The 57,078-nt window shown below is 33.6% G+C and overlaps 1 protein-coding gene and 1 pseudogene across 1 annotated transcript in view; one reads left to right on the top strand and one right to left on the bottom strand.

Moving 5' to 3' along the window:
- The first annotated feature begins 11,189 nt into the window (after positions 1–11,189).
- Positions 11,190–42,319, top strand: LOC120154895 (annotated as a pseudogene).
- A 13,175-nt stretch (positions 42,320–55,494) lies between these two features.
- LOC120154802 (transcription factor UNE12-like) overlaps positions 55,495–57,078 on the bottom strand; it is a 4,102-nt gene continuing 2,518 nt past the window's right edge. The window contains exons 6-7 of the mRNA XM_039166452.1: positions 56,450–56,527; positions 55,495–56,104 (exon numbers count right to left, since the gene is read on the bottom strand). Coding sequence (XP_039022383.1) covers positions 55,889–56,104; positions 56,450–56,527 — 294 coding nt within the window. The 3' untranslated portion in view covers positions 55,495–55,888. The remainder of the gene's footprint in view (positions 56,105–56,449; positions 56,528–57,078) is intronic.

The following is a 57,078-nucleotide window of genomic DNA, read 5'->3' as shown; positions in this document are numbered from 1 at the left end:
TGACCAATCATTATTTCAATCTAGAACTAAGTAAATATAGTCCTATGTTCAAAAATTGACAAAATAGAAGTTTTAGAAAAATACCTTGAAGATTTTCGGATTTTGTGAGAATATGATGATTTTTGCACTAGTTTGATGATTCCAACAGGTTTAGGAGATGATATTTGAAGAGAATTCATATTAAAAACGTTGTTTTGAGGCAAAATGGAGATAGAGAGAGAGTAGAGAGGAGAACGACGGCAAGAGGAAAAGAAGAGGTTTTGAGAGAAAAAGGGTATTCTGGCCGTGTTATATCCAGAAACCCCAGGGGGTATCGATTCCCCTACAGGGAGGAATCGGTTCCCCTTCAAAGGGGGAATCAGTTCCCCTTCAAGGGGGTATCGATTCCCTCTGCCCTATAATTCAAAAATATGTATTTTAAACACTCAAAATGCTAAATTAATCTTCTCTAGTGGTATTGGCAACTCATATATCAAAAATTAATTATGTTCAACCAATCAAATTAATCCTTAAACTACATTTGAACATAAAGTTAAATTTTCATCAAAAATCATAAACTCCCCCTAACTAATAGCAATGAATGTAATCAGAAATTACTATCATAAGCATTTTACATTTATTCTTTAAAGTGTTAAAATTATTTTAAACACTTAGTGAAGATAGGTCAGTTAAACCTAATTCTCTCCTAAGTGTCCAAAAACGCTCATTGTCTAAAGGTTTTGTAAAGATATCCGCTAATTGATGCAAAATATCAACAAATTCTAGAACTACATCTTCCTTAGTGACATGGTCTCTAATGAAGTGATGTCTTATTTCAATGTGCTTAGTTCTAGAGTGTTGGATGGAATTTTCAGTGAGACAAATATCACTAGTATTGTCACACTTGATAGGAATGGTACCTACTTCAATTTCATAATCAAAAAGTTATTGTTTCATCCATAAAACTTGTGCACAACAACTACCAGCTGAAATGTATTCCGCTTCAGTGGTAGATAATGCAACACAATTTTGTTTCTTTGAAAACCAAGAAATCAACATATTTCCAAGGAATTGACAAGTACCGGAGGTGCTTTTCCTATCTAATTTGCATCCTCCATAATCCGCATCAGAAAAGGCATGCAAGCTAAAGCTAGAGTCTCTAGGATACCAAAGTCCTAAACTAGGAGTGTCCTTAAGGTATCTAAAGATTCTCTTAACAACTAGTAAATGTGATTCCTTAGGGCATGATTGAAATCTATCACATAAGTAAACACTAAACATAATGTCTGGTCTACTTGTAGTTAGATAAAGTAAAGATCCAATCATTGACCTATATAATTTAACATCTACACATTTACCTCCTTCATCTAAGTCAAACTTTGTTGAAGAGCTCATTGGAGTGTCATGAGGCTTGCCATTTTCCAATCCAAATTTCTTGAGCATATCTTTGACGTACTTAGCTTGATTGATGAAGATGCCATCTTTTCTTTGCTTGATTTGGAGTCCCAAGAAAAATGAGAGCTCCCCCATCATGCTCATTTCGAATTCGCTTTGCATTAGCTTAGAAAATTCTTGGCAAAGAACATCATTAGTAGAACCAAATATTATATCATCAACATAAATTTGAACTACTAATAAATCTTTACCTTTATGCTTTAAAAAAACAATGTAGTGTCAACCTTCCCTTTTGAAAAACATTTTTTAATTAAAAAGTTTGACAATCTTTCATACCAAGCTCTAGGAGCTTGTTTTAAACAATAAAGTGCTTTTGTCAATTTAAGAACATGATCCGAAAATTTTGAATCTTCAAAACCTGGAGGTTGTTCCACATACACTTCTTCTTTTATAAAACCATTTAAAAATGCACTTTTAACATCCATTTGATATAATTTAAATTCACGAAAAACATGCAAATGCTAATAACATTCTAATTGCTTCCATCCTAGCTACGGGAGCGTATGTTTCATCATAGTCTATGCCCTCTTCTTGCGTATACCATTGAGCAACAAGTCTAGCCTTGTTTCTCACTATATTACCACTCTCATCAAGCTTATTCCTAAATACCCATCTAGTACCTACAGTAGATTTTTTACTAGGCCTTTCAACTAATGTTTATACTTTACTTCTCTATAATTGATTTAACTCTTCTTGCATAGCCATAATCCAATGTTCATCATTTAATGCTTCTTTAATATTCTTAGGCTCTATGCATGAAATAAATGCAACATAATTACAAATATTTCTAAGAGAAGATCGAGTTGTTACCCCTTTGGATGGATCACCTATAATCTCACCATCCTTGACATAGTTGTACTCTCTTGGATAAGATACTTCCCTTTCTTCAATGGTTGGATTCTCGAGAGGATCATGAGTTTCCTCATCTTTCGTTTCTTCCTTTGATGATGATTCTCCAACGTCATGTCTAACGTCATTTGTATTTATAATACCTACATCATCATTAACACAAGAATCCTTCTTCGGAAGGAGATTATCATCGAAAACAACATGTATAGAATCTTCTACAACTAAAGTTATTTTATTAAATACTCGATAAGCTTTAGAATTTAAGGAATAACCCAGAAAAATTCCTTCATCACTTTTAGCATCAAATTTGCCAAGGTTTTCTTTACCGTTGTTTAAAACAAAACATTTACATCCAAAAGGATGAAAATAGCTAATGTTAGGCTTTTTATTTTTGAAAATTTCATATGGAGTTTTTTTTTTAAAATTAGCCTAATCATTACTCGATTTACAACATAACAAGCGGTATTTGTGGTTTCTGCCCAAAAATATTTTGGCAAATTATTTTCACAAAGCATGGTTCTATCCATTTCTTCTAAAGTTTGATTTTTCCTCTCAACAGCTCCATTTTGTTTAGGGGTTCTAGGTACTGAAAAATTATGGCTAATACCATTAGAATTACAAAACTCATTAAATCCAAGATTTTCAAATTCAGTGCCATGATCACTTCTAACACTAGTGATATAGTAACATTTTTCGTTTTAGATTACTTTTGAAAATGTGATGAAATTTTCTAATGCTTCATCTTTAGTAGTTAAGAATAGAATCCAAGTATATCTAGAATAGTCATCTACCAAGACAAATGCATATTGTTTTCCACCCAAGCTAGTAGTCCTAGTTGGCCCAAAAAGATCTATATAGATCAATTGTAATACTCTACTAGTTGATACATCATTAATGGATTTAAAAGAAACTCGCTTTTGTTTTCCTTTAGCACAAGCATCACATATTTTATCATTATCAAATTTTAGTTTAGGCAGCCCTCGAACCAATTCTCCTTGAACTAACAGTTGCAAAACACTCATGCTAGCATGTCCTAGTCTCCTATGTCATAACCAACTATCATGCTCATCCTTAGCAACTAGGCACAAATTAGTCATATCAATAGAATCTAAATGCACCATGTATATGTTTCCTATTCTATGACCAACAAGTATAATCCGATTAGATGCAATGTCAATGACTTTACAACCATTAATTTCAAACATGACATTGAATCCATTATCGCGCAATTGACTAATACTCAATAGATTATGCTTTAATCGATTCACATATAACACATTTTTAATTTGTATGGAAGAGGCATTACCTATAGTATCAATACCTTTAATGTGACCTTTTGAATTATCACCAAAAGCCACTTCTCCTCCATTTTTGGCATTAAGCTCTATGAACCGGCTTTTGTCTCCAGTCATGTGTCTCGAGCATCCACTATCAAGGTACCATGAATTTGGATTTGTTTCCTATTCCTTGTAGCAATGCTCCTTTTTCTACAAACATAGATTAATTTCTAATTTTTGGTACCCAAATTCTTTTGGGTCCATATTCATTAGTTTCTAAAATCCTTGTCCCCTTTGGTATCTATTTATGAAGGACATCCTTATCTTTAGTAGTAATGAATTCTTCAGGAACTCATATACTCCTAACAATTTTACCATTCAAGGTTCGTTGAGGACTCCTATGATTGTAGCTTCTATAACTTTTCTTAACAAAGTTGGATTTTGAATTCTCACCTTTTTCAAAACTTTTTGTTCCAACCTTATTAAAAGAAGTTTTAAGATCATCAATCTTCTTTTGATGATCATCATGAACTTTTGAAAGTAAGTTATGCAAATCAGTATTTTTCTTTTCAAAATCATTAATTTTGATTTGCAATTCTTTGATTTTACTTTCAAGCTCATTGTTGGTCTTGGATATAAGACTATTTTCGTTTTTCAATTTTGAAATATCATTTTTGTATTTTGAAAATAGAGTTATAATCCGAAGCAACCCATATAATCCTCTAATAACTCATCATAAGATAATTCATCCAAATCGAATGAGTTAGAGGTTACCTTAGAATCTTCCCCGATAACCATCAAGCACAAGTTTGCAACTTCTTGTTCCTCTTCATCAGAACCTTCTTCATCGCTCCATGTAGCTACATGAGTCTTGTACTTATTTTTGGATTGACCCTTTTTCTTCAATTATGGGCAATCATATTTGACATGCCCCGACTTTTTGCATTCATAGCAAATGATCGGGTCTTTCTCTTTCGATTCAGTTTTGAAGCCTTCATGACGTTTGAATTTTCTTCCTCGGTTGGGCATCATCAAATTTCTGAATCATTTGGCAAATAATGCCATTTCCTCGTCATCATTATTGTCATTCGAATCACTCTCATCTTTTGTGGATTTGAGAGCAACTCTAATGTTTTTCTTCTTCTCCTTCTCCTTTGGTGTCTCGTCAATCTTATCGAGGTTCACTTCATCTTCAAGCATCATTTCATGAGTGAGAAGGGAACCGATTAGTTCTTCAAGAGTTTAAGGACGTTAGGTCCTTAGACTCAATGATTGTCGTCTTATTTGATTACCACGATTTTGGAAGGGAGTAGACTAACTTCCTCACAAGCTTTTCATTTGAAATGATCTCTCCATATGATTTGAGACCATTGAAAATCGTTGAAAATTTATCCGTCATAGCTTTGATATCTTCATTTGGTTTCATCCTGAAATTTTCATAGCTATGCGTTAGAATACTAATTTAGATTTCTTTACCTCATCGGTACCTTCATGAGTGACTTGAAGTTTGTCTCATATTTCTTTGGCAGTTTTACAAGATGAAATCTTCCGTATTCATCCGGTCCAAGAGCACAAAATATGATATGGATGACTTTGGAGTTGAGCTCGAACATTATTGTCTCTCCTTCACTCCACAATCTTGGATGAGTGAAATGCTTGATGTATCATTCTTCTACGACATTCCATGCTCCCATTTCACTTGCTTGAATGAAGTACATCCTATTTTTCCAATAGGCATAGTTAGCCCCATTGAAGAAAGGAGGCTTGTTGACGGGCATCGAATCGAGACCGGAGTCGAAGTTTGAAGTAGAGGCCATTGATGACTTTGATTATCGATGTAACTCTTCCCGAATCGACTCAAGAGGTGATTAAACCTTCAAATGAGTTAGGCTCTGATGCCAACTGTTGAGTTAATTGATTAACGGAATCGGCCAAGAGGTGGTTGAATTGGCAATTAAAATTTTGTGGAAGCTTTTGCAGAAAATTGAAAGTAATTGCACAACGATTTAGAGTGGTTCAACTTTCTCAATCAAAGTCTACGTCCACTACCTTAGCTATCCACACTAAGGATTTTCCAACAAATTCACTAATTTGTAATTTCTTTTGAGGCCAAAGAGATAACCTTACAACACTCTCAAGAATATACCCCAATTCTTGAGAACACTCTTTTCCAAAGAGAAGATTACAAATTTGCAAACTTACAAGGAAATCCTCACAAGGTAGATTGTTTGTACAATTCTAGAACAAAGAAAAGAACAAAGAAAAGAACACTCAAGAATGAATACAATTGAGTACAAGTAGTGTCCTTGAAAGCAAAATGAATATTGAATGAAAAATAGGCTTGAAATGCACAAACTTTGAGGTTTGATACTTTCTCTTTGATTCTCTCTTGATTCTAGTTACTTGTTGTTTCTTGTTGTTGATCAATGGCTTCTAAGCTTGTTTAAATACACCTTGAATCACTTCTGAACGTTGGGGATCATTAATGAAGTTATTGGAGCCGTTTAAGTGTGAAAACAATTAATATTTCTGCTTGGAGCGTGGGGGGAATCGATACCCCCTCATGGGGAATCGGTTCCCTAAGTGTAAAATTAAAATATTCGACCGTTGAACAGTGGGGGGAATCGATACCCCCTGGGGGGAATTAGTTCCCTCCGAGCACACTGTTATTTCTCGGAGCAAAACCATTTAGGGGGAATCGGTACCCCCTTGGGGGGGAATCGGTTCCCTATGGACAAACTGTAATTTTTGGCTTTGAAACGGTTTAAAATACTTTGTAAAATTGTTTTGAAATTATTTTAAGATTAAAACTTAATTTTACACTTTAGTAAGGATTTAAAATGAACTTTGAAATACTTTGAGTAATATTTTGATATTCGATTTAATATATCGAATATGCTTAGAAAAATCATTTTCAAAATTAAAATTCTTTTAATTTAATTTGCTATATCGAAACATCAAAATGTTTTCAACACATACACTCACTTGTACGCCAAAAAGGACCTTTTGCTGATAGCATAAGGGTTTATGGTATGTCTTAGCTTGTGCACAAAGCAAATGTGCTTGCGGTAAGGTCTTAGTAGTCATAGACTATGTCTGAAATTCTTCCTCCAATCATAACCCCCAATGATAGTGAAAACAATAGTTTAGTTTACAAAATATTAAATCATGCGAAATTTCTGAATCAGATACAAAAATACTGTAACCAGAGATAATATCATAAATACACAAAAATCAGATATCAGAAATCAAATCATACAGTAAAACAGATGTCATGCAGTCTGAATATTTAATATCATCAAAATTTTAAAACAGTTCAGACAGTAGTTTAAAATGGTACTGTAACACCAATAGGAAAACACCTGAACCCTTATGAGAAGTCTGGTACGGTAGCTTACTAATGGGTCTGCCTATCATGATCGGGGCAATGCTAGATCCTACGAATCAAAAAACTTGGTCACAAGTCTAGTATAATAAATGATAAACCCTAAATAGATAATTTATAGAAACCTACAAATAGTCCTTGAACAACATGCATTAGACTGATATGTCAGACGTGAAACAGTTGCTCTAGTAGACCCTCTGTCAGAGGAAACACGAGTACCTTCACAAAGATATAATCCTAGATCAAATTAATAATCAACTTCTAAGTAAATAAGCAAAAATGCTAAAAATATTAAGTATTTTTGGATTAACGAACTCGATTTGGGGCTTTGAAATCAGAATTCGATGAAATAAACCATAAAATCGGACTCAGGATGTCGAGAAAGTTAACAGGGAAGTTTTTCAGAAAAAGTTAACGCTGATCAACGGTTAACGATTGATAAGTGCTTAATTTAGTTAACATTTTGCTTTTAAATTACTCCTTAATCATTGGTTTTTTTGGCTTAATTGTTCGTTTTCATTCATTTTCTGTGCAGAACATTAGATTTTGGAAATTGCACTAAAAGAACGGAATTCTGTAGTTTTATTTTCGGAATCGAAGCTGAACTAGTGGGATGAAACATCCGACGAGGCAATAATGTCATCACCTTCTAGAAGATCTAGTCAGCGTTTCTAGAAGAGCGAATGAATTGGCCGCACATTTTTGGAATTCAGATTTGAATTAAACTCAAGTTTAGGATAATATTTAAACATTATATTTTATCTTTGTATTTTAGTTTAAATAGGCTTTAGTATTTTAATTAAGTTTTAGGATATTATTTTTATATTTTATCTTTGTTTTAGGTATTTAGTTTAAATATGTTTTAGTATTTTAATTAGGATTTAGAATATTATTTAGAATATTATTTTTAGGTATTTTAGTTTAAATAGTTTAAAGTGTTTTAATTAGGATTTAAGATGTTTTAGCTTATTTTTAGGAATTTGAAGGCTATAAATACCCTCTCAGGGTAAGCCTAGAAACATATCTCTCTCATCTGAGAATAAAATCTTATTTTTCTCTCTAGCTTTCTCTCTATTTTTCACATACTTTTCAATTATGCTAAGTATGACTTTGGTCATGCTTAACTAATTTTCTTTCAAGCCGAAGACTAAAGCGAAGGCTCAATTCCAAACGTGAGAATTGTAAGGTACTTAAATCGCTTCAGATTTTCTCTCTATTTTCTGAGCTTACTTTTCAAATCAAAATGATTTCGAGATTGGTCTGGATATTGTTATGGTTAATGTTTGAAGAAGGATTTACTTATTGAAGCATATTCAACTTCTCGAGAACACACTTAGCAAAATTGTTTGCTAAGAGGAAACTGAGATCGAAATCATTATTGTTGAAACGGTATAATCCGACTTGGCAGCAAAATCATTGTTTGCTAAAAGGGGATTTTTAAAAGTTTTTTTAAAAAAAATAAAAGATAAAAATTAAATAAAAATAATAATTAAATAAACAAATTAAAAAGATTGAGATAAAGAGAAACTTATTATGAAAGCAACCTCAGACTTCAGCTTTATCTCAAATTCCTCAGATCCCCTTTTATATTTATTACTATTAATATTTATTATTTTCCCTTTTTTATAATTATTTATTTTATTATACATTTTTCAACTTTACCTGGAATTCTATATTTTCCTAAAATCAAGAAACAATTTTATTAAATCATAAAAATCATAATCCCTGTAGATCAACCTTGGTTCTCTATATTACCCTTTCCTTTCTATTTAAGAAGCCGAAATTATTTTGATAGCAAAACGCCAGTTATCAACGACGACGATCAACAACGACGGATAAATGGCTCGGCTCGGTGCGACTAGAGTGATTCGGGTTGGGCTAGTTTCAGATTGGGTTTGCACCAGTTCAGATGCGGGTATGGATCGGGCAGGTCAACGGGTTAGGTTGACCCCTTCTAGAAGCTTTCCAGACCAGGAAAAAGCCCCACGCGTCGCGACTGCACGTGGGGTAGTGTACGGGGTTATGGTGGCAGAAAGAATTTCTAAAAATAATTAAAAATTATTTTGAAGCGTTTAGGACCACTTACTAAGCTTGATTCACCTCTTCACACGCCGGCGACGAAGGCCACGAAATCAATAGTGGTGGACTCGAGACGACGAGAGCAACACAATGATAAAGCGGTTTTGAAAACGAAGCTACGGTCCGCGGCGAAACGGAGTTTAAACTAATCTTGGAGAAGAAAGATGAAAGAGAGAAAAAGAAAATGGAAAGAGAAGAAAGTGGGGTTTCCAAAAAAATTGGTCCAGCTTTATGGGACCTAAAAGTACCAACTATGGGGAAATGGAAAAATTGTGCAGTTGGCCATTGAGCTTTTAGGATATCCAGATTTGGGTATGAAACTAATAGAAATTTCATTTTAGTCTCTGACTTAACCGAAATTCAAACTTAATCCGAAAATTAACTTAAGAAAAATTCTAGCCCATACTTTGGGGTGTGACATGTTGGGCTAATGAAAGTTGGAGGACAAAACTAGCTGAAAATAGTAAAAGGACTAAAGTGATAATTTTACAAAATAGAGTACCAAAGTTGGCACTAAGACAATAAAACATCAATTCAATTCGATTTATAAATTTGAATTTATTTATTCTGAAAGAAAAGATTAGATATGAGAAATACAAATAAATGGGGTAATAGATTCGAGTCCAATGGGGCAAAGTGTATTGGTAGATATGATTGCTCGAATTGCCCACATTCAATTGATCATTCTTTTTACTGAATTATTTCGGGAATTAAATTGCTTTCTATGCATCAAGTTGAAGTTAATTGTGGATTAAAAAGACTTGTGCTTAAGGACTCAGATAAAAAAAAGTAATTTCTAAAGGAATCAAACATAAATTTCCGAGTTCTACCAAGCCAAGGAGAGTAAGTTTACACAACACGTAGTTTATTAGTATATTAATTATGAGTGAGTTCAATTCATTATTACAGATCTCCTTCAGATTTTCAAACTTCAAGGAAATATGATACAAACATACACACACATTCATTCATTCATTCACTCATTTATATATACACACACTCATACATACATAAAGACAATCTGACATACACACTCATACAATCATACATACAAGCATGCATACATTAACTACAATACCTTTTTCAGCCCGACAGACAAATTCATTTGTGCCAGTTTTCTCATCTCAATTATTCATCTTTGCCCTCTATGTGCATTGATGGTGGTTTCAGCTACGGTGCAGGAGCATGGTCTGATCGGACTTTGAAGAATATTAAAATAGTCATCAAAGATCAATTAATACAAGTTTTGCCAGTCTCTTAAAGTCCATCAAAAGAAATTAAATAACTTAAACTTAAATAAATGAGATACTTGAATTACTAATTTAAAACTAAATGCCACACAAGAAGGATCAAATAAAATATGCTTACTCGCAATGACTAATTTTCAGGCGAGCTGTCTTCTTCAGTTCTTCGGGGAGTTAGATACAGAAGTATTTGTTCCGAGGTACAACCTAGATAAAGAAATGTATATTAAATTTCAGTTTTAAGCTTTCATCAAATTAAGAGTTGGAGAATTTAAAAAAAAAATGAAATTGATGTACTTTCCTCGGAAATCACACAGTCAATATGTGAAATATATTGCGGTGATAAACATCAAGCTCTGGGTTTCTTCGTTTTCACACGTATCACAACAGTACTCTCCAGAATCATCTTCGGTCACAGTTGTGAGTACAAGTGGATGCAGACGGCGTTTGTGCTTGACTATCGATGGTAGTGGAATACATTCAAGATGAATGTAAAACCTACACCCAGGGCTGCACCATAAAGTGTTCTCACATGCTTGACCACACGCAATGCATTCGAGAAATTCATCACCGAAAAAGCCTTTCCCCAAATGTTGAAGATGGTGATCGGGATGGCAAGAATGTTTCAGGTCGATAAATTGATACTTAGCACATGAATGGTGTAGACATCATTTTTTTCATTTAAATTTATTATTATTATTAAAATTATTATTATTATTATTAGTATCATTATTATTATTATTATTATCATTATTTATTATTATTATTATTAATATTATATATTATTATTATTTAATAAATAATTACAACTGGACCGGCCCAGTTACAAACCAACCAGAAACCGGTCCAGATAACCAGAAACCCTAAACGATTAGTAGGTTTCAGCTAGGTTTCTAAACCTAGCCACCCCAGCCGCCTCTGATGCTTCCAGAATCCCAGCCGCCGCCTCACTGCCAGGTGGTCCAATGCCCCACTGCCGACGCTTCCACCGCCATTGTCGACACTCCAGAACGTCACGAAGCTAACCACGTTGAGCCCTATGGTGAGTCACCACCATAGCTATGGTGACTCACCGGGCCTTTCATCTCTGGAACCGGTCCAACGAGAGCCTCGGTGGTGGCTATAAAAGCCACCCCACCTGCGAGAAAGAAAAAACAGCCACAGACGGCAGAGAACGACAAGAAAAAAAAAACAGAAAAGAAAAAAAAAACAGAGAAAGAGAACACAGCAACCAACAAAGCAAGAACTACACCAACGATCCCAGCAATAAACCAAAAGAAGAGAAAAAGAAACATACCGAGAAAATCGCCGTCGTGAGAGCCTCCACAAATCATCAGAAAACCGAAACGTCGAAGAGGAATATCCTAGATCTACGACGATTGGTAAGGTTTTAAGCTAAAATAACCTTAGATCTAGATATAGAAAAACAGGGGCTTTGATTTAGAGTGGGTTTTGTAATTTCCGGCCACCGCTAACGGTGGCCGGCGGCAGCAATCGGAGCCCGACAGCGGTGGCTGTCCGGGCCGGCTTCTCTCTAATTTTAGAGAGAAGCCAGAGAGAAATCTTCTTCTCTCTGTCAGAGAGAAGAAAAGAAATGAAGAAATGAATGGTTGGCCCGAAGGGCCAGCCGGTTTAGGGTTTATAAACCCTCTTCCATACGACGTCGTTTAAGGGGGAGGGGTATTTCCGTAATTTCATAAAGGGTAAACCACGTCCGCAGTGCTCCAAATTTGTATATCTTTCAATTTAGTCACTAAATCAATCTATAATCTTTTTAATTCGGTTCTTTAATTTAATTTTATTTTATTTTAGTCCTTATCTGCATATATATATTTATTTAGGGTAAATACCTAAATTAGTCCTTTACAGTTTAGTAAATATCATTTTAATCTGAATTAATTAAATAAGGCTAAATTATATTATTAGCACTTAGATCTTTTTATCATTCGAGTTGGAACCTTTATTTTTAATGATTATTATTTTAATCACTTATTAATAATTAGGATTAATTACATCATTAGTAATTATATTTTTATATACTATAAATAAGGGCTGTAAATTTAATTTTTAATATTTTATTTATTTTAATATATTTTAGTCCCTATTTAATTACAATTTAATTTGTATTGTTATCATTTCAAATCCAATATGTTTGAATGATTACTTTAATTATTATTTATTATTATCTTAGTCATATAAATATATAAAATATTTATTTATTTATTTATGAAATAAAATCCTATTTATGAATCAGAAATGTTTAATTTATATTTTAGATATTTATTTATTTTTTAAATATTGAAGGAAAGGGTTGTCTTAAAACAACTAGAAGCCTTTTTCTAATATTTTAAATAAATAAATATCTTACTATATTAAATAATTTTTTTTAGTTATTTATTTATATCAAAGAAAAGAACTGTCTTTAAAGCACCTAGAAGCTCTTTTCTGATATGTCTAAATAAATAAATTTCTTATTTATATATATTAATATTTGAATAAAAGGATTATAAATTAATATATTTGATTTTTTTCTAATAATAGAGACAATTTATAGTTAATAAAGTACCAATTTTGGGCGTTGTAGGGGTGCTAATCCTTCCCTAAACGTAACCGACCACGAATCCCTTTTTATTATTAAAAAGAATGAATTTTTGGTTATAAACGCAGATCAGTTTAATTTTTTTATTGATGTTTTCTTAAAACTCTTTTAAAAAAATATTTTTTTAGGTATTCGACCTACCGGACCCAAAAGGCCGATGGCGACTCCCAAATTATTTTCAAAACCATTTATTCACATCAATTTCCCCCACAAAATTATAATATTTCGTGCCCGGACGAAAACCGGTTACGACAAATGGTGTCTGATAAAGTTGCATTCAATACAAGTGAAGGATAATTTGCCTTCAGTCATCTCAAAGCGGCAGCCGCAACAATCTGTACCTTTAGCTAACACGGATGGTAATATGCGAAGAGGATGTTGTGGATGGAGCTGACTCTGAACTTCCATCGATATTTACTGGAGACAAAGATTCGTGCAGAAATAATTCACAATAAATACAATCGTTTATTATATCACAAAAACGTTGTTTGCATGCTCCGCAACACCCATCGAACTCTGAGTCCATTTGTAAAATGTTGAGCTTGCACCGTGTAAGATGATGGGGGTGACTAAAATGGCCGACTGTTTTTTTAATTTTTCTCCCTTATTGGGTTTCATCCTTCAAAGTAGCACACTTGTTGTCAACGATGAATGAACAAAGTTGACAACCATAAGTCCATAAGATAAACCTTTGCACAGTTCTTCACAATTGTCTCACACAAATTTTATCTCAGAATCATCATTTCGTGTTAACGGGTGAGGATGAATAACATTTCCTTGTAATTGAAAAAAAAAGGTTACAAGTAAAGATATTTTTAGTATTTCTAGTTCAGTTTTTAAATGTTTTCAATCCCAAACGTTATCAAATTGTGATCTTGTTAGAAAAATTTTATATGTTGATCGCGTAATGCTAAAATTAACTCTCTCTAACGTTTGTTAAAATGAATATTTTGAATTATATTATTTTTCTTTGAGCATTTTGATCATTGACAATTTATTTTAGAAAAAAAAAAAAGCTTTTAACGTCTGACTGAATAATGCAACTTGACATCGCATTCATTACAATAGAAGCCGAAACCTTCAACTCTGATCTCCCTGCAGGCATAACATGATCCATGGAATGCTCGAGCGAGAAGAATATGGACTGGGGGAAACGGACTGCTTTGAGCTTGCCTGAGCGTCTCATTCATACATGATTCATGAATGAAAAACTTACAAGGAAGGCAGGTATAAATTACTATCGATCTCCCATTTGCATGCCACGCACTTCAAGTTTTTCGACTTCCATATATTTCGAAGAACATCTTTCCCCATCTGGGACCTTGGAAAAGAAAACATGCAACGGATGAGTTGATGCTGATGGCTAAAATGATGAATTGAGGTCCCTTGATGGTCCTCCTCGACACGTTTAGCTATCTCAATCTCATCATTGAAAATAGACAGAATGCATTTGAAATCAAGGTTAAGCTCACAGTACATGCACCTGTAACTGACTGAGCATGCCGACAATCTTCTACACGCATTACACACAATCACGTCCCCAAAACTGAATATGAGTGGATGAGGGTGAAAAGTATTTTTTTGTATTTGAGGTGGCAATTCAGCGCATGATTTTAGCATTTTTTTATTAACTTAATATCAGAAACTAAATAATGTCAACGAAATTAGTGAGTTCTTTTTTAATAAATACAATAAACTACAACACAAAGGCGCATTGAATGTATGCTACAACATTTTGAATGATATCATATGTGATTTATACTAATAAATCATTCTTGATATGTTATAAACTTATAGTAAAAATAAAAGAGAATGGTAGAACACAAAATGAGAGGACATAATAGTCTTTCTATTGTTTGTCTCATAAGTTTGAACAGAACCTTTATTTATAGGACTTTAATCATGATAGGTCCCACAAATATGAACTCCAAAAATTTGAAACTTGTATGCCAATCTACTTTCTCTTGGGTACCTCTCTTGCTTTTCAATCAAAGAAAAGTATTATACGTTAAGCACGGCCCAATTAGTCCTCCCAAGGTCCCCCAAACCTAGATGCATTAAGTACAAGAAAAGTAAATGTGACATGTGTTCTTAACTCTTAAAACATTGGGTTTTTTTGTTTAGATCAATTTTTTTTGTTTAAAAATATTATATATATATATATATATATAATTTTAATAAAATTTAAAAAATTCACGACTGTGACACCCGCAATGACTACGGTGACGTCCATTATGTCTGCAACTGAGATAAACGCGACGCAATCGAAAACGCGATCGCGAATGCTATTTAAATCCCTGTCTGAGACCTTGTTTAAGTGATATCAAGCTGCTTATCACTTAAACCAATCCGTTGATCTTTTTAGAGATTTAAGGTTTGAACAACTACATTTGCTAGATATATGTGCATTATTAATTGATTAAAAAAATAAAAAAATTATGAATAAATACTATCTTGTAATCATTTCTAATTAATAAAAAAAATATGTTATACAATTTTACAACTTATAATAATATTCTAACATTCCGAGTGAGTTTGAGACCTTAATAGAAATATGGGAAGAGGATGATGTTGATGGAACAAACTCTGAACAACATCTTCACAAAAATAAATTTGAGGGTAAACCACATGTTTAGCATCCGATTATAGTTTTTGTTCCATATTGGTCATTTAAATATTTTTGTTTTAAAATCATATCTAGCAATACATTTTGATTTTATTTTGGTAATCAATTGTTAAAAAATTAACGACGATGTTGATGCGTCATCATAAGGTAATGCCACATCATCATTAAAAATTTAAAAAACGTCACGTCAGTAATTCTGTTAAATTTTTAACGACGGATGACCAAAATGAAACTAAAACGTAACATCATATTAAAAAATATAAAATAGTATATAATCCATACATTAATACTCTTGGACTGAAATCAATAAAAAGAAAACATGTCCAAATTAAGAGATATTTAGGTTCAAAATATATGGAAGAATATATATCCAGTAGTTGTGTTATCTAAATAAATGACAACATGTATCGGGATGGAAGAATATATTCAGGAGCATGGTAAACGTTTGCCACATTTACTGCATGATCTCTTATTGAAAGTGCTTTTCCCCAATTGTAGGAGATTGTGAGGATGACAACCATGCTTTGTAGACCGAGTTTGATAGGTTGGACATGAAAAATGCAACTTGACATGGCATTTATTACAATAGAAGGCTGTACCTTCAACTCTCTCCCTGCGGGCATAACATAGAACTTGTCTCGATACATCCTCATCCTGAAGAATGCTCGAGCGAGAAGAATAGTGTAGGTGTGACAAACCTCGTTTTATTGTCAAATAAATTTCCTTAAAAGAAATAGAGATAGTAGTAGAGAGAGACAGTAAGGGTCACTACAGATAAACCTTCAACTCTCTTCCTACAGGCATAACATGATTCATGGAATGCTTGAGCGAGAAGAATATGGTTCTTAATTCTTTGACATAGTATCTCCTGTAATATTCTAAGGATTTTACTTTACACTGGTGAATGAGTTTGAATAGTATCGTAATTTGCTGAATTGAATACCTAATGATCGTTGGTTAACAAATTAAGAGCGAGCAACTAAAATAATATCATAATTCGATGCATGCGTGATAAAGTAAAATAATCATAAAAATAGCATCATCTAGACATGTAATATATTGATTAGAGACATTATTTTAATTTTGGGTGATATTTTTTTAATACAAGGTTTAAGTTTAAAAAATTCTTAATAAATATCAAAATTCATCCTTTAAATATCGAAACTCACCATGGAGTTTCGATATCTCTAACCTTCGTAGATTGAAAGTATCAAAATTCTACTGTTGAATACTATTTAAACTTTTATGTATGTATGTGAAAACACAACCGAGCATTAAACCATTAGTCCATACATATGTATCTCATAAATAAAAAAGCTATAAACATTATAACAATTTATAAATATAAGAGTATAACTTGCATACATGTGAAATTCGATGTGATATAGAATAACATCTTTACATGTGACAAGTTTCGTTTTACTTATAAAAAAATAATAAATCTCTTTAGAATAAAATAAATAAATGAATTGAGAGCAGTATAATAAAGAGGTCGATCCACAGGGAAATTTGGAATCTCTGATTCAAAAGTACGCTGATTTAAATCCCAGAAGCTGTTGCAATAGCAAATAAAATTAAAAGGGGTTGGCGTGATTGAGATGAAATGAACGAAAGCAAAATAAAGACTAAGTAAATGAAATAAAATGAAAGGAAGCAGTAAATGAAAATAAAGTTGAGAAAGATCAATGAGAAAGATCGCTTCAAGCTAAGTTTGTTTCAATTCCATCGATCATTAAAATGAATTTTGTTATGGGATTCATGTCAGTTACAGTCTACAAGGTCCAACCCATTGTAACTTGCCCCTCTCTCATGTAATCAATCTTCCCAAGTCTATCCTCAAAAGATGATTCTTGAGTGGATTAACCAGAGCTATTGCCGTTAAAACATTCAGAATAAAAACTGGAAAGGCCCGACTCAGATATTATCTCGTCGAGAGTTGGTTCCGATCTCGTTTTCTCTTAGCGGACCCCCACTAAGCATGTTCACAGGAAGTTGAAGTGCCACAGGCTGATCCTTTCTCCCAACTTTATTTTTAAACAATAATCAAACCAACGTCGACTTTTTGAATTTGAAAACATTTAAAAATTATGACTGAGGCCGATTGCCAAACTCTTTTATCCAGAAAAAAGAGAATGTATCCCGAAGGGATTTAAGCGTTGTTCAATTCTCAGGAGTAGAATTGATTCATTACTAGCTCTTGGCTATAAGGAAATTAGATAAGCATGATATTGCTTAGAGAAAATAACCTCAGTGACAAAAAATGCCTTATAATATACGATTTTAACCAACTTTTTTTGGATTTGCCAAAATGACCAACAAAATCGCAATGCGAAATAAAAATCGCAACGCAATCTCCAGAATCGCAAATCAGTTACCAGAATCGCAACGCGATTATGAAGAATCGCAATGCGATAGTACAAATTCGCAACGCGAACATATAAATCGCAACGCGATTCTGACTATCGCAACGAGTATCCGTAAATCGCAACGACAATACGTAAAATCGCAACGCGTATCCGTAAATCGCAATGAGAATACGTAAATCGCAACGAGAATACGTAAATCGCAATGCGTATCCGTAAATCGCAACGAAAATACGTAAAATCGCAACGCGTATCAGTAAATCGCAACGCGATTTTTAAAGCGCCATTAGAATCGCGACGTGTATTTTATTTTCAAATTCCAAACACGAATATTAATTATCAGAACACTGAACCGTCCACAGTATATCCCGTAATCGCAACTCATAACCTAAAACCTAAAATCACAACTCAGTCCCATCTCCATCTCTCACTCTCTACGGCGAAATCCGTCCCCATCTCCGGCGAAATCCCTCACAACCATTCACGGTCAGAAATCCCTCACAATCATTCAGAAATGGAAAATCAACCTCCGAGGGTTAGTTTTTTAATTATTTTTATTTTGAAATTTTTACATTATTTTAGGTTTTTCATATTGAAATTGATGATAAGTTTACTGGTAATTTCAATAATAGATTAACCATTTCACTTAGATTTCTTATTAAATTCATTCGATTGCTGCCAATACTGCTAAACTGTTTAGTCTTTAACCTTGTGAAGTTAGTATTTGTCTTTTTTTTGTCTTTTGGTTGAAGTAATGCAATCCATTAAAGTTTCAATTTACAGAAGAAGAATAGTTTCTAAACTTAAAATCGCAACATGAAAATGAAAATCGCAACACGAAAATGACTATCGCAACGAGAGAAATGAAAATCACAACGCAAAATGAAAATCGCAACGCGAAACCAAAATCGCATTGCGATTTTCATTTCGCGTTGCGATTCTCTCGTTGCGATTTTAATTTCTCGTTGCGATTTTTATTTCGCGTTGCGATAGTCATTTCCGCGTTGCGATAGTCATTCTCTCGTTGCGATTTTCATTTCAACCAAAAGACAAAACAGTGTTGCAAATTTTAGTTTCAAGAATAAACTACTACTCTTTATGTTTATTGTTTTTGGTATATCTTCACAGTGTAGTTTTTGGTATATCTAACTTGGTATGTTTATTGGTTTTGTAGAAATTTTTTTCGCCTTCATTGACATTAAGGAATAAAGTTAGCCTAGCCACTACAATTGCTTCGAAGCTTTCACCTGCACAAAGAAAATTGTTTGAGGAAACCTGCTTCGGGCCATGGCTGAGAGTACAACATCCGGGTGGAGATGCTAATTTGACCCATTTGTGGCTTCATACCATGACTAGCGATCTACCCGACAGTATACAACGTGGTGAGGAAGAGATATGGTTTCATTTTCCACCGGCGTATACTTGTTTTGGGCGGAAGGAGTTCTGCTTAATCACTGGTCTACGATTCGGACACGATGATGTAGGCCGGGTACACTCGTCATATCACCTGCCCATCATGGTTATCCCAGGTTTTTCCTGATGAGTCAATAGAGAAGCCGAACTTACACGTCGAAGACCTGAAGAAATTGTTTAATAAGAAAGATGGTTTTACTCGGATGAATGACGTCGATGTTGTCCGAGTATGCCTTCTAGTACTTTTGTATGCCGGCTTTTTAGGCAGAGAGGCCAGACAACCTATTCCTCAGGAGCTAATATTATTGGTAGAGGACCTAAATGCATGGAATCTGTTTCCGTGGGGTTCGTATATATGGAAAGCTACTTGGACTAAGTTGTCAACTGCCTTTGATGACCGTAAAAGTTTGCGTGGCGATGGGTCGAAATACACTTTGTCAGGCTTTGTTTGGGCCTTTAAGGTAAGAATTTCTATATAATGTTTTCAAAATTATAATTAATTATTTAACAATTACTAATGTTTGTTATTATATTGTTTGTAGATTTGGATATTCGAGGCTTTCCCCAGCATGCAGACATATGCATTAAAAACTTCAAATGATATTCCTAGGGCTATTTCCTGGAAGAGGAAACGTCTGTTAGATTGGGAAGACTTAATACCATATGCGACAATAAATAATGTAATCGTAACCTGTTTTCGTCCGGGCACGAATTTTTTACTTGGCGGGAAAAGTGATGTGAATAAATGGTTTTAAAATAAATGGCACGGATTTTAATTATATTTCATTTCATTTTTATTTAATTTTAGTCATTATTTAATATATATATATATGCCCCTTAATTCATGTATTAATAGCTGTATAGTTGAAACCAAGTAATTGATTAAAAGACCCCCTAATTCAAACCTAAAAAAGATGTTTTTGTTTTATCTATTATAAAAATAAAACTTTTTTGTTTTGATAGAAAAGTAAAACCTACCCTGCTTTTAGGTTGAAAACTCCAATATTGTGTGCTTTCTGTTGAAATCAAATCTTTTATTTTGAGTTAAATTACTTTAGTTATGTATCTTAAGGTAAAATACTCTATTTAGCCCTTATTATTATTATAATTTTAATTTTAATTCAAATTGATATTTATTACACTATTAATATTTTTTTAATTTGAATTATGTCCATTAATTTAAATATTTTACATTTTTTCCTGTTATTTTAATTTTATTTGTTTTAGTAATTAGTTAATTACAATTTATTTTTATTATTATCTTTTTCAATATGTTTAATTTAATATTTTAAAATATTACTCATATATTCGTTTAAATAATAATGTTTATTTATTTTCAATATCAAAGAAAATGACAGTCTTAATACAACTGGATGTCCTATTCTAGTATTTTAAATAATTAAATATTATAAAAATTATAATTTAGTTTTATTTAAATTATTACGTTTTTAATATTTATTTTTATTGAAGAAAAGAACTGTCTTAAGGCACCTAGAAGTCCATTTTCTGATATTTTTAAATAAATAAATATCTTATTTTATAAATTATATATTAATTGTTTTAATTATTTATTTATTTTTTAATATCAAAGAAAATAGCTGTCTTAAGGCACCTAGAAGTCATTTTCTGATATTTCTAAATAAATAAATATTTTATTTATAAATATATATAAATTAATATATATTTTTCATAATTATAATCTTAAAATAATAGGATTATAAATTAAATATATTTTTGAATTTTTAATTTCTAATAATAGAGACAATTTCTAATTAAAAAGTACCAATTTTGGATGTTGTAGGGGTGCTAATCCTTCCCTAAACGTAACCGACCACGAATCCTTTTTTATTATTAAAAAGAACGAATTTTTGGTTAAAACACAAATCATTTTATCTTTTAATCGATGTTTTCTTAAAAACTCTTTTAAAGGATGATTTTTAGGTATTCGACCTACCTGACCCAAAAGACCGATGGCGACTCCCAAATTATTTTAAAACCATTTATTCACATCACTTTTCCCGCCAAGTAAAAAATTCGTGCCCGGAAGAAAACAGGTTACGACAGCTTGGCGACTCCACTAGGGAACGTCAAACTTTAAAATCAATTATAAATTGTCTCTATCAGTTAGAAATTTAAAATTCGTATATTTAATTTTTAATTATTTTCTTTCAAATTTTTTATTACTTATTAATTTTATACTTTTTTATTCAGGTATTTTTATTTTTCTATTAGAAGTTTGAACATTTCTCCTCACACACAACACTTGCATTGTATAACATAAAACTCTATAATTGAGTTTGTCCCTTTTAAATGGGAGTGAAAGCGACGTCTTCGTGAGAATTTATTATCCGTGTCAGACCTAGCAAGTAACTTTCGGGGTTCATATGCTCTACGTCTTCGTGAGAATTTATTCTCCGTGACAGACATAGAGAAATGCGTCCCCTCGAATTGAACTCGATCTGCTTAAGTCTGTAGTGGACTATGATTGAGGGTTGGCAGCCCAAGGGGGCATCAACAAGGACAATTCGAGTACTTTTACTCCTAGAACTGAAACTCTGCATATATAATAAACCCTAGAAATTCACCTGATCTAAGACAATACTGAACCTCTGTTCATAGGTATACACAAAGGAGAAATAAGCTCTAGCTTTTAATTTATTTTATTTCCTTTTCTTTTTCCTGAATAAATGCATGCGAACTAGAAATCATGCGGTTAGGATAAATTTTCCAAACAAAGCATGGAACTAGAAAGCATGAGGTTAAGATTTATACCTTGATAGATAGATTTTTTCCATTAGTTGGTACTGACTATTTTATTTTTTCTTATTTTTTTTATGCATGTTACATTGCTCTAATCTGTTCATATTGATTTCTTTTGTTTACATTGCATGATCATGGCATAACCAAAAGGTATTTACTTGAAAGACTGTTCATCATATTGGAAAGAACTCATAAATGGACAAAAAGTTTTATGATCAAACAAAATATGATGTGACCAAGAAAAGACATCCCGAGGGAACTCCGAGGATAGAAGAGAGCTATGCACCTAGAGATCATGTGTCCATTAAGGAGCAAGAGGAGATACGAGAAATAAGAGAGCAGATGTCCAAGATGATGGATAGAATATCTGTTTTGGCCAAAAGAGAAGAGATTCCTGCACAGAAAGAGAGAAAGCTTAATGAACATAATCCTGCAATCTCAAATATGCAAGGGACTTCTGATCCTAATCAATTGGAGAAGTTACAGACAATCATCATACGTATTCACAAGTCATCTGGAGATACCAAAGAAATGATGACAATTGTAAAAGCTTCCAGAGAAGAGAAGAAATCATGTAACCTGAAATCATCGAAGTTTAGTATGCTCCCGATATCTAAAACTCAGGTTCAATTCAAGACAAAAGGCGATTCTCATGTTGATGCTATACCTATATCATATAAAGAGTTGTATGAAAAGTTACTTGAAGCACGAGAAGTGGATCCATATTATATAAAACCGTTCCAACCTCCGTATCCAAATTGGTATGACATCAACGTTCATTGTGAATATCATGCCGGAGCTCAAGGACGTACCATTGAGAATTGTCTTGCCTTCAAAAGCCGAGTCCAAAGTCTTTTGGATCATGGAACCTTACAATTTATGGTAAATGATCGACCTAGTTTGGTAACCGAGGGTCCTGATAGATTAATAACAAAAGTCTTCAAAGGTAAGAATATCAGTAGGGGCGCCCAGAGAGAAGAAGATTTGCTAAGGTTTGAAGCTCAAATACGTCATTTGAAGATTGAAAACGATAAATTGAGCACCAAAATGGAAACCATACATGAAGATTTCCAGAAGGTCAGTCAAGCCTTTCAAAATGCTGGCATAGGGAACACCTCAGAAGAGTGGATAGTAGGGGTCACCAAACTGAAAAAAAAAGTTGCAACATACATGAAGATCTTGTCCAAAAACTTTTTGAACACAAATGTTCTCTCACAAGGGAAAATGAGCAACTCCGAGAATTGACATAGGAGATGAAAGAACACCAGAATGTCATGGAAAAAGCTGCAGTCCAGATAAGCAATATGGTCCATAAGCTGATAAACTAACTTGGTTTTAGAGAAGAAAATGGGAAAGTTATTCCCTATATGTAAAGTTTTGTTGAAGTTAGGACTAAAAGTTGTCCCCTACATGTAAAAGTTTTGTTTGATGTACTGAAGCTTTTGTGTTCAATGAAATCTGTTCTAAGATGATCACTCTTGAGTAACACCTTTTCATACATGCATTTACATTCTTATTCTTACTTTTTACATCTTTGCATTTCCATTTTGCATTCATACTTTATGTTTGCCTTTGAATTGCACAGTTTGCATTTTTATTTTTGGAATTTATGCATTTTCGCATTTACATTACATTTTTTTTATTACTGTTATATACATTAAATATAAAAACATGTAAGTAATTAATGAAAGGTTTTGTAACAGTAAATCCAAGGTCATTCATTCATTTTACTTTACCATCATCATGAAAACAATGGAGCAATCTTATGAGGACTACAAGACCAGTGGCCAGAACAATTGACAGGGTTACCTCGGGATACAAGGAAAGAAACGTCAGATTCAGTACCAGATGGATCAGATCAAATTATTCAGGGAATGGAATCTGATAAAGAAGAGATAACTGCTAAAGAGAAATCATGCTATCAAATTGAAGAGTCGAGAAAGATAACATACCCTGGGGCATCCCACTCAAACCCAAAGAATAGCCTCATTAATTATTCACAATATGAGGAGAGAGTCAAGAGGACAGAGAAAGCAATCAGAAACATGAAAGATGTTAGTACCCACCACAAAGAATTAGAAGCAAGAGAGCTCAGCTTGGTTCCAGATTTGATTATTCCCCATGATTTCAAAATGCCTGATTTTGAGAAATATGATGGCACCAGTTGTCCCTTAATCCATTTGAGAATGTTTTGCAGAAAAATGGAAGGATATTTAAGTTCTGATGATATGTTAATTCACTCTTTCCATGATAGCCTCGTTGGCCCAGCAGTAGTATGGTACAATCAGTTGACCCAAGAACAGATCAAGAGATGGGTTGATTTAGCTGATGCATTTTTGGGACAATATCGGTATGTTAAAGGCTTAGCTCCAACACGTATGGATATTCGAAGAGTAAAGAAGAAAACCAATGAAACATTTCAAGAATATGCCTTAAGATGGAGAGGAGTGGCAGCACAAATTCAACCTCCCATGTTAGAAGAGGAGATATCACATATGTTTCGGGATTCCATTCCCGCTCCTTTCTGCAAGTTAATGCAGGCAAATCCGACAAATGAATTCTAGAAATCTTATGACAAGTGGAAATTTAATTGAGAATGTAATCAGTGAAGAAAACTCAAAAGTCACATCCAGGAGCCTGACGGATCAAAAAGCAAAAACTGATTATGTGAATAAGTGTCGCATCCAGAGTCCTCGCAATTGCAAAAGAAAAAGAGCAAGTAACTGTTCGGATCGACCAAAGAAAGTCATGTGATCAAGAAAAACTTTGGAAGTGTTCCAAACTTCCATTTCAGACTTGTATCCTCATTTGGTTAAAGGTCAATACATCACACCAAGACCAACTAAAGTGACATCAAACCCTTCTGCTCATAGCTATGATCAACATAATGTTTGTAATTTCCACTTGGGGGTAAAGAGGCATTCTACAGGCAATTGTAGGTCACTGTTAAAAGAAATTGAGATGCTTGTTGACAAAGGGGTTTTGACACAAGAAATGATCAAGAAATGGGGGGCAAATGAAGAAAAGAACCCTGATCTTATTACATGCCCAACATTATAGGAATAATGAGGCATGATGCATAAACAAGTGGAAGTGTTATCTACCACTATAGTACTTTTCTATTTTCAGCGTCCTGTTTAAACTTGTTTTTTGTTCCTTTCTCCGCTTTTTGTGCAATAAATAAATTTGTGTTGCTTTTAAGGTTATGAGCATTGAGTCAATTTTGTAATCTTGCAGTTCTTTGAATATCAACTGGATTAAAAAGTTCTTCATGATTAGAGTTATAATCTTTGAAAGAATATTAGGATTGAAAACCAGAAAAACAAGGACCATTGACCTTACATCAGAAGAAATACACCCAAACACTATTGAAATGAATTACAAAAAGGCTTGGTATTTATATATAGGAGCGTACAACATGGGGCATCATTGATGTATTACATTACAAAACTGACTAGAGTATTTTTCTATTGATGACGTTCAATGATGAACGTAATCTTCACAAATAGGTAAATCTAGTTTAAGTCAGTTGCTTGAGAATTGAATTCTAACAAAGATATTTTCTGAATTCCACCAAAACACCTAGACTATAACAGGTTCTTCTTAACAAGCTTAAGAAATTGGATTTGAACACCCATGTTATATTATTATACAATAAAGTTTGAGTTGTCCCTCTAGAGAAATTAGTTAATCGCCCTGGCTTTATGGATAATATTCAGCTAGTTTATTATACTATTATATGCAATAAAACTGTCCCTCTAGAGCAATTGGTTAATCGCCCCAGCTTTATGGATAAGTTTCAATTAACCTGATAAAAGTGATTATTATATACAATAAAGCTGAATTCAGCTAGCCAAAATGGCAAATGTGTTAACAAATGGACTAAGGGAGTTGTGAAACACCTGTTATAGTCAACTTCACACAAGCACTCAGAAATTTCATTTTTAGACCGATATTTTCGCACTGTTTTGATTAGATGATTCTAAATGAAAGATTCCAGAGAATTGAAATGGAAGAATTCTAGAAGGTCTAGTGATTGGCAATCCTAGTTGCGTCATTTTGTACGTATCCGGTTAAAATACCAAGTCCTTAAAGTGAGGCATGTGACAAAGTTCACAAAGAGATAGAGAGGAGTGACATCTTAAATAGATGTAAACATAGAAAATAGGAAAGCCATCCTGAAATCAAACCAAATCTTGATACTTGTCAAAGAATTATAATTCTCAAACATTACAGAGTTGTTGATTCTTTTGATATTCTTTGAATTCATGCTTATGATTTGATTATATTGTGAACCTGAAAGGGGTAATACTTTACAAAATTCTTTCATTCTTCAATAAAGAAAGGAGAAAAAAACATTTTCAAACAGGACAGTCTCAAATAGAGAAGGTCCTTGAAGCAAATTGTTGCTTATTCTACCTCTGTTGAAGAAAAAGAATGAAAGAGGCCAGAATAATGAAGCACTTCACATTTTTGAAGGCAAGTGGTCCAAGAAGCCAGAAAGTCTGGAGAATTGAACTTGTGATACTCTCCTAAGACATTATTAGTAGTTCATCAAAAAAGATTATCGTTTATCTCATGCCGAGGGCGATAAGAATCACCAGAAAGATTATTTTCCCCAACCATCAATTCATGTTCTCTAGAAGATTACATCATAGAGCCATGAACAAGTCACTACCTGCACTCTGGTTATGCCGTGATGCTGGCTCAAGTCTTGATACATCATTGCTACTTCTTCTATGCCGATCATTTTCTTTGTCAAGATGATATTCATTATGTCCTTCAGAAGATTGTTGAATTTGAATTTGAGGATTTATGGAATAGAATAAGACATTGGAACAGAATCTGCTCTTATAGGTCTTTTATATAGGGTAATATTGGTTACAGGATTCCAAAAGTTGAAGATGACCAGTTTTATTGTCAACTAAACCGTTCCATGATTTGAAAAGAGTGGGATATATTAGAGCAGCAGAAGAGACAGCTGTCGTAGCAATCATTGCAAGAAAATGCACCAACAAAAAAATCTTCTAGTTCATCCTGATGAAGTTTATTTCTTCCAGTAAGGTTGTTACGCTTGATGCCACCGACAACAAGGTCGAGTTCGTTAAATCTACTCATCAATTGCTCAAACTGATTATCATTCAGTTCTTGCACATCTGTTTACAAAGATATGCCAAGACAGTAGAAGGCGACCTTTGCATCACTGATCCCAGAAAGAGACAGGACATTGATATCACTGGGGAACATATCTCTAGCAGATCCTCCTCCTCGTGTATAGTTTTTAGGGAAACCTAGAAGCATTTCCACCTTATCAGGTTCAAATGGAGTAACTTTATTCCTTCCAACCCATACCGGATTCCATTTTCAGCAATCATCAAGAACATATTTTTGGATACTCGAAGGTGGCTCATTGTCATAAGCTTCAAGAGCCTTACAGATCCTTTCTGTCAATTTGGCACTTCCTGTACATGTTTATAAACAGTTCAACTTTGTTCTTGGATCCCAGGAAGGCCATCATTTCTTTGTCAATGGAAAAATATCATGTATAGTGTGTGGAGAAAACAAGATAAGAGGAAATATGTTCTCAATTGGCAGATTATGAATATAGCCCCTTTTCAGTGTAGCAGCATGAAAATGCTTTGAATCTACAAATTCTGGCTCTACATCAAATAAGTACTGTGATATTTCGGTCTAAACGTTAACTGGAGCAAGTGCCACATTCTCGTAGTAGAAATAAGGAGCCCCAATAGCATCTTCTGGAAGTGCTCTTTGAGTTATCTGATCTGGTTTGGTATGAACCCCAAAACCAATAATTGGATTTGAAAGATGAATTTGTTCATATTAGAAATAAGAAGACCCAATAGCATCTTCTGGAAGTGTTCTTTGAGTTATTTGATCTGGTTTGGTATGAACCCCAAAACCAATCATTAGATTTAAAAGATGAATTTGTTCATAGTAGAAATAAGAAGACCCAATAGCATCTTCTGGAAGTGTTCTTTGAGTTATCTGATCTGGTTCGGTAGGAATCCCATAACCAATCATTGAAATTGAAAGATGAACTACATGATCGTCTTCATTAAGAAGCTTCTTTTCAAGCTTCCTCTGCTTCTCCCTTTTCAAAAATCATAGCCCAAGTTTCGCCTTTGCTTGTAATTGGGGTCATTGTATAATGAATTCCTACCTTCTACTGGAAGAAGTACGTCAACAGCCTTAGCCATTTGATCAGCACATATAAAATCTGTCAACTCTGCAATTGATGAATCTGGAGCACATATCTCCATGGCTATTGAAGCCTCAGCCTCTGAGAATCCCATTTTTGTCAAGTATAACAGTTTATTCTCCTCATCAGAATCAGAATTCAGAATTTCCTCGGTATCAGAAAGAACTATCAATATCTGTGAAATCATCCTGAAAGATCGTTTCATAATCAGATGAGTTATTATCAGAATCAACATGTTGCATGGGTGTAGATTTTTCAAGAGCCTGTACCACTGTATATGTAGTCTTGTTATTGCATCAGATTACTGTTTGCATAAATTGGTTTCTATCCCATAGAAAAGTATATTTCAGAGATGGCTTTCACTGAAAGATGATAAGCCACTGTGTCAGCCTGGAACGGATTACCAAGCTATTTATACTGCTATGTCTGACTAGACCCCTCCAGATACAGAAAATGGTCACCTCATTTCAGACGTTTCTGTCAGAATGATTGAGTACTTCTTAAATTTGTGACAACATGAAGAGAATTTCTCCAGTTACTTGACAACACTGCTGTTCAGTGACACTAGAATGAGAGTATTTAAGATAAACAGATTTGGGGCATGAAGAAAGCTACAAGCACCACAGTGCATTGTCAAAATTGGACCTCATGAGGATCATGATATTCCAGTTAAATATACATTGAGAGTTGAATCAGAAGCAAAATATTGGGGTATCTCGAAAGCTCACTTCAGACAGATACATGTGGGGCATTTTGAAGGCTCATATTAACAAGAAGCAAATGTTGGGGCATGCTGAAAACCCTTTTCAATCCGAATCAGAAATGTTGAAATATTCTGAATATTTATCAGTAAAATGCTGGGGCATGCTGAAAGCCTATTTCAATCAGAATCAGAACTGTTGATGCATTTTGAACACTTGTATTAGCCAATATTGGGGCATACTGAAGGCCCACAACATCCTGTGTCAAGACCATTGACTTGAACAAATATTTCCAATGAGACAGAAAGGTGTGAAGAATGAAAATGGTGAAACAGTGATAGTGGAGCTGACTATACATAATTGCTTCGTTCATCAAGCAGTTATATTATGATCATGTTGTTGAACAAATATCTACTCAGCAGATATGGTTTCAAATACCCAATCTTCTTAAACCATGTGTCACATGACAGTGTGTTCTTTGATAAACTACATCATGATTGCATGGATAAAGATGGTCCCCAGGCAGACTACTCGATCCAGAGTTCAGTTCCTCAAAATCTCGGCTTTGAATTTTGCATTCTGTATGTCGGTGATGATTGGAAATATTTCTTTGAGATTCTTGGCAGTTAGTTTCAACCATACTGTTAGAATTACAAAGCTGTTTTTCACAATAGTTTTTGCTTACTTGATGACATTGAAAAGGGAGACTCGACTCTCAATTATATTACTGTTATTCCCGTTATTATTGGGATCATCATTGCTAGCCAAGATGAATTAAGTTTCCATCTATTTTGGGTTTTATCATGTGCGTTTCATCCCCAGCAGCAAGAAATCCACGGATATCTTTCTGTACACTGATCCTATAGCTGAAGTGTTTCTACTTTCTACAATGCTCATTATGAAAGAAAGCATGATCAGTATCACATTTGCCTTTTCCAGAGATGATATCAAGATTTGTCGGTATCTCCTATTCAATTCGATACCAGCACATTTTGTGAATTTGACCAACTTTTTGGTCATACCAACATTACACTTGAATCCCCACTGAGTTTTGTTCTCAAGTGGTCTTGTGGCGTTATTCAAAAGCTTTGAACATTAGGCAAAGAGCTTAAATGATTGAGAAATCTTGGCAGAAGCCACAGGAAAGGATGAATGTGTTGTCAAATGTTTTACGAACATCTGAACAGAAACCACAGGAAAGGATGAATGTGTTGTCAAATGTTTTACGAACATCTGAGCAGAAGCCACAGGAAAGGATCAATGCACTGCCAAATGTTTTACGAACCTGCTATTCTGATGCTGAACCAATGTTACGATCATATGGTTTCCATTTATTGGTCCAAGATGAAATCTGTCTTCTTCAACCCCAAGATTAGAAGTAAGATATAATGAAGATTTCTTTCCACATAAGGAAAGCAGAAATTTTAACAACAAGAAACTAGTGGAGCCAACTATGATTGAACGACAGGTTGTGGTTAAGCATCTTGACATTATATGGTCCAAGTTGCCTTATTCGAGATCTGATTATATGTGAAGACATGAAAGGAATTGGAATAAATCTTCCTTTTGATGTGTTTCAAGAGTCAAATCAGAACAGACTCTACTCCCCTAATTAATCCCCGCTAAGTTAGACATATATATTCTCTTTTCAAAGATGAAAGCTTTATTGAATTTCTACATAAATCCAGACAAAGAAAGTCGGTGTTACCAAAGACAAAATGGGGCATCAGGGTCATAATTTTGACTACGACCAGAGTTTCATAAATGAAACATTTCCTCTGAAACTTAAATGAAGCAAAGAAAGCACAAAGATACAAGTTGATCAGATGATTCTGTAAAAATGCAAGCCTGACAGCATAAGTTTCTACACTGATATCCAGAGGTGACCCTGGAAGTAAATGATGAAGTGAAGGAAGACCTAGTTCACCACTTTGAAGTAAAATGAAGATTGTATCAACATTCATGCATTCATAAGAATATCATTTACACAATAGACAATGCATTACATTGATACATCTGAGTGCATTCAAACATAAGTTTTATAGATCTTCGAAAGAACAAGAAGATTCATGGTAAAAAATACTTTACACAAAGAAGGTATTCAAAACCACAAATACAAGAATCATGCAAACATCTGAAGAAGAGATGTATGCAATCTACAAAAATGAGCATTATCTTCAGATTGGGTCATGTTACCCAATCAACATGTTATTTCAAAAAAAAAAAAAAACAGAATGAGAAAACAATTTTCATAGTTTCTCATTTTATCTTTTCTAAAATGAAATTGTTGAAAAGTAGGAAAACGATTTTCTTAGTTTTTTTACTTAGTAAACTATTTCTAACAGCCTTATCTTGAGATTGGGGCATTTTACCCAATCAACATGTTATTTTGAAAAATAATGAGAAAATGATTTCCATAGTTTCTCATTCAATCTTTTCTAAAAATGAAATTGTTGAAAAGTAAGAAAACGATTTTCATAGTTTCTTACTTAGTAAACTATTTCCCACATCTGTAAGTCCTGCAGTGCATGATGTTTCCAAAAGCCTTCGGAGCTTTTGATGTTTTCAAAGCCTTAGGGTCATCTGTAAGTCCTGCAGTGCATGATGTTTCCAAAAAGCCTTCGGGAGCTTTTTGATGTTTTCAAAACCTTAGGGTCATCTGTAAGTCCTGCAGTGCATGATGTTTCCAAAAAGCCTTCGGGAGCTTTTGATGTTTTCAAAACCTTAGGGTCATCTATAAGTCCTGCAGTGCATGATGTTTCCAAAAAGCCTTCGGGAGCTTTTTGATGTTTTCAAAGCCTTAGGGTCATCTGTAAGTCCTGCAGTGCATGATGTTTCCAAAAAGCCTTTGGGAGCTTTTTGATGTTTTCAAAGCCTTAGAGTCATCTGTAAGTCCTGCAGTGCATGATGTTTCCAAAAAGCCTTCGGGAGCTTTTTGATGTTTTCAAAACCTTAGGGTCATCTGTAAGTCCTACAGTGCATGATGTTTCCAAAAAGCCTTCGGGAGCTTTTTGATGTTTTCAAACCTTTGGGTCATCTGTAAGTCCTACAGTGCATGATGTTTCCAAAAGCCTTCGGGAGCTTTTGATGTTTTCAAACCTTAGGGTCATCTGTAGTCCTACAGTGCATGATGTTTCCAAAAAGCCTTCGGGAGCTTTTTGATGTTTTCAAAGCCTTAGGGTCATCTGTAAGTCCTTCAGTGCATGATGTTTTCAAAACCTTCGGGTCATCTGTAAGCCTTTCAGTTCATGATGTTTTCAACATTTCCATCTTGTTCAAAAGAAGCCAAATGAAAAAATTATTATTGTCTTTTTCGTCTTTGCTCTATTCTTGTTAACATAAGGATGAGCAAAGAGGGGCAGCTGTAGACATCAATTTTTTCATTTTAAATTTAAATTTATTATTATTATTAAAATTATTATTATTATTAAAATTATTATTAATATTAATAATATATATTATTTATTAAATATTACAAGCCCAAAACCCGGAGGCCCATTTTACAAATCTGGAGGCCCAATTATCAAATTCCAGACCCAAGTAGAGATCCAACAGTAACCCTAAACTCTAAGGTTTCTCTCATCTCAGCAGTTAGCCGCCAGCATCACAGCCGTTGGATCTGGCTATGATCCAACGATCCAGATGATCCCAAGCAGGAAACCCTAGGGTATCATCACCTTAGGGCCACGTCGCCACCTCTGTTGTAGCCACAACGATGTTCCAGCTGCCGCCGCTGCCACGACGCCATCAACAGAAGACTCCATAAGTTCTGTTGTCATGATAACATCCGCCCACGTCGAGCTCTATGGTGAGTCACCACCATAGCTATGGTGACTCACCGAGAAACCCCTCTGGGACCGGTCCGACAAGAGCTTCATCGAAGCTATAAAGTCTTGGCTCACCTGCAAACAAAAAAAGAAGAAGAAAGAGACAGAGAGCAATGGAGAACAAGAGACTACAACAACGACGAACAAACAGAAAGAGGAGACAGAGACCAACGACCAGCAACCAAGAGCCATAAACAACCAAAAACCAACAAATATTAAACCGAAAGAGAAAGAACTTACCAAAGAGGACTCCACGGTCACCGGAGAAACAATAAACATCCACGCATGACAAAAAGATTCGAAATACTCGAAGGTATTTTTGTAGATCTACGTGAATAAGACGTGTTTTATAGAAGAAGAGGGTTGGATTCGGTTTTAGATCGTTTCGATCTATCTTTTGAGAGGGTTTTATATTTTCCGACCACCGGTGACGGTGGTCGACGGTGGTGGTCGATGCCAAAGCGTGGCTGTCGGCCGGAACTCTCTTCCCTCCGGTGAGAGAATTGAAGAGAGAGTTGAGAGAAAATATTTTCTCTCTTCTAAAGAGAGAAAAGAAAGAAAAAATGAGAAGAGATGGCCATTGTGGCCGGCCATAAAAGGTATAAATACCCTCCCCTAAACGACGCCATTTTGGGGAGGGGTATATCCGTAATTTTGGGAATGGCCAAACCATTTCCACGACGCCTTTAGCTTTGTAAGCTTTCATTATAGTCACTTAAATCAAATTTCTGTAATTTTAAATTCGGTATTCTAATTTTATTTTATTTATAATTTAGTCATTATCAGTAAATATATATATTTATGGTAAATAACAGATTTAGTCTCTCAAATTTTAATAATTTATATTTTAATCACTGGATAATAATTAAATTAAATTACACCAATATTATATAAGTTTCATAATATTTTGAATTAGAGCCTTTAATTTTGGTATTTTACATTTTAATTACTGATATATTAGTATTTTTTACCATAAGTTTATTTTTTTTTTAATTTATTGTTATAATTTTAATTATTTGATTTGATTATTATCTAATTGCAAATTTATTTTATTTCTATTATTATAATTTAATTATTATATTTCATTTCATTTTTATTTAATTTTAGTCATTATTATATATATATATATATATATATATATATATATATATATATATATATATATATATATATATGCCCCTTAATTCACGTATTAATAGCTGTATAGTTGAAACCAAGTAATTGATTAAAAGACCCCCTAATTCAAACCTAAAAAAGATGTTTTTGTTTTATCTATTATAAAAATAAAACTTTTTTGTTTTGATAGAAAAGTAAACCTACCTGCTTTAGGTTGAAAACTCCAATATTGTGTGCTTCCTGTTGAAATCAAATCTTTGATTTTGAGTTAAATTACTTTAGTTATGTATCTTAAGGTAAAATACCTATTTAGCCCTTATTATTATTATAATTTTAATTTTAATTCAAATTGATATTTATTACACTATTAATATTTTTTTTAATTTGAATTATGTCCATTAATTTAAATATTTTACATTTTTTCCTGTTATTTTAATTTTATTTGTTTTAGTAATTAGTTAATTACAATTTATTTTTATTATTATCTTTTTCAATATGTTTAATTTAATATTTTAAAATATTACTCATATATTCGTTTAAATAATAATGTTTATTTATTTTCAATATCAAAGAAAATGACAGTCTTAATACAACTGGATGTCCTATTCTGGTATTTTAAATAATTAAATATTATAAAAATTATAATTTAGTTTTATTTAAATTATTACGTTTTTAATATTTATTTTTATCGAAGAAAAGAACTGTCTTAAGGCACCTAGAAGTCCATTTTCTGATATTTTTAAATAAATAAATATCTTATTTTATAAATTATATATTAATTGTTTTAATTATTTATTTATTTTTTAATATCAAAGAAAAAAGCTGTCTTAAGGCACCTAGAAGTCCTTTTCTGATATTTCTAAATAAATAAATATTTTATTTATAAATATATATAAATTAATATATATTTTTCATAATTATAATCTTAAAATAATAGGATTATAAATTAAATATATTTTTGAATTTTTAATTTCTAATAATAGAGACAATTTCTAATTAAAAAGTACCAATTTTGGGCGTTGTAGGGGTGCTAATCCTTCCCTAAACGTAACCGACCACAAATCCTTTTTTATTATTAAAAAGAACGAATTTTTGGTTAAAACGCAGATCAGTTTATCTTTTAATCGATGTTTTCTTAAAAACTATTTTAAAGGATGATTTTTAGGTATTCGACCTACCTTACCCAAAAGGCCGATGGCGACTCCCAAATTATTTTAAAACCATTTATTCACATCACTTTTCCCGCCAAGTAAAAAATTCGTGCCCGGACGAAAACAGGTTACGACAAGTTAACGCAAATACTATCATATATAAACAAGTTATTAATAGTAGACGTTTAACTTTGTTTGAGATTTTATATTTTTAGGAGGCCAACACTCCATTATAGAGACTGACACCCACAGAGGCTGAGCTTGCCACTGATTGGTGGCAAGCTAGTCAACGTTTTTTTGATGGCACAAATGATGAGCAGCCTCCACTTCCTCCACTTCGAGAGCTATCACCTCACCCAGAGCCATCACCTGATCGACCCATACACCTCTACAACGAGAGCCATCACCTATCCCATCACATCATCGTGCCTCTTCTCCACCATCACCTCATGATAGGCGACCGGCAAAGATGCCACGACTTCTATCTCCCTGTTCTCCACTTCCACCTCCACGGGATGAGTCAAGGGAGTTACGTGATGAGGTCAATGCCTTGCGTGAGGAGATTGGTACTCTACGCGATAACGATGGTGCATGGCGTGTGGAGGTGTCTACTTTACGTGGTGAGGTTGCCGCTCTATGTGAGATGGTAGTATCGTTGCAAAATGAGGTTCATACTCTACGCAATGAGGTAAGTTTAAGATTTTTCATATTTAACTTGATGATAAATATCATGTCTGTTTATTTACTGATTTTTGTATTTAATTATTTAGCGGCCCGATAAGGTGGATGCTTTACGTCGGGTTTTTCTTGCACGACGAAGTTCACGCATCAGACAGCGTGCACGTGCTATTAAGTCTCCGTACACCCCAATAGTGCGAAGACACCGCAAGAAGAAGCCCGACTCACCTGGCATCCCTCAAGAGTCCACTCCTATCGTTGAAGAGGCCCCTATCATTCCTCGAGAGTCCCCTCCCACCGTTCAAGAGGCCACTGTCATCGTTGAAGATGTCCCTCCCACAATTCAAGAGCCCGATTCACATGGCGTCATATGTAAGATTCTTGAGAAACCCTCTGACGTATCGGACATGATGGATGAGAGTTGGCTCTCGTATGAGTTACCGGCCAGTACCATTCCGGTATCTGAAGTGGAGAGGAGACAACTACCGGACACAATTCTGGATAACACCCTTTGGGCTAAGACCGCAGTTGATTTTTATCTACATGAGCGGAGCCAGGGGTGTTTCACTGACATATGCAAGCTCAACGATGATATCTATTTGTTGCTTGATCGGTCTTGGTGGGGTGTATTATTAGGGGTCGAAGACAATGGCTATTTCGATGGAGGGGTAAGTCTTATATTTTTCTTATATTTCAATTTGATTTTTTTTTAAAATTTATGTAAGTCACTAATATATGTCTTTTTTTGTAAAACAACATATAAATACGTGGGTGTCACGTCTTCTAATAATTACGAAACTTAAGGAAAATAAAAGAAATTCACGATATACAATTATGCCGACGTCTTTAAACGCCGTTCACTTGAAGAATCAACGAGATGAATCATTTGCGTTTGGGCAATGGACAAGCTAAACTTTATCCTGCATGGTGGGAGGTCGATAAGGTTAGTATTTATTTTAGATTGAGTTTAAAGGTATTCATAAATAAGTGCGCAAATGAATGAATTATTTACTTATGATTGCAGGTGTTTATCCCTGTTTTGGAACGTAAACATTGGCTTCTCGTCGAGCTTCAGCTCCCATCCCTTAAGGCAATAGTATATGACAACATGATAAATTACATATCATTGGCTGATTTAAGAGATATTATTAAGGGATGGAGCTCTCATTTGGCTAAATTCTTGGATGCGATAAATTATTGGACTCGTTCTGGAAACAAGAAGCCAAAGAAGCTCAATATTACAGTTAGCAGAGACGAGACCGCGCCATAACAAACGGAAGGAGTCAGAGGGGATTGTGGTCCTCTCGTATACTTGGCATTGGAGCGTTTGATCATAGGAAGTATAAAGTATCTACCTCCCACCGATAGAGATAGAGTTGCAGTAGGCTTGTGGTTTTGGCATTATATGGCTAGATCGATATATACGAGACGCTGCCTACCTGCATCCGCGTTATAAAAATGTCCATAAACAATTGGTAAGTTTATAGGCTTTTGGTTTGAAAATGTTTGGTTAAGTACCTAGAATTCAATAATTTGCTGTTTGTAGGTTTTAGATGTGTAGAAAGTGTTGTTTGAGCAAATGTTTGGTTTCTGCAGGTTAATCTCAGAAGTGAGCTGCGTGAAAATGATGTATGGCTGCAAAAGTTGATTCAATAGTAGATGAGGAAATAAGAATTATTGCTTATTTTTTGATTGTTTAATTGATTTGTAAAAGATGATTTGTAAAAGTTGATTTGTTTAATTGATGTGAACATAATTCTTATTTGTGCTTGTTTAATTGATTGAAATGTAATGGTTGATTTTGTTGATTTTAATCTGCATTATGTTGAAGGCAAAAATTACTATCGCAATGCGAAATGAAAATCGCAACGAGAGAATCGTAATACGAAATGAAAATCGCAACGCGAAACTAAAATCGCAACGCAGAACTAAATTCGCGTTGCGATTTTCATTTCGCTTTGCGATTCCCTCATTGCGATTTTCATTTCGCATTGCGATTCTCTCGTTGCGATTTTCATTTCGCATTGCGATAGTCATTTTCACGTTGCGATTTTAGTTTCGCGTTGCGATTTTGTCGTTGCGATTTTCATTTCGCGTTGCGATTCTCTCGTTGCGATTTTCATTTCGTATTGTGATAGTCATTTTTGCCTTCAACATAATGCAGATTGAAATCAACAAAATCAACCATTACATTTCAATCAATTAAACAAGCACAAATAAGAATTATGTTCACATCAATTAAACAAATCAACTTTTACAAATCATCTTTTACGGATACGCATTGCGATTTACGTATTCTCGTTGCGATTTACAGATACGCATTGCGATTTACGTATTCTCGTTACGATTTACGGATACGCGTTGCGATTTTACGTATTGTCGTTGCGATTTACGGATACTCATTGCGATAGTCAGAATCGCGTTGCGATTTATATGTTCACGTTGCGATTTTCATATTCGCGTTGCGATTATGGAAAATCGCAATGCGAATTTGTACTATCGCATTGCGATTCTTCATAATCGCGTTGCGATTCTGGTAACTGATTTGTGATTCTGGAGATCACGTTGCGATTTTTATTTCGCATTGCGATTTTGTTGGTCATTTTGGCAAACCCAAAAAAAATTGGTTAAAATCGTATACTATAAGGCATTTTTGGTCACTGAGATTATTTTCTCTATTGCTTATCATACTTAGCATAGATTTGTAAAATGAAATAATTTGAAAACGATAGAAAGTAAAAAGAAAAAACAGAAACTTTTAATTAAAGTAAAAATGCTGAAAATAACAAAGTAAAAACAATATATGTTCAAGCCTTACCATGAAGGGTATTTATAGGCTTCTAAATCCCTAAAAATAACAAGAAATTCAAAATGAAAATAATCCTAAATCTTAAAAGATAAATCCAAGTGTTTTTGAATTCAAACTTAAATTAGATTCCTAAATATTTAGTCCACCCTCTTCCAGATAATGTTGACTCGACTGCTTCAAGAAACCGTTGTTGCTGACTGGATTTTCTGAAAGTTATCACGTCAGATCGCGTCGTGCCCATATCTCCAACCATGACCAATAAAATAAAAAAGGTGCAAAATGCAGTCTTTTACTGCCAATTCTAATAAACTAATCACTGCACAAAAAATAAACAAAAACAACTCAATTCAGTAGTGAAAAATTCTTAAAGCATGTGAATTATCGAATAAAAAGTGTCAATCTCAAGCATCGTCAACATGCCTGGTTACGCTTATATAACTTAATACATGCCATCGTAATTTAGTGAAAAAATTAGAAAAGTACTCGAGTTACATGAAAGTTTATGAGCGTAACTTGAAATTTCTTAATTCTTTAGTGTAAAATTTGATAAATATATGGTGTAATATTTTTTTTTAAATTTGTTGTAATTATATACATAACATTTTAATTTTAATTGTATATAGAAAAAAAATTAAATATAGTAATTATACACGCGAAACATTATTTTTAATTCAATTATATAAAAAATAAATATAAATATTTATCTGCATACTAAATAAATATAAATATTAATGTATATAACCGTGTTATATAAATAATGGTATTAGTAATTTATAAAATTTTAATCAAAGAAAAAATTATATAGAAATTTTCAAAAATAAAAAAAATTATCTTCACTCTCCTAGTAGGCTAGTACATCAAAGAAGACCAAAAAAATATCAAACTATACTCTGAGGCCTTCACTTTCATTTTCATGCTTTCTTCTCATCGTAGCTCTTTTCCAATTCATTGCATTTTCTTCCTCATCTGAGCAGCCATCACTCTTTTTCACAGCAATGAGCGTCTTGCTTTGATGCAGTTCAAGGAGAGCTTCATCATCAATAAGCACGCATGTGCTGCTACCATGTATCCTAAGGTTGATAATTGGGATTCAGAAAGTGTGGATTGCTGTTCATGGGATGGCGTAGAGTGCGACCAAATGACCGGTCTGGTGATAGGCCTTGACCTCAGCAGTGGTTGCCTTTATGGCTCCATCAATTCCTCCAGCACTCTCTTTCGCTTCCTTCACCTTCAAAAGCTTAACCTGGCTTTCAATGATTGTAATCACTCTGTCATTCCCTCTGCGTTGGCGAATCTTTCCATGCTCATGTATCTTAACCTGTCTAGTTCTGTATTTTCTGGTCAAATACCCTCAGAAATTTCAAAGCTCTATAGGCTATCTTCCCTGGTTCTCTCACATAATCAAGATTCTAACCCTTTTCGGAAGTTGTTGAAACTCAAAAAAGCCAGATCTGAATAACTTGATACAGAATTTAACAAGCTTGAAGAAGCTGCATCTCTCGTACGTAGATGTGGCTTGTCCGGTTCCCAGTGTGTTGGCCAACTTTTCGAATCTCACCTCCCTTTATCTCGAGGGTTGTGGACTGCAGGTCATGTTTCCATCAGCCATTTTCCAGCTTCCCAAGCTTGAAACTATTTGGCTGTTACGCAATTTGGATCTCACAGGTTACTTGCCAGAGTTCAGTTTCAGCAACAATCTTAAAATGTTTGCATCAATTGGGAAGCTTGATTCCATGGAATTCTTGGGACTCGGCCACTGCAACTTCACAGGGTTAGTGCCATCTACGTTGGGTAATCTCCCCAAGTTCAAGTTTCTGGATCTTGCAATCAATTCTTTTATGGGTGAGTTGCCTTCAATACTTATTAATTTATATAGTTGGAGTATATCTAGTTGAGGTTGATGGTTCCTCTTCATTGCTACATCACAGGGTCAGTACCGCCGACGCTTGGCAATCTCACCAAGCTCAATCATTTGAATCTTGGTAGTAATTCTTTTAAAGGTGAGCTCAGCTACCCACAGGATAAAATTCTTGTGCCCCCTCTTTCAAGTTGGACTAATCAAATTTACTGTAAAAATTTAACAGATGTTATTCCTCCTGAGCTGACCAACCTGACCCAACTCACTCATTTGTACCTGCAACTAAACATGCTACAAGGATCAGTTCCAAGCTCACTCCCGCGACTCGAGAAACTTGTATTTTTCTACTGCGACTCCAATAGTTTGGGTGGCGTACTCGAGATGGATACGTTTCTTGAGCTGAAGAATTTGCAAAATCTGTTTGTCATTCAATGATTTCCATTTAGTTTCAAGAAATAATAGCAGAGTCACCGGTTCTTAGTTTGTTGATATAGGGTTGCGATACTGCCATCTAACAGAGTTCCCTTATTTCTTGCGCAAACAAACACCGCTTGCAGCTTCTTGATCTTTCTTCAAACAACATTGAGGGACACATACCCCAATGGATGTCCAAAGTGAGCGTTGAAACTCTCTTTTTTTAGACCTTGCAAACAACTCTCTCACTGGTTTCGATGAATTCCCAATTGTTCTTCCTTGGTCTCAACTACATTATCTGAAACTTGAATCCAACATTCTCCAAGGTTCACTCCCTGTTCCACCCATGTCTACTCTTTTCTATTCTATCTCAAACAATTCTCTCAGCGGAGAGATCCCACAGCTTTTGTGCAATGTCAGCTCTCTTTCTATTCTCGACGTTTCCCAGAATAATTTGAGTGGTAAGATGCCATTGCGTCTGAGCAACTTCAGCAAGCAATTATCAGTACTGAAGATGCGGTCCAACAACTTGCAGGGTCCTATTCCTGGTGGTTGGTCAAGTGGCTACAATCAGATTAAGGATGCATTCCTTCTTGGTTGGGGTCTATTCCGGAGATGAATATTTTTATTTTATCCTCTAATGCACTTTATGGTACCATAGGGGATCCTACGTCGAATCTCATCGTCTTCCCCAAGTTGTGAGTCATCGATCTCTCTCACAACCGATTAAATGGAACACTGCCATCAGGTTACTTTGAAAGATGGATTACCATGGCAAGTCTAGATGGGAAAGACAAACAAGCTTCTTATATGGTTGAAAATTCGGATATGACGATAAATGCCATGGAAGTTCCCAGGTCTTATGCATACTCGATGACAATCACAAACAAAGGCACAGAAATGCACTACACAAAGATCATTCGTACTCTTGCGGGCGTTGATTTCTCCTGCAACAGATTCGATAGAGAAATTCCAGAATCCATTGGTAATCTCAAAGAGCTTCACTTGCTCAATTTTTCCAATAACAATCTAGTTGGAGGAATCCCGAAAGCTATAGGGAAGCTCACTAATCTTGAAGCTTTGGACCTTTCAAGGAACGAGCTAGAGGGAAAAATTCCTTTGGAGTTGAGTATTGGACTTAATTTCCTTGAGGTCCTCAACCTCTCTCATAATCATCTGACAGGGCTTATACCGCAGGGCCACCAATTTGATACTTTTCAAAGTAGTTGCTTTGAAGGAAATCCTGGGGGTTGTGTGGAAAACCAGTGCTAAATGAATGTAACACTAATTCTGGAGGTCCTCAACCATTGCCAAGTCCATCTTCAACTAGTTCAGAAGAGTAAGGATCACTGGGTGGATTGGATTGGAAGGTAATCTTGCTGGGCTATGGATGTGGATTCCTATTTGGAGCAGTGATTGGGAATGTTGCGCTCAAAAGGAAACCTAATTGGTTTACCAAGACTTTCTACAAAACTCAAGGAAGAAGGCGAATGAGATGAATTATATTTAAATGCATACATGTACTTTGTAAAAAAATACATGGGCTTTGCTTGCCACCTCTGAGGATGAATGGGATGAAGTTTGTACCCTTATCACTTTTCCTTTTTTGATGTATATATTATTAAGCAAAAGCCATATGACCCAATCTTAGAATTCTACGAGACTTTAGCTCAACTGGTTTTTAAAATTTTAATAAATTATATTATTTTATAAATTATGAAATTTATATCACTTAATTTTTTTCTACAATGTTTTCTGTTACATATAAATCCAAGAATATTATGTACTTAAACACTCTCAAATATATAATAATACATTATATTATGTTATAATATTAGAACAATTATCGATAAATATGTAAAAAACGTTCGAAAAAGAAAAATAAAGAACAACGAGATATAAGTGGAAAGCTCACAGGAGAAAAACCACAGACAAATGATAAGAATTTCACTAATATGATGGAAGAAAATATAAGATGATTTTGGAGAAAGAAAAAATTTGATATTTAACTCTTACCATTAGTATCTATTTATAACGATAAATACTTAATTACAAAAGAAACTTATAAAGTATAAATCTACTTAAAGTAGATTTTCTACGTAAAAGAAAAATAAAGTTTTCACCTCTAATCAAATTTGGTTTCTTAATTCCCCAGTTAATTTAATTAATTTGTGTCACATTGAATTTGAGTCAAACTCTAACAAATCTCCACCTTGATGTGAATTTTAAAGTGCGAAAGTATTGATACAGGACACCTAAATTTTATGAGACACTCAAACTCAACAAAAAACAATTATTCACTTCAATGAACACGTTCTCCACCTCTAGCACAACACCGCTCAAATGTGTTATCTTTAGTAATGGACACTGACTGAATCCAAGCTTTTCCTAAGCTTGGATTTAGTCTTCACATCTACATGGTTATCATTAACGTCAACTTTTCTAAAAAAAAAGTGTATCACCACGAGTAATATCATGCACAACACGGCCCCGATCCTCAAAGATAATTATATCTTCAAATTTGTTATTCCCACGAAATTGAACTCTTTTATGCTTCACATAGCCTTCCTACCCACTGTAATCTTGTTCAACAAAAAAATATTGTTTTGCTTAATTTAATCAAGATATTTTTACTAGTAATAACATTATTTGACACGATGAGGAAACATCAATTGTATTATCTAAATGTAGCTCCTTAAACTCAACATATACGTTACAACTAGATCTGATGGACTACATTAAATTTTCCAAAAACATTCTTCAACATTTTAAAATCACAATATATCCAATACATGAATAAAAACATAAAAATGTCACACGTAAATATAAAATACCAAATAATCAGAGGTAGACAGAAGTGAACAACATTAAATTTAATCTTTTATATATGATTTGTTTCATGTTGATTTTATTTTGATTATTTCTTTTATATATGATACAAGAGTTCTGGTTTAAGACTCATAATAATGTGACTTTGAGAATTTATCCGGCAAGGGATTTTGTTGCTATACATTGTGTTAGCAAGCTTGGAGATGTGTAATAATGTTTTGTTGCAATGAGGTTTTTGTTGTAGGGGAAGTAATTCTGAATGATCCAACGATACTTTAATAGATGTTCATTTACATAGATTTGACGTTATTGAAGACTTAAAAGCTAATACTCTAATGAAATTTGGATCAATGGAGATTGTTCTGTACTAATTGAAATTGTGATTAATAATTAAGTTAGATTTTTGGTGTAATTTGTGGAATAATATTTTTTATGTAAAATTTTTATAGATTAAGATTTTTCATGAAAAATTTTGCTCATTAGGTATGCATTTTTGGCATTATGGAGGAGAGAATTATTAGAGATGTAGTCTTTTTGTGATCTCAATAATTTTCAGGATCTTTATTATAGGATGAGTTTTGTAGAGATATATGAAGAGAATTTGGTAAAAACACTATATTTGTAAAGTATATCATGTTTGTGAAATAGTTTTTCTCTTATTGGTGTGTCACTCATCTCTTTTTTTTTTCGTCTTTGTTGATTGGTGGTAGCACCAACTTTAATGTTGGTTGCCGACCGTTGGTATTCTTTATTGTCTTTTACTTTTATATATCATATCTTTATTTTCTTTTATTTTTTATTCTCAATAAGTCTACTTGTGTTGCATGTTTTCATCTGTATTTATGATGACACGATTTCTTATGTTTTTTGGCATGTTTTTCGGTTCTTTGGTCATTTTTTCATTTATCTTTTTTTCTAAGGGTTGATTTGACATCGTCACGTCTGATCAATATGGTGTTTATCTAATATATTGTTGATCTTCCCTACTTTGAACCCTCAGATTAGATTTGCATACCCGATTTGCATTCGTAGATAGCTTCTCACGTCGCTTGAGTCAGATTCATTGTTTGTCGGTGGTCTTTCAATAGTTTGATCTCATTTTGTGGTTCGTTTACCGATGCGATTATATATGTTTGTATCTATCTTTGTCCGAGTTTTTGGGTTATGTTTAATCTTTCCTTGTATGATCCTTATATGATCTTAAGTTACTAGTTTTGTTTAAATGATTATATGAAATTTTTCTAATTATGTGCTTATTTTATGATTGTGATTGTAAATCTTTATTGTAATTTAGGATATTTCTTATTGACTTATTATTTTAACTAATTTGTCACAAAATAAATATTATTATTCAAATTTAATATTTTTGTCATAATCAAAGATCAAAAATAAAATTTCATGATCAAATTGAATCAAAATATATCAATACTAAATACCGTAAAACCTCTATAAATTAATAATGTCGGGACCACATGATTTTATTAATATAAAGAGGTTTAATTAATTGATAAATTATTAATTTATTAATTTAAAGTGGCTTTTTCCAATTCAACGAACCTATATTATTGTTCATGAACAAAATACATACATTTTATTTATTAATTGAATGATGTTCATGTACAATGTAACTAATTAAATATAATACATACTTATAAAAACAAATTTCATTGTAGTACGTAGTACTAATTAAAACTTAATACAAGTTCATGTATGGTAAGAAAATCAACCACTATGTAAACAACATCAAACATTCCTAATTATATTTGTAATTTTATAGAATTGTTTATTTATAACATTGAAGAAACCGTAAATTTAGATATGGGTATACCGAAAAATTATTATCTTATTAATTTATCGAAATTATTAATTTAGACCTTAAGCTCAAGTTAGGACAGAGAAAAGTTATTATTTTAGAGAGATTATTAATTTACAAAGTTTCTATAGTATATGTACTTCATTTACATTTAATTTGTTTGCTTGTATGGGGTGATGAAATATGTTGGGGGCTTAGGTGCATGTGGATTCGATGTGATCGATTTGGATGTTAGAAAGGTGTAAAAATAATATATTACGAGTCCTAATGACTTTCATAAGCTTTGATAGTCGCCTTAAAACTTAAGACAAGTGTTTAGGATGGATTTGAAATGATTCACGAGGAAAACAAGATTATTCTATGTTTGTGTATCATACCAGATGAACTGTCATCTGGTATATCATAAGGTAAAATCTGAGAATTTTATAGGGAAATATGTTTATGTATGACTGGTTTAGAAGGAAGATAAGAGAAATATCTTTGTAAAGTCGTTTGGATATTTCCAGCAAATTGGTTGCTTGGTCTTTTGGTAAAAATGAAAATTACTTACAAAAAAAGTATCTAAATGTGATAAAATACGCGAAAATCATTATCATGGTATAATTTCCATGCACCAGTTCAATTCGTAATGTCGTGTTCCACTTTATGGCTCTGTATTCCACAATAGAAATTGATGTTTCAAGTACTCTTCAACAGCCTGCAGCATTGCGTGGTGGAGGGGGTAATGTTTTGCGTTAGTTTCACTCACCTTGCCATATTTCTCTTTGGATGATGAGCGGGAATGGGTGTTCATAATTCGGTTAAGACCGAATTAATCGATCGAATAGAAAATTTAGTTAGTCAGTCGATTAATTTTAGGTTTAATTGGTTTACGATTAATATTTTTTTCAAATTTCAGTTAATAGTTAATTTAATTCGAAATCGATTAATTAAATTAATTAACTAAAATTATTAAATATTTTATATATAATATATATTATTTATTTATATTAAGTTGAACGAAATGTTGATTTTGACCCAACTCCTTCTGTTATGGAATTGAGCAAAATGTTTGTTGACCCTACTCTTTCTTTGATGGAATCGAGAGAAATATTGATGTTGTTCAACTCCTGTGATGGAATCTAACGAAATGCTTGTTGACCTGACTCCTTCTGTGATGGAAACGAGCGAAATGTTGATGTTTTTCAACTACTTCTGTGATGAAATCGAACGAAATGTTTTCTGATTTAACTCCTTCAGTGATAGAATTGAGGGAAATATTGATGTTTGACCAACTCCTTCAGTGATGGAATCGATCAAAATGTTGTTTTTGTTCAAGTCCTTCTGTGATGGAATCAACCGAAATGTTGCTGAAAAATCAACCACTTCTATGATGGAATTGAGCGATTATTGATGTTTGATCAACTCCTTCTGTGATGGAATTAAATTTGCAAAAAGTGATCATATTTTACTGAAAAATGAATTAAAATATCTGAAGGTAATGACCCGAAGGCCTTGAATTCTTTGCTGATATTTCTTTTAAAAGTAAAAATGTGATTAAATCTTTCCTGAAATCATTTTGTTCAATATGAAGTTGTGGATTCAAATCCTTGCCAACTTCTTGAAATGTCTTATGTCTGGAAAACTCATTGCTTCATTTCTTTAATAAGGCTTCATTTTGTTCTACCAATGTTGTATCTATCATTTAGGTTTAACATTTTCAATTTCAAAAACATCTTGCTCGAGAGTCTTATGGATGACTTAATCACCATGCTCGAAAGACTTACTAGTGACCGAAAGGAATTAATCATCATGCTCAAAAGACTTATTGATGACCTGAAGGATTTGCTTGTCTTGAAATCACTTTCTTTCTTTTCAAGGATATCATGTGAAAACATCATGCCCAAAGGTCTTATAGATAGCCCGAAGGACTTATCACCCTGGTTGAAAGACTTACGGATGACATGAAGGATTTAAACACCATGCTCGAAAGACTTATCGATGACCCGAAGGATTTAAAAAAATATTTGAAAAGATCATGTTACTTGGAAATGTTTGTTCAAAGTAATGATTTTTTTGTGAATCGGATTCTTCAATTCTTGAGGTCTTGCTTTCTGATTGTAATCCCCTACATTTGAGGCTTGAATTCTGACTTTCTCTTCTTTCTATTTTTCTGGAAGACCGATAAACATTATGCATCTATATGTGAAAATATGAATATAAAGTAAATCATGAAAATGTAATGTATGATTTTATCGTGTATAGATTATTGATCATCAATCTTCTTCTAGCTTTAAAGGTGGAGAACTCAATCTTCTTTCACTTGATCCTTCTTGAATAGGCTCTGCTTCAATATCAGTGTGACAACTCGTCTGTTTAATCTTGCATCTTCTAGATAACAATCTGATAATCTTGTGCAATCTTATCTTTTATGTTTTATATCTTCTGGTTTCTTTGTTAGAATCTTAGAAGAAATGTTCTCTCTTGAATTCTTGTTTAATTCATGCATATGGTCGGATGCTCTGTTTGTATCTGACTCAAGTGCTTAATCAATTTTTTTTATCATGACCAATCTGTCAACTGAAAGCATGAATGATTTGTTTCTCAAGATAAGCTATTCTCGTCTTCATATTCTGCCCCTGTCACTCCAAGTGGTGAGATCATCTTCAATATCTTATTGATCTATATCTTGCTATCTCAACATAGTTTGTACTTTAAGAAATGCCCTAATGTGGATATCTCACAGCCCAATCTTACTTGAATGGCAAGTAATTTGACTTTAAATGGCCTCATCTTCTTGTTATCATATGTTGTCGACTTGGAAATGTAGAAGTGTTGTCTAGTCTTTTCTTCATTTTAATACTTCAAGGGCTTCCCTTTTTACGAGGTCTCAAAATTAAACAGACACCCAAGAAATGTTCAATGTTTTTAGCAAAAATGTCTTCTAGATATGTAGTGCCCTTGTCTCTTCAAAATGAGAATCTCAGTTTTTAATGTCTTCTTGATCTAAATCTTGTTGTCTCAACATGATGTGAATCCTGGGAAATGCCCCAATGGGTGCCAAAAGATTTCAACTTTGGATGGTCTCATCCTTGCTTGGATATTCCAACTTTGAATAGCTTTATCTTCGTGATATTTATCAACAACCAATCCTCTCGACTTGGGTCAATAGAAGTGTTACCAAATGCTCTTTATTCTTTTTTCTATTCTGATCGGATAGTTTGAGGGTTTCTTTTTGTGAGATATCAAAACAAAATGAACATTCAAAAAGTGATCAGTGTTTCTAGCATAAACGTCTTCAAGATATGTCATGCCCCATCTTATTAAGGCAATAGTTTGTTTCTTTATTGATTATTGTTGATGTCATGAAGAAGTGTGAGAAAAATTCAACTTTGAGTCATCTGATCGTTTGAACTTGCTTTTCAAGAATCTGTGAATGTCTTTGTTTATCATGCATCGCTTGTTGTTCTTGCTTTTAATATTTATTCTTTGTCTCAGTTCTTTATTTGAGGCAAAACGAGTCTCATCAGTTTTAAGGACTTCTTTTATTCTCGCAATATTATCCTGTTTGAAAAAAGGTTTTCCTCCTTTCTTCTATTTTAGAATTTAAAAGAATGAAAAATTTTTATAAAACAAAATATTTCCCCTTAATTCAGACTCAAAAATTGATACAAACCACAAAATATGAGTTCACTAAATATCAGAAGAATTAACTGCTTTTTAAATGATCGAAGTTATAAAATCTTTGACAAAGTGACAAGATTGAACCCGTGTAAAACAATGACCCTCGACTCTACCCCAGAGGATACATCCGAACATTATACCATTTTTCTTGCAGGGATCAAGATAACCTTCTCCTCCCATGAAGAGACAATCAAAGGGTTTGACATTCATGTATGTATAGGAGAGTACAAAATGGGGCATCTTGCATACGATGTTGCAAAACTAATTGGGTCACTCTTCTGTTGATGATGTTCAATGATGATCCTAATCTTCACAGATGGAATAATGGAGTAGATGAATTTGGTTTAGGATAGTTGCTTTGGGATTGAAATCTAAATATGAGGTTTTCTTACCCTCAATGACACCCAGAGTATAACATGTTCTTCTCGATCAGCTTAAAAAATTGAATCCATATACCTAGAAAGTTAATGAAATTATATGTATGTATAATAAGGCTTGAGTTGTTCCTCTAAAGTAATTGGTTAAATGCCCCGACTTTACGGATAGATTCAGCTAGCCAAATAAAGGCAATTATAATATATATATATATATATATATATATATATATATATACACAATAAAACTAAGTTATTCCTCTAGAGCAATTGGTTAATAGTCACAGCTTTATGGATAGACTTCAGCTAGCCAAACAAAGGATAATTAAATGGAATTTAATTAAATAAGGAGTATCAATGAAAGTGGACTAAGGGAGTTGAGGAACACTTGTTATAGTCAACCTCACACAAGTACTCAAGAATTTTGTTTTTAGACCGATATTTTGGCACTGCCTCTGTTGAAGGAGTTTACAAAGCTTGAACAAATGGAAGATTTCAGAGAACCGAAATGGAAGTGTTCCAAAAAGTCTAGCAATTGAATATGCTAGTTGCTTCATTTTGTCAGCATCCATTTAAAATGCCAAGTTGAGAAAAAGGGACATATCACAATGTTCACATGGGCAGATAAACAAATGAGGATATCTCGATGGCTAAAACCTTAGAAAATAGGAAGCCAACCTGAAACCAACCCATTAATCCCGACACTTGTCAAAGGGTTATAACTTTAAAAATTTAAAGAGCATTTAATTCTTCTGAGATTTAGTGAACTCATGTTTTATGGTTTGTATCAATTGGGAGTCTGAATTAAGGGGCACTATTTTGTTATATAAAATTCTTTCATTCTTTTGAATTCTAAAATAGAAGAAATGAGAAAAATATTTTCAAACAGGATAATCTTACGATAATAAAAGAGGTCCTTAAAGTTGATGAGGCTTTTTTTGCCTCAAATAAATAACTTAGACAATGAATAAAGGTCAAAAGAAAGAACAACAAGCGATGAATGATAATAAAAAAAGACATTCCCAGATTCATGAATAACAAGTTCAAACAATTAGAGGACTTGAAGTTAAAGTTTTTCACACTTATTCGTGACATCATCAATAATAAAAAAGAAGCAAATTATTGCCTTAATAAGATGTGGCATGACATATCTTGAAGACATTTATGCTAGAAACACTAATCACTTTTTGAATGTTCATTTGGTTTTGATATCTTAAAGAAAGAAATCCTCAAACTATCCGATCAGAATATAATGAATAATAAAGGGCATTTGGTAACACTTCTATTGACCCAAGTCAAGAGTATTGGATGTTGATAAATAGCAAGAGATAAAGATATTCAAAGTTGGAATATCCAAGCAAGGATAAGACCATTCAAAGTTGAAATCTTTTGGCACCCACTTGGGCATTTCCCAAGATTCAGATCATATCGAGATTACAAGATTTAGATCAAGAAGACATAAAAAAATGAGTTTCTCCTTTTGAAGTGATAGGGGCACGACATATCTGGAAGACATTTTTGCTAGAAACATTGAACATTTCTTGGGTGTCTGTCTAATTTTGAGACCTCGTAAAAGGGGAAGCCCTTGAAGTATTAGAATGAAGACAAGAATGAACAACACTTCTACTTTTCCAAGTTGACATCATACGATAACACGAAGACGAGGCCATTTGAAGTTGAATTACTTGACATTCAAGTAAGATTGGGCCGTGAGATATCTACATTGGGGTATTTCTTAAAGTACATACTATGTTGAGATAGCAATATTTAGATCAAGAAATATTGAAGATGAACTCACCACTTAGAGTGACAAGGGCAGAACATGAAGATGAGAATAATTTATCTTAAGAAACAAACCATTCATGCTTTCAGTTGACAGATGGTCCTGAGAAAAAAAAATTTAATTGAGCACTTGAGTCAGATACAAACAGAGCATCCGACCATAAGCCTAAATGCTACAAGAATTCAAGAGAGAACATTTCTTTTAAGATTCTAACAAAGAAACTAGAAGATAGAAGACAGAAAAGACAAGATTGCATAAGATGATCAGATTGTTCTCCAAAAAATGCAAGATTAAACAGACGAGTTGTCACACTTATATCAAAGAAGAACATATTCAATAAGGGTCATGTGAAGGAAGATTGAGTTCTACACCTTTAAATCCGGAAGAAGATTGATGATACACATTTCTACACACGAGAAAATCATACGTTACATTTTCATGCATTACATTACATTAATATTTTCACATTTAAATGCATAATGTTTACGGTCTTCCAAGGAAAATGAGAAAGAAGAGAAAGTCAGAATTCAAGCCTCAAATATAGGTGATTACATTCAGAAAGTAAGACCTCAAAAATTGAACCCAATTCATAGAACAAACATTTCCAAGCAATATGATCTTTTCAAATGATTTTTTAAATCATTCGGGTCATCAGTAAGTCTTTCAAACATGATGTTTAAATCCTTCGGGTCATCCTTAATTCTTTCGAGTAGGGTGATAAGTTCTTCGGGCCATCTATAAGACCTTTGGGCATGATATTTTCACATGATATCCTTGAAAAAAAAGAAAACAATTTCAAAATAAGAAAATCCTTTGGGTCATTAGTAAGTTTTTCGAGCATGATGATTAAATCCTTCGAATCACTAGTAAGTCTTTCGAGCATGGTGATTAAGTACTTCAGGCAATTCATAAGACTCTCGAGCAAGATGTTTTTGAAATTGAAAAGGTTAAACCTAATGATTGATACAACATTGGCATAACAAAATGAAGCCTTATCAAAGAAATGAAGCAATGAGTTTTCCAGACAAGAGACATTTCAGAAAGTTGGTAAGGATTTGAATCCACGACCTCATATTGAACTAGATGATTTCAGGAAAGATTTAATCACATTTTCACTTTTGAAAGAAATATCAGCAAAGAATTCAAGGCCTTCGAGTCATTATCTTCGGATATTTTAAATTCAATTTTCACTAAAATATGATCACTTTTAACAAATTTAATTCCATCACAGAAGGAGTTGATCAAACATCAACAATCGCTCGATTCCATCATAGAAGGGGTTGATTTTTCAACAACATTTCGTTTGATTCCATTATAGAAGGAGTTGAACAAAAACAACATTTTGATCAATAACATTTTGATCGATTTCATCACATAAGGAGTTGGTCAAACATCAACATTTCCCTCAATTCTATCACATAAAGAGTTAAATCAACAAACATTTCGTTCGATTCTATCACATTCCATCATAGAAGGAGTCGAGTCAACAAGTATTTCGTTCAATTCCATCACAAAAGAAGTTGGGTCAATAAGCATTTTCATTCGATTCCATCACAGAAGGAGTTGAACAACATCAACATTTCTCTTGATTCTATCACAGAAGGACTCGGGTCAACAAACATTTCGCTCGATTCCATAACAGAATGAGTTGGGTTAAAATCAACATTTCGTTCGATTCCATCACAGAATGAGTTAAATTTCATCAACATTTCGCTCTATTCTATCACAGAAGGAGTTGAGTGTTTATCAATATTTCGCTCGATTCCATCACAGAAAGAAATAAGTTGGATCAACATAAACATTTTGCTTGATTCCATAATAGAGGGAGTTGGGTCAACATAAACATTACGCTCGATTCCATAACAGAGGAAGTCGAGTCCACATCAACATTTTGCTCGATTCCATAACAGAGGGAATTGGGTCAACCTCAACATCTCGCTTGATTCCATAACAGAAGGAGTTGGGTCAAAATCAACATTTCGCTCGTTTCCATCGCATAGAGAGTTGAAACAACATCAATATTACTTTTAGTCAAAACAATGAAAAGAAATAAAAATGAATAATAAATAATTGACATATAAATCCTCAGATGTACTAATTAAGGGTAATTACATCTTTGCAATTCAAACATATATGAAATTACGGCAAACCAAGCAAGAGAGAATCAGAAACAGATGAGCAAATCAGTAGATTGAACAAACTAACATTTGTGAGATAGCAGGCAAGTTGTTCAATTGAAAATGGGGCAGATCATTCGATTAAAAGATGAGGAGACAAAGCAATAGAAGATCAAAATTGTAGGTGCCAAAGTTGGAGTCGCGGTCAGATCGGATAAAATTAGGCTATCTTTTGTCTTTTCAACAACGAGAAAAGAGAGGAAACATAAAAACGTGCAATCCTAGTTAAATAATTAAAAAGACAATTTTATCCTGAAAAAGTTAAATTTTATTTTGTTGGGAAACTAAAAAAAGGGTAGAAATGGAAATTTGCCTACTAAAAGTTGTTGATTTTTCAAGGGACAATATAAATGGGATAATTTTAAAACACAAAAAAGATAAATTTAATGAGACAGAGTGAGTATTAATTTTCAAGTCGGGTCGGATCAGATTTTTTACTTTAAACTTGAACCCGAACCAATCCAAAATGATTTTTTTTAAAAAAAATTAACCCGATCAAGTCGGACGGGTTTGATCCCATGCGTATCCCTAAACCTACCTCATGTTTTAGAAAGCATAATTAACTTTTTCTTTTCCTAAAAGCCATAAAAAAAATTAGTGCACTTTTCTTCCTTCAAACAAACAATTAATGAGGAAGTGGATTTAGGGATGTCATGCTCCTGTTTTTTTTTTTCAAAATGTCCCAACTCATTATGCATTCAAAGTCCAATTGATTTTCTTCCCTCACCCATCATACATGCTTTTCGAAATGTTAAACAAAAATCAAAGACCCAATTGAGTTCAACAAATATTAAAATGGAACCCTAATTATAGTGGACTTGAGTTTATGAGCTCACAGATTCTAAAAGCCAAAGCTCCCTCAATGATGCAGTTGCTGGATTTTTTTTTTCACTTCATTGTTTATGATAAATTATCACCAAATGTTTGTACCCTACTAAATTCTTTTGTACTATTCTTTAAAGAATAAAAGAAAAAGGACCATTAAATTTGTCCCATTTTGGTAGATAATATAAAATAAATTACAAAAAGAATTAAAGCTGCTTTTGCCACTTTTCTCTCCAATAACTCAACCCTTCAATAATAATTCAGCAAAATTTGTAAAAGGGACTCAACTTTTACTTTTTTAAATCAACAAACTCACTTTATAAACAATGGATACATATATATATATATATATATATATAAATAGGGTAAATTACACAGGTAGTATCTAAACTATCAATTTTGGCTTGTGTTAGTACCTAAACTTTCAATTTTTTCAATAACATATCAAAAGTTTAGTTTTTGTTTCATTTTAGTAGCCCGCCGTTAAAAATTTTAGTTTTTGTTTCATTTTAGTACATCCGTTCAAAATTTAATATTTAGTTTTAAAAAATTGAAATTTTAGGTACTAAAACGGATCAAAATTGATAGTTTATGTACTAAACTCGTTAAGTGTTTAACAGTGAGATACTAAAATGAAATGAAAACTAAACTTTAGGTATGATTTTGAACAAATTGAAAGTATAAGTACTAAAATAGACCAAAACTGATAGTTTAGATACTAAATGCATAGTTTACCCATATAATGCATGAGTGTTTAAAAAAAATCAAGATATTAAAAATAATGAATGAAATTAATAACCGGTTAATCAAAACGATCAATTGAATTGAACATTTATATTAAAAAAATACTCATAAAAAACAATATTTTAAAAATCATACCAAAAATCAAACTAATAAAACCCTCAATTTCTGATTCAACCCTTAATTTCTGATTCAACGATTTGATCAATTGACTTGTGATTTGATATTAAATTGAAATTCAAAAGTGAAATTTGTGTCGATAAATATATTATAGTGAGAATGATTCAACTAAAATTGTCGGTTGGAGCGTTGAACCTATTGATTTCCCGTCCAATTAAACCGATCACAACAATACTTAATCAATCAATCAGTTCGATTTTAATTCTCAATTCGATCAATCGGTTCAGTTTAAAATTTTAATTCGACCAATCGATTCGGTTTAATTCAACCGATTCGGTTTAATTCGACCAATTCGATTCGGTGTAATTCGACGGTGGGCAAAGGCCATATAAAAGGGAAGTACATAACATGGTTCAAGTTGCATTAAAATTTTCTTCAAATGCATCGTGGAGATACCTACCCATCCAATTTCGATGGTCCCACTTCCCATTATCCAAGAAAAAGGAAAATAAAAGAAAGCGAATCCCTACCACAATTATTTTATGGTCATCCTCCACTCGTATTACAAATTAGAGGAATACATCAATCCACCTTTGGAGTTTTTGTTTTTCCATTTGACATACACCGTGGGATATACCATATACCTTCCAAAAAAGTTGCCGGTGGTTGGAGTTAGAGCCTCGATCGAACCACGGAACAGCTTATCGCGAGTGAGCTAGGAGTGATTTCTACATGCATCATGAAGTTGATTTTGGATCTTCTATGAAGGATTGTTCGATTCGGGCTTGACGATCGTCGGTGCATCCGATTGATGTGCGGGGAAGCTGGCGGACGTCAGTGAGATCGGCACGATGCAGAGCGCCTTGGACTGAAGAAACTGCATGGCGGCTCCGATGTCTTCTTCCATCAGCTTAGCCACTTGCTGTTCGGTGCCATCGTTTGACCATTTTTCCCAGGCAGGCTGGCTTCCATCTCCCTATTCATGGAAAGATAATCGAAAAGGTAAAATCATGGAGAAATAGAAGACTTAGAGAACACGGTAGGTCCGAAAAAGGCGAAAACGACAGCCAACTACTCAATCCGGTTAATAGATCCATAGAAAACGACCCGGGAAAGTGAAATAATGTACACTCACAAATTCCAAAGCAACAAGGAACTTAGGCAACAACAAATGAGATACCTTAACATACAAGTCATTACTTCTTTATCATTTTTTTCATGCATACTTTATGATTTCTTGCCTAATCACAGACACTTGCATCCTTAGTACTTCATATGGCAAGATTCAACAATTAACAATTACGATTATTCTGTACTTTACCTCAACGGATAATAATGGTATATCGGCTACAAGCGGAGTCACGGCACCTGCGGGACCAAGTCTGCTCATGCTGAGAACCTGTTCAAATAGCAAAAATAATCAATCGGTAAGCCGGTTCATGGTCTTTAATTGTTCCAACTAACAATAATGCAGTTCACATTCATTGCTATTCGACGACAACTTATTCAGTGGCCTCGAGATTCCGGGACCAGTCAGTTTAGTTTGACATTGAAACAGAAAGGGATGCCTTAAGGCCTTCAAAGACATCTTGGATTCAGCATAAGGGTCCTACCTGAAGTACTTGCCAAAGACTTTTGCAAGATATTATCAGAACAATTAATTGAAATTAGCTCAAGTACTCTTCCATAGTGATAATGAGGTGTCTTCGTCTCGACTTCCTTTTTCCTTTTTCAAAATTTTCCTTGGCCTTAAAGAAAATGAGAATGCAAAAGCAACGAATTCGATGTTCCGAAAGCAATATTAGAAGATGTCTGCAACTTTATTACCTTTATTAAAATGATTCCTTTCTAAGCATATTGGGAAAGACTAATTTAGCATAAAAGCAAAAAGAAATTTACAGTATGACAAATCTTAGTTAAACAGAGATCGGTATCGAGATTTTAAAGGTT

The sequence above is a fragment of the Hibiscus syriacus genome, unplaced genomic scaffold (genome assembly GCF_006381635.1).
Source record: "Hibiscus syriacus cultivar Baekdansim isolate YM2019G1 unplaced genomic scaffold, ASM638163v2 tig00111151_pilon, whole genome shotgun sequence".
NCBI classification, from domain to species: domain Eukaryota; kingdom Viridiplantae; phylum Streptophyta; class Magnoliopsida; order Malvales; family Malvaceae; genus Hibiscus; species Hibiscus syriacus.
The sequence above is the reverse complement of the archived record's forward strand: the minus strand, read 5'-3'. Positions and strand labels throughout refer to the sequence as shown.